This window comes from Cibotium barometz, chromosome 39, assembly GCF_041138505.1.
Source record: "Cibotium barometz isolate CiBa-2024 chromosome 39, ASM4113850v1, whole genome shotgun sequence".
Classification (NCBI taxonomy): Eukaryota; Viridiplantae; Streptophyta; class Polypodiopsida; order Cyatheales; family Cibotiaceae; genus Cibotium; species Cibotium barometz.
In genome coordinates this window covers 19811259-19883347 of record NC_141084.1, presented here as the reverse complement: position 1 = coordinate 19883347, position 72089 = coordinate 19811259, and the positions used below count along the sequence as shown (strand labels likewise).

The 72089-nt window shown below is 40.4% G+C and overlaps 1 protein-coding gene across 1 annotated transcript; it reads left to right on the top strand.

Moving 5' to 3' along the window:
* Positions 1–46700: 46700 nt before the first annotated feature.
* Positions 46701–47800, top strand: LOC147615838 (chlorophyll a-b binding protein of LHCII type I, chloroplastic). Its single transcript, XM_086778443.1, has one exon. It carries the CDS (start codon positions 46881–46883, stop codon positions 47685–47687), a length of 807 nt encoding a protein of 268 aa, XP_086634569.1. The 5' UTR covers positions 46701–46880; the 3' UTR covers positions 47688–47800.
* The last annotated feature ends 24289 nt before the right edge of the window (positions 47801–72089 follow it).

Sequence of the window (72089 nt, the reverse complement as noted above, 5' to 3'; positions counted from 1 at the left end):
TCTTCTTTGGAACATATTGAGATCATCACGCGACGAGTAAATATCCATGTGAGGCTTTAATGATTAGTCCTTAATTTGAATCTTTGCCCCAAGAGATCATGTCTCCATAGTTTTAATGCATACACGACTGCAAGTAATTCTAAAATCATGGATGGCATAATTACTTTTATGAGGTATTAGCTTTTTGGATTCATGTGCCACACCATCATTTTTTTTACATAATAACTCCTCCTATGAAAATTTTACTGGCATCGGTAAGCACTTCAAAATGTTTAATAAAATTTGGTAACTAAAAAACAAGGTTGGTTACTAAAGCAACTTTCAATTTTTTAAAAGTACTTTGAAACATGGGGGTCCACTGCATTCTTCTTTTTATACTAAGATATGAAAAATGTGTTGTTAACGGAGAGGCTATCTTTTTATACTAAGATATGAAAATCCAAAACCATCCAATTAACCCTAAAAGTTCTCTGACTTTGCTTTCACTGCCTTGGGTTGTGGCTAATCTACGAGTTCTAGAAACTTGATAGGGTTTGTAGATATTCTATCCTTGGATACCACTAATCCCAAGCATCTAACACGATATGTGAAAAGGTATACTTACTATTTTGGGTTCTGGCTAATCTATAAGTACTTGAACTTGAATCTTGGATACCATGAATCCCAAGTATTTAACATGATCTGTGAAGAAGGTACACTTATTATTTTTAGTAAAGAGCTTATGCTTCACAGTCTGTAGATATTCCATCCTTGGATACCACGAATCCCAAGTATTCAACACGATTTGTGAAGAAGGTACACTTACTATTTTTAGCAAAGAGTTGCTTCCTTAAAATCTCTACAAGGCTCTTCACACATGCATTTCATGATCAAAAGTATTCTTAGAATACATTAGAATGTCATCAAAGAAGATAAGGACATAATCATGCAAGTGATCTCTGAAATTTCTTACATGTCTTTGTTAACCCGAATGGCATAGTTGTGAAGTCCTAATTCCTCTATCAAGTATTAAAAGCTATTTTCAAAACATCATAATCAATCTTTAGATCAAGATATGAGCATGGAATCGGTCGAAGAGCTCAATTCTAGGGATATCGTACTAATTTTTTACAGTTAATAGATTTAGCAATCTATAATCAATGCATAGCCTAAGAGTACCATCTTTCTATTTTTGAGAACATAGATGCACACGTTGGGTCTTATCAACCCTTTTTCTAGAAGCTACCTCAATTTCTCCTTGAGTTCCATGGCCCTGTGGAACTACCATTTTATAGGCTCTCTTGGTTGTAGGCTAAGCTCCAAGTAGCAAATCTATATTATGATCCATTTCTGGTGGATTATGAGGCATTTTAATTAGGTCTTAATGAAATATATGAGTATTCGCACTTAGCCATCCTACGAAGGATCCTAGAGGGTGCTGACCATACCGTGCTCGGGCTCTGGTCGCCGAAGATACCCACACGTGTGTCGAGGAAGATAATGGAACAAGGAGTTAGAGTTGTTTTTTGAAACCGAGCATGGATCTGGTTGATTGACCTTGCTTGTCCTCAACGGATAAATCCATGGCTCTTTTGGTTGATCTTGCTGATCTTCAACGGAGATTCCATCTAGATTTTTATAAGTGAATATATTGTACTATGAGCTAGGAACTATTGAAAAGGCCCCTGAATGGACAGGTGGTGAGCATTCTGGTTGCCAATGATGCCATAGGTACACCGATTAAGGAATGATTGGAAATTAGGATTCAATTGGATATTTTGGAGGATTATGATCAGTGACACTATGGTTTCATTAAAAGATTATTTTAAAGACAGCTGAATCTGTGAAAAAGGCAATTTCATATTGGGTGTGTAAGTGGTGTGACTAGCTTTAAGTTTGCATGAATATCTGGCTACGGCACCTGGGAACTCTTTTCCTTGGTACCTGGGACAAAACCTAACCAAATTCCTAAATGGATCCCATCACTACAGTTCGAGACTGGATGGGTGTTTATAGGGTTTAGTTTGACAATATAGATTACATGTCTATTTGTAATCCCTTTCAATAGCTTGGAGGCTTTTACTAATTATAATGGTAGAGATCTTAAGGTTCCAATCCCTTGGAACTTATTCCCCTAAATATCCAAGAAGGAGGTGGTCTCTTTATGGCAATAGATATCGGCCTGATTTCTCAATGAGCCAAGAATCCCATTGTAAACTCCTCAGGGTAATGACCTTGAATTTGCATTTAGTAAAATTCCCATCCATAAGAAACTATTTCCCTAAAGATCCAAGAAGGAGATGGTCCCTTTGTGGCAATGGATATGAACTTGACTTCTGAGTGAGCCGAGCCAAGAATCCCATCCTAGAGGTAAAGACCTTGAATTTGCACTAGTTGTATTCCCATCCAGAAGAAATTGAATCATGTATGTTTCATGGTGAGTGGAGGAGTTTTCCACTAGCCAATTCTACTTGCATAGGCTTTCCCATTTAGGACTAACTTATGTAAACATCCTGGCGATATAGTACCTGACTCAATAAAAAGCTTGAATTTCTTACACTGGTAGCTTGAAGGGGTTTGAATTAATGAGAATTGTTGATTCAATAGTCGTGTGGACTATGGTTACCTTGGAATTGACCTCTTGAGTTTCCTTGATTTCTTGGTGGTGGGGGACCTTGGTTGCTTTAGATAGAGAGAGGCAATTGGTCTTTGTGATAGTGGGGTTCTTGGTTGCTTTGACCAAATACAAAATTCTAGGTGGGTTTGGGCAGTCTCTCATTTGATGACCTACTAGTTGCACAGTAAAAACATTTATTTTTCATGCACAAAACCTATCAAACTGCTTATTTGTCATGAGTGGTGTATGTGAAGCTAGAGTAAGGAGTAAGTTCTTCCCTCTAGCATAAACCTTCATGTCTCTTGGGTTTAATTGAAACTCTTATGCTTTAGTGGGAAGCATTCCCAGGAAAATATCTCTTAACATGGTGTATTTGAAGCTGGAGTTGGGAGCAAGGTCTTCCCTTTGGCCTAAACCTTCATGTCTCTTGCATTTAATCGAAACTCTTACGATTTAGTGGGAGGGGGTTTGGTAGCATTCCTAGGAAAAGATCTCTTAGCATGGGTAGAAGATGGCATGGTTTTTTGTGGAGTCCTGATTGGAAGGCTTTTTTGAAATCTTCAACCATACAGCTTGGGCCACTTCATCTACATCTAGGGTGAATTGGAGGATATTAGCAAAGGCCTGATGGTATTCCTTAATGGTTTTGCCTTCTTGGGCTAATTTCAAGAACTCATTCATTTTATCCTCATGAAATCTGTCGGGCCAGGGGGGAACTGGAGATCCCACTTTATGTCGCTTCATCCTAGTTGATTTTGATCCAAGTCATTAGAATCACAATAATTTCTCCATCGAGTTTGAGCTACTCCAATAATCTTTAGTTAGGTAAGAGCCATCTTTCTTCTCTCGGCTACGTCGAAATACCCGTCCATGGAGTCACTTATCCAAGTTTACACTGACTTCCTTAGATTCTTCCCCTTACCTCTTTGAATGGGCCTGGTTGAGCCTTTGGAGTGCCTCCTTGATGTCATTATATCAAGGGGCTCCTTAATAGGTCCATAATTATGTCTCGGGGTGGTGTTAAAAATGCAGGGCAAAGGAAATGCCACACGACCAGCAATCAAATTGAATGAACAAGTTGAAACAAAATCAGTACTATTTATATTACTGAATTAGATAAGACACAACAAATGATTAACTCTAACTCTAATGTCTAAGGGCTAATCCCTAAAACCCTATCCTAATGCTAAGGAGCTCAATCAGCTTAGATTTGACAATTCATACAGTGTTGTGAGTTTTAGGCTTAGACTACACAGTTAGCTAGGCGGCTTCTTGTACACTTCTTGTTTTCTCTTGTTCACTATAAGACTACATACAAGAAAGGCTTTTATAATGATCCAGGTAGGTGAACAACTTGTTGTTGATGGTAGATAGACGAGTTGTGATTGTAGCTTCGTCTCCATAATCTTACTGCTGATGTAATCAAGTAGGTGCAACCAGTAATCTACAGTTTCCATTTGGCCAAATTGCGTTGGTTAGGTCAGCTCTACAAAATTTTCTCCTAAGAAGATGATGGTGACTTGGCATTCCTTCTTTGGCACATTTTTCAAGGCTTTGCAAACCTTAGAGATGTTGTGAACTTGCATCTTTAAACACCTTCCCTCAAGATCAACAATATCTCTAAACCTTTATTTAGACAACTGACTCCGTAGGTCAAAAGCTAACTCCAAAAATTGATTTAGTTAGCCGATTCAATTAGCTGACTCCGACAGCTCATTCAGACAGCTGACTCAGACCTGCAAAATGAAAAATGCAAAAAAGATAAAACATGTTTTATTGTGGAAGACTATTGAGCCTTCCCTTGCTCCAAGCATGGAGCAACTATGGAGCCTTCCCTTACTCTCTAAACACCTCCCGTGAAGGGAAGCTCCATCATGCCAAGGCTTGGTTTATGCTTGAAAAAGAGCTCTTTGCCTAGAGCTTTAGTGAAGATATCTGCAACATTCTCTCTAGTATTGTAATGTTACAACACTATGTCACCTAAGTGTATCTTCTCCTTGATGAAATGCTCTTTGACTTCAATATGCTTGGTTCTTTGATGCATGACTGGATTCTTGGCTAATACTACAGCTGATATATTATCACAAAGAATAGGAGTAGGATCATCAACTCCATAAAGGCCAAATTCTTGCAAACATCTTTTAGCTTCACAGGTTGAGGTGGTTAAGGCTTTGTATTTAGCCTCTGTAGATGACAGGCAGACTATATTCTACTTCTTAGAACACCATGAAATGGCTCCTACATTAAAAGAAAGAATGCATTGCCACTAATGATTCTTCTGTCCATCCGATAGGTTGTATAGTTAGAAGCACTAAATCCATGTAGACTTAGTGTCAACCTGCATATAAGATGCCCTAATGTTGAGTGCCTTTCAAATATCTGAGAACTCTTTTCGCTGCAGTCAATTGGCTGCAGACAAATGAGATAATTTGGGGTTCTGTACAAAATGAGAAATACTATTTATTGCAAAAAAAAGAGGTCAAGTCTAGTGATAGTCAAGTAAATGAGAGAACAAATAAGTTGCCTATAGGGTGACATGTTTCATCCTTTGTCAGCTTTAGAGTGGATTCCATTGGTGTAAACATTGGTTTGCACATCTCCATACCAAACTTCATGAGAATAGTCTGTATATACTTTTGCTAAGAGATAAAGATACCACCTATTGTGGTCCTAGCTACTTCAATGCTAAGGATATACTGCATGTATGCAAGATATTCTATTTTAAACTTAGCTGAGAGTTTGGATTTGACAGCTACAACCATGACTTCATTGCCCTTCTTTTTCACCAACATATAGAAGAACAAGAACAATGCCCTTCTTTTTCACCATGTAGCGGAGAGTATAATCTGCATTACTCTTCTGGAAACCTTGAGCTTTGAGATGCTCATCAATTTTTCCATACCAGGCTCCTAAATCTTGTTTTAGACCATACAAGCGCTTCTACAGCTTGCAAACAAGATGCTCTATTCCTGCTTTGACATAACCTGGAGGCTGTTGTGCATGTAGATTTCTTCCTCAAGTTGGCCATTAAGGAAGGCATTGTTGACATCCATTTGCCACAATTTCCACTTATGAAGAGAGGCTAGAGAAAGGAGTAACCTGACACAATTCATCTTGGCTACTAGTGCAAAGGTCTCTCCATAATCAACCCCCTATTTTTGAGAAAAACATTTAGCAACAAGTCTTTCTTTATACCTAACTATCTTCCCTTCCTTTTTGTACTTCAGTTTGTAGATCCATTTGTAGCTTATTACTTTATCATTAGGGGAGAATTGGACCCAATTTTGGGCCTTTTTCCTCTAAAGAGTAAAAGGTTCCAATAGGAAGAGAGCCTCTCTGAGATGAAACTTTTGATATTTAGATGTTTTTCATATATTCTTTATATGAATATATTATTAATAGAGAAAAATAATTTGCATTTGCAAAATACTTAGATCACGCTTTATATTGACAGTTCATTAATGCACATGAAAACTAGAGTGTTCTCAACTCATTTAATAAAGGTAGTTTTTCCCTCTAAAAATTCTTCGAATTTCCCAGCTCATTTAATGAATGGATTTCCCTCTAAGAATTTCGCACGTTTTCAAATTTATCTCTTCTTCCATCTTACGTTTTGACGGTTATCTCTTCTTTTGTCTGCCTTTGTGCTTGTGTTTGCTTTAATGGCAACCACATGTCTTAGGCACCCATGCTCCTCTATTAGAGCTATTACAGTATACAATAGCTTTGATATGGACAATCAAAGGTGGATTGCTATCACCATCTCTATTGGTATTTGGGTTATGTTACATACAAGAAAGAGATTTAGCCTATAGATAGTATAGTGCGAATTTTTGATGTGTTTCATACTTCTACTGGTGGGAAGCTATACAAGGAAAGCTCATGCAGGTCTTTGGCAAAGAGGGGAGTTTTCATTTATGACCAATTTTACACGGCACATCATAGTGTTATAAGTTATGGATCTTTGGGTTAGCCACCACCCAACCATTGGAATCGGTAGAACCAGACAATTACTCACCCACCCATAATTGAATGCCTTTCTTAACTTTTGCTTTCAAATACAGATACACACACACTCCTCTTTAAAACTTTAACATATAAAATAATCCATTGTGACAAACAGTTATTGGTTTTACAGATGTCATAACTCAAAAATGCCATCCAGTCCCTCGTTTCTAAAAAAAAACAGTATCGCTCTGGACTCTCCGTTGAGACCAACTGGTCAGCAAACGAGATCTAGTTTAACAGATTATAATAATCATTTCGTCCATCATACATATCTTCCACGACATATGCATGGGTGTCATAGGCACCGTGAGCCCGTGCATCTCCTAGTCAGAACCCTCCAAGATCCTCCTTAGGTGTCCTGGCACTTCACTCAGGGCCCGCTTCGTCGGCCCTTGCCCATCGTACCGGAAGCGCACCATTTTTCAACCATACCGAGGCTAGTCAAGACCAGGCTTTACCGCGTGAGCCATCCTTTGAACACTCCCCACCAACTGTTGCAACCGAACTTCCATTAGAAAAACATATACCAAATGCTCTCTCTAGCATTCTAGCGTAAGATAGTCCTTTAAGAAAGCAAGGTTTCTAAGCAAGTTTTTAGTTTGATTTTCTTTTGAATACAAGGAGTATTTCTTGAATCAGTATCCCCAAAACTTCTTGATCGGAATTCTGAATTTCATACTAGAATTCCTCGAATTCTATAACCTTGATCCACAGATCAATTCGAAGGGTCTCAAACTTAGTTTCAGATTTGGCGGGAGTTTTGAGTGTATTTTTCTAAACTGGTCACACCTTCTTTCCCTGAAACTGACGAAAGAGTTTGGTCTTGGCCATAGTCTGATTCAAGGTTTGAGTCGGATAAGATTTTTCCTAAACTATCTTTCTCGAAAAGGTTTGGTAATTCAGTTACTATTTTACTGAATTTCTTTCCTTGAATATTCACTTAACTGATTTCTAAATTAGTTATGATACGAATTCCAATGAGGAATAAATTAAACATTTATTTGAATATTTTGATCTCGATAGATTTCTTGAATTTTCTTTTTTACAATCCGTGTGAATATAAAACAATAGAAATTTCTCTCTTAGAGTATTTAATTATTCATTTATCAAATACTCATAGAATTTAAACATAGAATTTAAGAGAAATCTAATTTTTATATAAAAATTCTTTATGCATAAAAATCAACTTCAATGGGAATAACACTTTTATATAAAAAAATCCTTTTATGCATAAAATCAAATTTAATAGGAATAACACTTTTAAAATAAAAAGAATTTCTTTATGCAACTATTTACGCATAAAAATTAATTTTTATAAGAATAATGCTTTTATAATTAAAAAAAATCCTTTGTGCATCTCTCTACGCATAAAAATCAAATTTAATAAGAATAAAACTTTTGTAATAATAAAACGAATTCCTTTATGCATCTTTCTATGCATAGAAATTAAATTTAATAAGAATAACACTTTTATAATAAAAAAATTTCCTTTATGCATCTTTCTATGCATAGAAAATAAATTTAATAAGAATAACACTTTTATAAATAAAAAAAATTCTTTATGCATCTTTCTATGCATAGAAATCAAATTTAATAATTAATATCAGTGATATCCATGCATATTCATAGGTGAATATGTACATGGAGTAATTAGAATATTTCTTTTAGATGCAAAAATGGTGGGAATTACTCTTTTAGAATAACTTAAAAATAAACTTCTTTTTTACAAAATTTTGGAAAATTTTGCTATAACCTCCTTTGTATGACTGACCATTTCTCATTTTTATCTTTCTTCACTTAACTTAACTTAACCCAATTTAGAATTATAGAACTCTAATTTACACAATTTTCTAAATTCAAGAGAGTAAACAATAAGAAGAGTTTAATTAATCACTTAGTTAATCTTTCTAGGATTAAGAAAGGTTGGAAGTAAAGAAGAAAAGGGGGTGGCCTTTTCATCAAAGGCATAGCATTTGAATTTAATTCAATCATTTGCAAAACATAAAAATAAAAAAAACCATAGATTTTTCATTAAAATTCGTAAACAAAGTAAGAAAATTAACTTACATGGAGCTTGTAAGCTCTCCTTTGGCTTGAGGGATTGAGGGTTCGACTCTTGTTTGAAGCAATAGTGGCCACCAGTTCACTTTGGAGAGAGGATTAGGCTAAAAACAATTGAATTATTAAAAAATTCTATGTAGATGGCTCAGGACAAGAGTAGAGTAACAGTGCATAAACACCATTAAGCTTTTACAAAAGGGGAAGGCTTCTATTTATAAGAAAAAGTGAGCCTTTAACCAAGCAAACTAATTCTAAAATTTTCCAGATCAGTTTGGTCAATTTTTGACCATTTTTGGGTCAGTTCAGCTTACTTTTTGGATCTAGATTTGAAACAGGAGAGAGGAGAGATGAAAATATGAGAGAGGAGAGATGAAAATATCTCATTTTATTGATTAAAAATTGGGAGTAATGATGAGAAAAAGACGCCTACTTCATGAGGGGAGATCCCCACACTGAGGTGTCAAAATTCAGTTTTTTAATTCTTTTCTTTGGTCCTTAGTCCACTCTTCATCTTATGTGAGCATTTACTCATTTTTGGGAGGTTTTTCTTTTATTCTTCAATTTATCTCCTCCCTATATTTGGATTAATCTCATTGGCCTGTCAAACCTTTGTTTGGACCTTAATCCAAAATTTTCAGAAAACAGGGACCCTTATAAGGGCTAAGGTCTTTTGTGCATATTATAATTTATTTCTAATGCACCTTAGGAATTTCTTTTTAAACTTTTGTTTCGGGGGAGTTTATTTTAATAAGAAGGGATATTTTTCCATCCAAAGATATCTAAAAATTGAATTATCTCTCTCTAGAATATTTTCTCTCTCTAGGCCAAAACAGGTAGAAACAAGATCTTTATTATTCTGAAAAGGGGATTGATTATAGGGGAAGAAACTGGACATCTTGAGGGGCTACGGAGGAATCTTACAATTTACATCACATCACATCTCATTACATTCACATCCACATCCATTTACATCACATTCACATCTCATTACATTCACATCCACATCCATTACATTCACATCCATATCCATTTACATCACATCACATCCCATCCACATCTCATCACATCCACATCCACATCCATTTTTAGTACCGTTTTCTACTTTCGATACTGATGGGAATTTTCTAAGTTTTTACCAATTGCTTGGCCTAGTTAAAGGTACTTTTTCTCGATGGATATTTTCATATTCTTTCTCAAATTTCTCAAGTGAAATATATTAAATATTCTTCTTTTTGAGTAAAATATTCATGGGATTTACAAGAATCAATTCTACCCATATTTTCCAATAAAATTAATAATGCTCAAAATTCCACTTTTGATAAATACTCATAATTTGAATTATGCCAAAAATTCATCTTTTACCATTTAATTACTTGGATCTCAATATCATTGGAATTCCTCTTTTTGTATAAAAATAAATTTACCAAAATTTACTCTTTTCTCATAATCAATTAATTATGCATAATTACAAAAAAAATTATTTCTCATGAATATGATGAGAATTATTCTTTTTGCATAGGATGTCCAATCCTAGAATATGGTAGGAAGTGCTCTTTTAGCATTATGCATAAAAATAAGATATGTATTATTTTCTAAAATTTTTACCATAGCTTTGCTACTATTATTGATAATTCTCAAATTTTTTCTAAAGAATAAAAGCTTGTAATGAAAATGTGATAGTAGTTCCTCTTTTATGCTTAAAATCAAACTATGAATTTAAATCATAATTTTAATCATAATCATAAACTTGATTATGATTATCCAACTAGATTAAGCTCATTCCATTATTTCTCTTTTCTCAAATTTATAGGATAATCTATTTCTCATTTAGAATCAAAGTAGTTTTTAACTACTTAAATTAAGCTCATTCCATTATTCAACTGGATTAAGCTCATTCCATTATTTCTCTTTTCTCAAATTGATAGGATAATCTATTTCTCATTTAGAATCAATCAAAGTAGTTTTTAACTATTTATAAATAATCTAAAAGAAATAACCATTATTTTATTAACACAAAATCATAAAAATACCATTTTCTTAATATCTAGCTTATCAAGCCTAGAGTTTAGCTTTGAATTAAGAGACTATCATTGAGAAGCATCCTTTTTCAAAGGATTTAGCCATAAATATGGCTATTCTTTTAGAGAGAGAGATTTACTTAAAGAAAGTATTACAAATAAGCATAAAGATTAACTTTCTCTTGATTAAGCATTAAGACTTTAAGAGAAAGCTTCATTTGAATTAAAACATTAATTTAGAAAGCTTCTCGAGCTTGAGAGGGGTTGAGAAGAAGAAAGTCATTGAGATAAATTGGAAAAAAATAAAAAAATTGATTTTACCTCCAAGTTTGGCTTGATTCTCTATTGGTAGTGAAGCCCTTGACCAATAAATTGGTCCACCAAGAGGAGAAGAGAAACTCCAAGAGTTGATGTAGAGAGAGAGAGAGCTCCAGGCTCCCAAGAGAGGAAAATTTAAGGGATAATAGAAAATATGATTATTTTAATATAATATTGGCATGGTGTAGCTCCAATATTTTTTTACAAAAGACTAAGGGTCTATTTATAGGTGAGGGAGGCCACTAACCAAGTCCAACTAGGTTCTAGAATTTTCTAGATTCAGTTTGACTCAATTTGGAGAAGATTTGGACCAGTTTGGCTCCCTTTTTGATTTGGTTTTGATCCAGGAGAGAGGAGAGATAAAAATATCACAATTTTTCTGAAATAAAAACCCTTCCTGACATGTGAAAAAGGCGCCTACCTCAAGAGTCCCCCTCTCCTTACTAAGGTGTCAAAAATGTATCATTATTTTAAAATATCTCATTTTTTTAATAATATCTCATAATTTTTAACTAATAAACCTTGTACTCAGTCAACTCTTCATCTTATGTAAGCATTTACTCATTTTTGGGTATTGTCTTTTATTCTTTTGGATTTATCTTCTCCCAACACTTGGATTAATCCAATTGGCCTATTGGAACCTTAATTGGACCATAATCCAAAAATTTCTGAAAATGTAAAATAAGAATGGGAAAATTTGGAATTATCCACAAGAAAATATTAAAGAAATACTCACACAAGGTGAAGATATTGCAGTCATGAGTTTCTGATATGTACAGGAGACTTTTTGGAGGCCTTTTGACACCTCAGGAGGGGAGTGGGAAGCAAGCTTCAAGAAGGCGCCTAGAAGTCCCATCGAACCCCCATTTTGTTATTAAAAAATACTATAAAAGCATGGGATATTTCATCTCTCATCTCTCCTCTTCCAAACTAGATCAAAAAGTGGACATAACTAAGCCAAATCTTGTCCAAATTGGATTAAACTGAAGTTGGAAGCCTCTAGATCCTAGTTGGGCTTGGTTGGACTCCTTCTTCACCTATAAATACACCCCCATTCCTTTGTATTTTCATCTTAGTGTATTTTCACTTTAGCCCTGTGATGCATGAGAACCTTCCCTTGCTTTGAAGAAAAGGGGAAAGAAATGATCCTAGTGAATATAATTAAACTCAAAGGTTAGACCCTCGAGCGAAAAGGCTTCCTTGATGGAAAAGATCCCTAATAAGAAGTGAATTCACCCAACGTCTGTGACTATAAATGAAGTCGTATAGAGAACCATCCTATAAACGTTGGTCTTAAAGAAAGGATCAAGGATCAATGAAACAGCGAGGTGGTCATCTTCAGAATGGCCGAGAATCGTAGTGGGATAATGGCCGTGTTGTTATCCTCGCTGGCAAGAAGAATAGATTTTTATGAAGTTATGTGGATAAAGGAAAGTTGCGGGATTATATTTAGATTTTCTTTCTGTATTATAAGACCCAAATAAGTCGTTTTAGGGGAAGGATTCAACACTTGTGCCTCACTTTCAATGGGGAAAAAAAGCATTGATTCTGTGAACCAAGTGCGAGTCTTGTTCCACTGTCGAGTCAGATTGTTGACCTTAGAATGAATGGGAATGTAAGAAAGTTATTCAATTCTCAAGATCAATTCGGAAAGGATTAAGTTGTTGGAATCAAAGGAAATGATTGTGGGAACTATCCCAAGGTTGTGATCAAGCTCAGAACAATGAGGTTCAAATTTAAGAAATTATTCGACGGATAGAAAGGAAAGATGATTGCAAGAAATGTATCGATGAATAACCTTAAAAAGGACTGACCTTATCAGAAGAGAAACGTCGTGGTTAGATAAGCGTGTATTTGACTTGTTTGCTTAGAATTCTATTTTACACCAAGATCGCTGGTGGGCATTTGGTTATGTTTCGAAGATGGAGGAAGTGATGTTGAAATAACAAAGGGCCGAAGAGAGTTGGAAATGAGAAACAACAATATGAGGAATGGAACTCCCCCTGGTAGATCGTTAAGAGAGAGTATCCAAAAGAGTGATCATTGAATAATGAAAGATCCCTGCCCCCTCCGTGCAACGAATTCGGGGTTGCTAGGCAGAAGTAGCAGTTCTTGCGCAGGGCAGAGCCTCTCACTCGGGGCCTCACCCACATGGATATCCGGACAAGAGACTAATCCCTCGGTTCTTTCAAAACTGAGCTCGGAAAAACTTCCCTCGCCCAGAAAGCACGGGCGATTCCTTCATGATATTTTTATTTTAATGTAGTCAAGGTCATGACTAACCAAACTGATCCGACCGAACCCGTAAGTCACATGGTCAGCTCAAGGAAAAGACTTGCACTTGGATCATAGAGACCAACGCTTTTTTCCTCTTCAAGAGGCATAGCCGTTGATTCTTTTCCATAGAACAAGGACTGTCCGGGATTTACTTCATCTATCGTACCATAACAGAATTGAGTCTCATTTTAGGGATCCATTAGTCCAGCCTAACCCCATCCAATCCCATGGGTTAGCCAACCGCCCAACCACTATAGTGATGGGATCCAATTAGGAATTTGGTTAGGTTTTATCTCGGGTACCATAGATAAGAGTTTCTAGGCCCCCTAGCTGCGCTTCATGCAAACTTCAAGATAGTCACACCACTTACACACCCAATATGAAATTGCATGTTTCACATATTCAGCTGACTTTAAAACAATCTTTTAATGAAACCATAGTGTCACCCAATATGAAATTGCCTGTTTCACATATTCAGCTGACTTCAAAACAATCTTTTAATGAAACCATAGTGTCACCCAATATGAAATTGCATGTTTCACATATTCAACAGACTTTAAAACAATCTTTTAATGAAACCATAGTGTCAGTGATCATAATCCTCCAAAATATCTAGCTGAATTCTAATTTTCCAATCATTCCTTCATCGGTGTACCTATGGCATCATTGGCAACTAGAATGCTCACCACCTATCCACTCTCAGGGGCCTTTTCAATAGTTCCTAGCTCATAGTACCCGGAAATATATTCACTTATAAAAATCCAGATGCACTCTCCGTTTTGAAGATCAGAAAGATCAACCAACAGATCCATATAAAAGAGCCATGGACTCATCCGTTGAGGACCAGCAAGGTCAATCAGCCAGATCCATGCCCGAATTCAGAAAAAAACTCTTACTCCTTGTTCCAATATCTTCCTCAATGCACGCGTGGGTATCTTTGGTGACCTAGAGCCTGAGCATCGTATGGTCGGCACCCTCTAGGATCCTTTGCAGGTCACCTAACACTTCACTCATAGGCTGCTTCCTTGGTCCCTCATCCACCGTACCGGAAGCTCACCATTTAAATCGAACTGAGGCTGGTCAAGACCTCGGCCGACCTTGCTACGTGAGACATCCTTCGTTGACTCTCCGTCAGCTATTGCAACTTTATCACTTAGGTCTCCACGATCTCATTCACAAGATGGTCAAAATGCTTCCCCAACATTATTGACATAAAACAGTCATTTAAAAATAGGTCATAAATACAGTTTCTATAACGAACTCTCATCTTTCCACATTGTTCCACATCAATCCACATTACTTAATCCACGTCCAATTCATATGTATTCCCATCGTCCTTCATCCATTCTCATCCAATCATATCATTTTCCATCTCATCACATCTTTCCACATTTATCCTCATCACATCTCATCCACTCGCATCTACCCATATCCACATCTCATCACATCACATTCATTCACATCTCATCCATTCATATCTACCCTGATCCACATCACATCACATTACATCCATTCACATCTCATCTCATCTATTCACATCTACCCCGATCCACATCACATCCATTCACATCACATCACATCTCATCCATTCTCATCTATCCCGATTCACATCACATCCACTCACATCACATCTCATCCATTCACATCTATCCCGATTCACATCACATCTCATCCACTCACATCACATCTCATCCATTCACATCTATCCCGTATCACATCCCATCACATCCACTCACATCACATCTCATCCATTCACATCTATCCAATTTACATCATATCACATCACATCACATTCATTCACATCACATCTCATCCATTCACATCTATCCCGATTCACATCACATCACATCACATCCATTTCACATCACATCTCATTCATTCACATCTATCTCGACTCACATCACATCACATCTATCTCGACTCACATCACATCACATCACATCACATCACATCCATCTCGACTCACATCACATCACATCACATCACATCCATTCACATCACATATCATCCATTCACGACTATCCCAATTTACATCACATTACATCCATTCACATTCATTGTATCCCCATTCCATCACATACATTCTATCCACATTACATCACGTCCACATCTATTCACATCATATCTCATTCATTCCATCCACATTACATCACATCCACATCATATCTCATTCATACACATCCCATCTTATTCATCCACATCCATCCAATCATTCACATGCACGACTATCCATATCTATCCATACATTCACATCTATCACTTCACATCCACATATATTCACATCACATCACATTTCATCCACATCTCTTTACATCTCTTTACATCTCATCCACATCCACGTCATATTCACATCCACATCTCTTTACATTACATCACATCCACATCCACATCACATTCACATCCACATCCCTTTACATCATGACATCACATCTCATCCACATCCACATCACATTCACATCCACATCTCTTTTCATCACATCACATCTCATCCACATCCATATCACATTCACATCCACATCTCTTTACATCACATTCATTCACATACACATCCACATCCATTTACATCACATTCTTTCACATACACATCCACATCCATTCACATCACATTCTTTCACATACACATACACATCCACATCCATTTACTTCCCATCTCACCCTTTCAAATATCCTCTCATCTCGTCGTTCACATCCACATCCATTTACTTCACATCTCATCCACATTCATTTTCATCACACCACATCCTATCACATCTTATTCACATCTTATCACATCCATTCACATCCTATCGCATCCCATTCACATCCATTCACATCCTATCGCATCCCATTCACATCTTATCGCATCCCATTTACATCTTATCGCATCTATTCACATCCTATCACATCCCATTCACATCTTATTCCCATTTAGTAGCTTTTCCTACTTCAATATCGATAATGGGACTTTTTCTAAATTCCTGCCAATTGTTCTTAGATAAAGGTTCTTTTTCTTGACAGTTATTTCCATGTTCTTTCTTAATTTCTCAAATGAATTATATTCAATATTCCTCTTTTGAATAAAAGAATTCATTAGATTTATAAAAATCAATTCTACCCATATTTTTACTTTTGATAAATATTCATAAATTGAATTATACTAAAAATTCATCTTTTTTTCATTTAATTTCTTGGATCTCAAATATCATGGAAATTACTCTTTTTACATTTAATTGCTTGAATTCTAAATGTCATGGGAATTCCTCTTTTATTATCAAATAAATTTATCTAAAATTCCTCTTTTCTTTAATAAAAATATCCATTAATTCAATATACTAAGAATTTCACTTTTACTATTTAAATGATTGAATTCCAAATGTCATGGGAATTTCTCTTTTATCATTTAAATATTTCTCATAAAATAAATTTATCTAAAATAAAATATCCATTAATTCCAATATGCTAAGAATTTTACTTTTACTATTTAAATGATTGAATTCCAAATGTCATGGGAATTCCTCTTTTATCATTTAAATATTTTTGATGCATAAAATAAATTTATCTAAAATTCCTCTTTGAATTTAAATAAAATATCCATTAATTTCAATATGTTAAGAATTCCACTCTTCCTATTTAAATGATTGAATTCCAAATGTCATGGGAATTCCTCTTTTATCATTTAAATAAATTTACCATAATTTTCTCTTTTCTTAATTATTTGATTATACATAAACCTTAAAAATTATTTTTCCATTGAAAGTGATGAAAATTATTCTTTTAGCCTAGGATATTCAATCCTAGAATATGGTAGGAAGTCCTCTTTTCATGTTATGCATAAGAATGAATTATGTATCAATTTCTTAAAATTTTTGCCATAGCTCCGCTGCTATTTACTGAGATAATTTTTCATATTTTTGAAAAGAATAAGACTTAGTAATGTAATTATGATAGTATAACTATCTTTTAACCTTAAATCCAATTTATGGATTCAACTCATAAGATTATCATAATTTACTAGCATATAAGTATAAAAAACCATTTTCTTGACCTCTAGCTTCACAAGCCTAGAGTTTGATTTGTGAATTGAGAATTTCTCCATGAGAAGCATCATTTGAATAGAGAATTGGTCATAGGAATGACCATTCTTTGGGGGAGAGAGAGATAAACATTAAAAGCATCCTAATTAAGCATAAATGTAAACTTTTCTTAATTATTCATTATAACTCTTAAGAAAAGCTTGATTTGCATTATAAACACTTAATTTAGAAACTTCTTAAGCTTGAGAGGGGTTGAGAAGTGAAAACATTGAGAATAGTAGAGAAAAACCATAAAATTACACTTTACCTCTTGTTTTTGCTTGCTTCTCTATCTTAGAAGAAGCCCCCAACCAATCAATTGGTTAGTGTGTTGAAAGGAAGCTCCAAGGATGGTTGAAGAGAGAGAGAGAGAGAGAGGCTCCACTCTCTCCAAAAGGTAGAGGATTTTTAAGGGATAATAAAAAATATCATTTTTTTAGTGTAATACTAGCATGGTATATTTCACAGATTTTTTTACAAAAGACTAAGGATCTATTTATAGATGAGGGAGGCCTCTAACCAAGTCCAACTAGGTTCTAGAATTTTCCAGGTTCAGTTTGGCTGAATTTGGACAAGATTTGGACCTAGTTTGGCTTCCTTTTGATTTGGTTTGATCCAAGAGAGGAGAGAGATAAAAATATCACAATTTTATTGAATTAAAAACTCCACCACATGTGTGAAATAGGCGTCTCCTTGAAGTCCCCCCTTCTCCTTACCAAGGTGTCAAAAATGTATCATTATACCAAAATATCTCATTTTTTTTAGTAATATCTCATAGTTTTTAACTAATAAACCTTGTACTCACTCAACTCTTCATCTTATGTGGGCATTTACTCATTTTTGGGTATTTTCTTTTATTCATTGGATTTCTCTCCTCCCCACACTTGGATTAATCTTATTGGTCCATAGGAACCTTAATTGGACCATAATCCAAAAATTTCTGAAAATCTAGACCCTTAGGCTAAGGTCCTTTATACACATTTTCAATTAATTCCAATTGCACATTGGAAAGTTCTTTTTGAATTTTTATTTCAAGGGAAACCATTTTAGACACTAGGAGGATTTTTATAATCCAAAAATATCTCAATTTTGGGTTACCTCTCTCTAGACATTTTCTCTCTCCAGGCCAAAACAGGATCTTTCTTCTATTTCAGAGAGGGGAATAATTACAAGATCAGAAGGGGAGGTTCTACACCTTTACACCTCAAAAGCTGGAGGGAGGAATCTTATAAATAAGAGGTAACTTCCCCTGTGTGAGTGGCGGATCATTAAGAGAGTTCTCGAAGAGTAAAAATTGGTATGAAATCAGGAATATGGGATGACTCACCCTGGTGGATCGTTAAGAGAGCATCACAGAGAAATGAGGATTGAAGGATAGCTCCCCCTGGTGGATTGTTAAGAGAGATACTTGAAGGGATAAGTAACATAAGAGTCAAGAACGAAGAAAAGATTTCATTATCAACTTAGAATTGAAGGTTCACTGATGATCAGGCAATAGAGAAGATAAAGGTTCAATTATGTTTGGATAGATTATTTGAATAAATACTATTTGAATTTTGAGGTATGACAGTTTTCTATGCATGTGATGGTCCTTACTCTGTGTTAACGATGGGGCTCGGAAGGAAGACCTCTCTGTAAGTACCCGAACACAAACCCAATTGAATACTTTGGATTATAATTTAAACTCGAAAGCGGGTGGCAGGATGGACCCGAGCAGTTTACGGGTGCTTTCCAACATTAAGATTGAATTGTTAAGCTAGATAAAGATAGATGTAATAAGTCGAACCTTAGATAATTTCAAAAGAAAACTCTTAATTTATGGTCTTCATACTCGAGGGGTAAGCTGTCGGCATGAGCGCGAGGAAGCCACCAATATATCTTTTACTCATGAGAAGTATGAAAGAGATATTCCCAGAAGGAGTTGTATACTGATAAAGTTTTAGATGATTCGGGAAACCGTTGGTTAGATAGACCTTAAGATGTTGAAAATTCCTAGAGGAATCGCCTATGTCTTTCGGCGAGAAAAATTTTTCGGGTGTGGTTTCAGGATGAGCCGCCGGACTAGTCTCTTGCCTGGACATTTGTGGGGCAAGGCCCCAATTGAAATGCTCTGCCCTCCTACGTAGTTGCTATTCTACTGCTAGCATTCCGATGGACCGTAGAGGGTAGGGATATCACATCCACTGAGTAGGTTCTCCTCACTAAAGAAATGATCCGAGAATCTTTGCAGCTACCCCCACCCATACCAACACATGTCCATACCATCGATCAGTTGACCATGGAGGATATGCTAAAGAGGGTCTCTTTCAACTCAAATGGAGCAGAATACGAGAACATCAAGGATGAAGTGGATGAAAAATCTTGCAGAGCAATGTCCATGCTCATGCAATTCAAGCGAGTGGACATGTATAACAGGGTCCCCCTCAACCAAATAGCAAAAGTCCATGAAAAACAAGAAGACTGGGCTTGGTACATCCATTGAGAGATGGAGAATTACCTAAAGTCACACCAATCCAAGGTGTGTAATTCATATCTCCTCACCACACCAAAGTACTTAGTCATGTAACGAATCTTCCCATCCCCCAAGGCACTCAAGAGATAGGGATATCTCAGATGGAAGGATCCTTGGAACCCTCTACACACATTTCAGAAGAGCCGCAACAGGGATAGGCGGTCTTAAAAGAGACAAAGGAGCTCATTCAAGAACTTAAGGGGGGTAAGAAAACAAAGAAAGGTAAAAATATGCGCGGGCAACTTACGATAGTTGGAATCCAAAAGTCAGCGTATGGAAGAAGAGATGGCACAAGATATTGTATCTTTTCAACAGGTTTTGGAGCAAAAGGAGGCCAAAGATAAAGAGAACATCAGGTTGACAGCAAGAGCAATTCTAGAGTCAACACATCAAACACCACCTTCTAGGCCTTCTCTCAATTGGTATTCACAAACCTTTCACCACTCCATGACTCTGTAATATCAGATTAGCCCACCTCCGTGGAAGTTGGTGCAACACAAGCTCCAATAGCACAACAAATGCCACAAAAGGATGAGGGCAAAAAGAATGAAGAGGCCACCTCAGCACACCCACCAGAATCGCAAGAAGCTGAGAAGAGGAAGAGACATAACGAGACCACAAGTCCAAGTAAGGGAAGGCAATTGGAAGCTGAGGGCACAGTTGAAGAAGGATCATTCTTGCAAAATCTCGACGCTCATCACTTCCTCGAAGAAACCATGGAAGGCCTCGATACACTACTGGGGCACCAAACCGAAGGCTCGGCCTCCGCAAGTGAAGATCTTTGGACCCAAGAGCAAAGAGTATAGAGAAGTCATGCTTACCACTCACATGTTGCATGAAAGGAATGCTACGCTATGGAAACAGGTCCAAGAGTCTACGGACCAAGTGAAAGCACTTAAGGAGCAGATAGCAGTGTGTGGCGGATGCCACATACACAGGGAAGTGATCCTGAAGAGTTTAAAGGTAGCTGAGGAATAGGAGGCAAGATTGCAGACCTTGGAAGGTAATAATAGATTCATCAACAAGACCATAGTCTGTACCACCAAAGAAAACGAGGAGCTAAAGGCAAGATTAGAACAAGCCAAGAAAGTGGCATATACCAAGGAGAAGGAAGCACAATATACAAGACAACTAGAGGAAGCACAAGCCACATTCCAAGAAAAAGAAGATGGATATACAAGACAAATCAAAGCACTCACTGAAGCAATTACTCAAGCAAAAAATAGAGTGGTAAGCCTTTAGATAGAAAGAGAGCAGATGAACAAAGAGCATGCTGAGAAGCTGAAGGCCCTCAATGAGGTGATCACTCTAAAGTCCCAAGAGATAAATCAGATGCTGGTTAGCCATCAACAGGTGCTTAAGCACGTACACTAGTAGCTGACTACAAGCCAAAGCTTCGTAGAGGAGCAGCAAAGACTACTTGAAGAAGCTAATGTTCAAGCCACAGCTTCCACGATTGTTGCAGCAGCAGAGGAAGCAGATAGAAGATATGTAGAACTGGCTGCTGCTCGAGATGTGTGGGAAGCCGCCATCTCCACACTCCTCACCACCAAAGACTCAAGAATACAAGATTTGGAATGCCATCTTGCCCTCCAACAAAGATCCCAAAACAAACTAAGTAACCAGATGAATTACGCCAACTCAGCGAATGAGCCTCGGAGATAGGTTCGTTTTGCCAGTAACTCCTCGGGCCCCTCCTCAAACTCTAACATTGTTTTTATCTACACTAAACCTCTCTTTTATTCAATATAAAATTAACTTAACTAAAAACCTCATTCTAGGAAGCCTAACCCTCATTCACCAAAGTACAGAAAGGGATGCTGACCCAACCATCATAATGGGAATAATATGGGGGGATATAGTTCTAACTGACCTAGCTGATATTTTCTTTTTCCCCTTACATCCCATAGTGCTAAACCTTCATAGTTGGTGTTGGTTGCTATAATAGTTAGACATCCTAGATGACAATGTCGATAAACTTGACGTGTCTCAAATGATATCCCAATGACACCGACCAACTACTACGAGGTGGTTGCACGAAGTTACAAATGGGTTATTAGCCATGGATGGACTGAAGTATATAATACCCATCAGCATCTAAATCTCTCTGAATCTACATTATATCATCCTTTTGGTATTATAAAACTTTATAGAAATATCCATAAACATTTGGAGGCTATGCTCACTAATGTGATTTTTAATTTTGATAAAGAGCATATAGAATATCCTCATATAACCCACCGATGATATAACTGATCTCCAGGAATTTATGACAGCCTCCCGCCCCTAAGTTCCAAAGAGGGTCACGAGGAAACACAAGGAAGCTCCTCATCTTTTACTTATCCAGTGTTTTCTTCCAGGCCAGTAAGTTATTAAAATCCTTTCCTAATGTATCTCCAACTAACAAAATTGAGACAAATTGCATCTTCTCTCGCTTCTCTTCTCTCCCAGTTGATTTTCCCACTAACACTCTTGCCCCCTCGAGGAGATGCCGACACTAATCCTATCTCCACCAAGGCCGATCGATGAGGTATGCAGACATCACCCTCACGATGATATCCAAGCTTTTTTTGATGACAATATTCTTGAGTCTTTGACGGCTACAGAATATGAGGGCTTCATTTGCGTAGGTAACCCACTCTTAAAACCGAAACTCATGTTCAAGGTGCTGATGTAAATCACACCCTTTGATCCTACCAGAAGAATCCTGTCGGGGCATACTCAACCATAGAGTCAAGGAGGCAGCCTTACATTCCATACCCTCTCCGAGCCCCAATGCCAAATTTAGAGGAGCTGTTACCGATGGGAGGAGAAGGGATATTATGGGAAAATGCGGCTCGTCACACAAAGTTGGCCAATCCGCAATTGGCTGATTTGCTTGAAATCAAAATTGTCACATTTATGATTAGCTATTATTTCTGTAGATGGCAAAAGCAACACCCAATGCATACAAGGGGAGGCTACACGGCTATCCACACAGAGATGATGCCACCCCTGCCTGGTGGATTTTGGCATACAATCGGAATGGCGAAAGGAGTACCTACAGTTCCTGAATACAATTATCAGTACCAAAGCTCCCCACCAGCACAGAGTAGATCCTTTATTCTTTCCACTCAAAACGTGCCTGACTCCACTATAATTCCAAGAGGCAAAGAAACGGGATTCTCATGTCTCCTACAACTTCCCGCATTTCTCGCCATCAACATTCCAAGATATAACAATTCAAAGACAGTAATTGCTCACATCGATAAGAGCATGGCACAGAATCCTGGATCTAGATATAGTAGTTGTTGTGAGATTCTTGAAGTTGAGCGTAGTCCTCATCGTCGATTAACCAAAAGAAAGACATGATGGATTTGACACGGAGAAGCTTAGCTTTGACATGAACAGAGGGCTAACTGAAAGAGGCATGATGCTTTACTATCATTGCCTAAAGTGTCTTCCAGGATACATGCATGTCACGTTCAAAGACATGGTCAACACTGAGTTCTAGACTTCCCACTCAGCATTCTGAAGAACCCTTAAAAAGCTTCAGTCCCACCGTAACTTTTATTGATACGAGTTTGACGACCAGGTCTTTCGACCTAGGTAAAGGTTCTAAGAACCTACATTAGGTAGGGGGGATGTTAATCGCATTTTGGATTAACAAAGATGCTCCTCCAATTAAAAGGACATTAATAAGTGTCATGTAAAGGCACTATAAAATTTGTACATTTTGAGATACTGGCCACCCAAGGCCTTAGTTAGTAAGTTTTGGGCCCCCAACAAGTGTGAATAAGGGCTAGTTGTATAAAAGGCAAATTCTCATAATGAAAAGACACAATCCCCTTTGTGCTATGATAGCTCTTGCTTGTATTGTGTTTGTTTGTTTGTGTGTGTGTGTGTGTGTGTGTGTGAGAGAGAGAGAGAGAGAGAGAGAGAGTGTGTGTGTACTCTAGTGCATGTTCCTTTTCTATGCATGTGTGTGTGGAAGAGTGAGGTAGATTTTCTTGCATTGTGGTGAGAGTGACTCTACGGTGAAAGTGTGGAGGTGGAGATTGGAGGAGTGGAGCTTCCAAAAGTGAGCTTGGGGAGCCTCAAGGGACATGAAATGTTGCAGTTCTTTTTTGCCAACTGACTACATAATCACTGGTGGCAATCCATCCCCTTTTGAGGATGATGCTCTCTTTTATTGCACATGGCAGGTGTCATAAAACTTACAAGATGTAGGTTTAGTTCCAATGTAAAATTTAGCTTCAAAACAACCAACAATTAAGGATTGGGAATTGTTTTCCTATTGTGAGGGTAGTTGCACTGGTGTGAGGGGTGGGTGGCCTAATGAGCGCTCCACATCTCCTAAGGAAAAACTTACAAGATGTAGGTTTAGTTGTAATTTAAAATTTAGCTTCAAAACAACCAACAGTTAAGGATTGGGAATTGTTTTACTGTTGTGTGGGTAGTTGCGTTGATGTGAGGGGTGGGTGACCTAATGAGCTCAATCTCATTAAAAAGGCTGCCCTTTATCAGTTGATTTGTAGGAGGGCAACTTTACAAGCAAGGTAAAGAAAGAATCATGAGATGCTGTGTCCAAGAAATGAATACGTCTCTCTTCTAGAGCAGGCCTACTCTGGAAGCACAGGCGGACCCTTCACAGTAGACATCACTACTTGAAAAATCCTACTAGTAGGATTGTGGTGGCCCACTTTGTTTGGGGACACTGGGGAATACATCAAACGATGTGATGAATGCCAACAAGTGGCAGTTCCACAAATTAAGGATAGAATGCCCCTGAACCCAACCATGTCCTTACATTTATAGGACCCATTACTTCGGCGGCTCGACACACTTAGGCACGATACATCATAGCAGCCACAGACTATTGCACGAAATGGGTCGAAGGTAGAGCTACCCGTAAAGCTGATATGCAAGATCCATGGCAAAGTTCCTTTAAAAGTGTGTAAGCACTTGTTTTGGGTGCCCTCTTGAGCTGGTGAGTGACAATGGCACACACTTCATCAATGAAGTTATACAATTCTTTCTACAAGAATTCTTGGTCACTCGTAGGAAATCCTCCCCCTCTACTACCCCCAAGCCAATGGCCAAGTCGAAAGCACGAATAAAATCCTATGTGCTATCATGACTAAGATAGTAGAGGCTAGCCAGAACGATTGGGAACAAAAGTTATCGGTAGCACTATGGGCGTATTGTACAATGTACAAAGTAGCCACAAATGCAACACCCTTCTCAGTTTAACCTAGGTACTGAAGCTGTCATGCCTATGGAATTCTTAGTACCCAGCTTGAGAGTAGTAGTATGGGAAAAACTCATGAGCTGCCGGCTTTTGGAACTTGAAAGGCTTGATGAAACACACCTCACAACAGTGTAAGGCATGGTCATAGAAAAGCTAAGGTGCAAACAATGGTTTGATGACCAACTTAAAGACAAGGAAATGGGTGAGGGAGATATGGTCCTCCTTTATAGCACAAAGAATCACAAATTCAAACTCAAATACAGAGGATTGGGACCTTTTCTAGTCACTAAAATAATCTCGCAGGGCATAATGCACATTGAAATCCTCGATGGCGTTGAGATGGTAGGATATTTCATTGGTAGCAAAATAAAATGCTACTATGGCCCACTCACTCAAAATACATTAAGGGCCATTCACCTCAAAAAATAGCAAGGACACAATCATTGTTAGATTGATTGGGAAACAAGGATTGTTAAATTTGCAGCAATGTGATGAGCTATGGTGGATCAAATGCTAGCATCAACATCATTAACAAAGAGATTAGATGATAATTAAGATGTGATTAGTGAGCGAACGATTAATTGATAGCTTAATGTAGGCATGGATAATAAAAAACCAGTAAATTCTCATTAGGCCAATGCCTCAATTTATAGAGTTTGCATCCAATCCCACTGATTTCTCCTTGATTCACTCCACCTCTTTTGCTTGATTCTCTCCATCTCTTCCCAGAATATCTCCACACCTCCTAAATCTCCTCATGCTACCCTTTATTCTCTCCTAGTAGATACTTCTCACCTTTTCACAGGTTCTCTCACATTTATGTTGGATATGATAATTCAACTATGAATATTGATCAAGACATACTCAAGGTGGATCAAAGCTTGTACAAAACATCATGAACATGAGGGACAAAAACTAGTATATGCAAAAAATTGCTTTGAGATTAACACAAAAAGATACTAATTATGATTAGGCATGAACCAAACTTACATAATCACTTGATCACGACTTGTACCTTATTTAGAGACCCCTCTATCCTATTTTTAGTTACATGAGTTGCATGAACCATATGCACCAACCATTTGTAGGCTTTACACCAACCACTGACCACTAGCCTAGCCACCACACATTAAATTGGACTAAGGAGTTGGGATTACATTTATCCAACAATCCCCCTTCTTACAAGAACATGAACAAGTCTAACATACCTCCTTGACACAATGAGTAAGAGTCCCCCCTTAACAACAACATAGGGTGGTGTACTCTTCTCTACAACTCGTTAAGTTGGAACAACATAAATCTTGACTCAATCACATACATGACATAATTTAAAAAGCATAATCATCATCTACATCTTTTATACTAAGACTAGAACAAAGATTTGTTTCTTCCTCTTGGTTGACTTCTTCAACCACATGTGCCTTTGCTAGCTTTTGATCTCTTTGGTAGCATTTTGCGGATGGATGATTCGTCTTTCCACAATACTCACAAGGATGTTTGGAGAAACAATCCTTAGTAAGATGATTTGTACGACCACAAATAGTACACTTCTTCTTTGCCAATGTCGAAGTAGTAGTATATGCATAAGGATCTATCACATCCTTTGTAATCTTCTTGTCTTCTTTCTACAAAGAATTTATGATACTTTCCAAGGAAGGGGCTGGCTTCTTCTCTTTAAGTACTATCACAATTTGCCTAAAGCCTGAAGGTGAGACTTAACATAAACCAATTGTGTCATTAAGCTCTTCAACCTGTTAATCAAAGCTATTAAATTTTCATTACTCTCCATGGTTAGATCAAAGAGTTGCATCTTCAAACTGATCTTGGAATGCTTTGCCTTTGCACCAAAAGTACGCTCTAATAATTCCCAAGCTTCCATAGCTGACTCAACATTATCAATATAATGAATAAAATCATCTTCTAAAGCAGTAATGATAATACCAAGTGCTTGCTCATCTTTTGCTTGAAGTGCAGCTGTTGTAGCTCTTGTAACTGTAGCAGAAATACCTGCTTCATCTTCAGAAAGTGGCTTGACCGTACTCCACAGATTTTTCTTCATGAGGTAGCCCTTCACCTTGATTTGCCAGGTATGAAACCCAGTTCCGTTGAATTTGTTGGGGAATTTGGAGCTCATGATGATGCAATATGATTCTTGATGTTGATAACTTGCTCATATAGATAATTTAAGCCCAAATAATAATAATATCATCAATATAGATCAAAATAATAAGCACCATGTTGTTGGAGCAAGAGAGGCAGAAAACAGGCGACTGAAAAAATGCTTCGTACAGGAGCTCATGTGGACCAAATACTACAAGATTTGGTATGCTGAATCCTTACATTATAGACTTGAAGCACCTAAGAGGAATTAGACTAATTCATAGAGATGGCGTCGAATGAACACGATTAGCAGAAAGCTACCCGTTTTGATGGCGACGACGAATTCGTGATGAAGAAGCGACCAAATTAGCCTTCGAGCTTCGTTTTAGGGCTTGTGTGGGAGAAAAGCAAGAGGCCTATATCAAAAGATTGAAGTATAATCTCCTCAGATGCAAGCATGGAGGCAATCTACAGCATGTTGTCCAAACAAGGAAAAAAACAGGCTATGGTGATTAAGAGAGAGATTAGGATTTTTGCTAATAAACTAAACCTAATTAGATCATGCTCTGATACCAAATGTTGGATATGATAATTCAACTATGAATATTGATCAAGACATACTCAAGGTGGATCAAAGCTTGTACAAAACATCATGAACATGAGGGACAAAAACTAGTATATGCAGAAAATTGCTTTGAGATTAACACAAAAAGACACTAATTATGATTAGGCATGAACCAAACTTACATAATCACTTGATCATGACTTGTACCTTATTTAGAGACCCCTCTACCCTATTTTTAGTTGCATGAGTTGCATGAACCATATGCACCAACAATTTGTAGGCTTTACACCAACCACCACTGACCACTAGCCTAGCCACCACCACACATTAAATTGGACTAAGGAGTTGGGATTACATTTATCCAACAATTTACAGATTCTCTTTTACAGCCTCTTGCCAAGGGCTTGTTCTCGCACACAGGTTCTCTCACATTTATAGATTCTCTTTTACAGATTCTCACATTTATAGATTCTCTTTTACAGCCTCTTTCCAAGGGCTTGTTCCCGCACACACCCTATTCACTTGTATATTTCAACACCTCCCCTCAAGTGAATACTCCTAGCACACCTGGACCATATACCAAGTTTTCCTCTTACTTGATAGTCTGCCGACCAGTGCCTAGTACACCTCCCCTCAAGTGAACAATCCTAGCACACTTGGACCTTATACCAAGTTTCCTTCTTACTTGATAGTCCGCGATAGTCCGCGACCAGTGCCTCGAGTCCCTAAACCCATAGTCCTTGACACTCTCTCTCTCTATGTGTCCAAGGCTACTACGAGTGCCCATGACCTTGACTAAAGTGCTCACACATACATCTACCAGTGGCTTAGAGGTGGTTTTACTCTGTTGGGGCAGGTTACATTGGGTTGTGGGGTTTCTCTCTCTCTCTCTCTCTCTAAGATTTTCACATGGCTCCTCACTTCTTGGAGCCTCACATCTTCTCTTGTCTTCAGTCTTCTTGTCGTGTGGCAGCTTCTCTCACGCATCCATGTCTTCCTCTTCTTTCAATCTTCTTGTTGTGGTGACAGCTTCTCTTCATGCATCCATGTCTTCCTTCAATGCTTCCTCTAGCTCTTCTTCTCAGTGTTGATCCTCCTCTTGGAAAGAGATGTTCTTCTTCTTTCATGGCTGGGGCAATGAGCTTGTCCGTCAGTTCTTGCTCCATGTGAGCAACATGTTTTAATGTATTGTTGACAGTTCTTTTGGGCTTTTGATGTTTATCTTGTGTCATTATGCAATGCAAACCCAAATCTATGAGGGAGGTCTTGCCTCTTGCCTTATTCTGGACAAGGGTAGTGTCTGATCCCATTTTTACAAAATGATGTAATCACCCATGTGTGCCCAATACATAATGCATATAGCATTCATTCTTATGCACATTCCCAAATGCAACTCTGGCTATGAATAATCTTGAATTTGAGTGTGATTTGTAGGCGTTAACCAAGGGGTAAATGCAAGATGATGATTACCACAAATTTATCAGCATAATTTTACCATTAAATCAAGGGTAACAAATCTGTACGGAATGGTTGGAGTATCAAACCATCTCTGAATTGCAATCTAAAGTTATAGGGATTTGAAATTAGATACCCAACGGTTAATTTGAACCCTCAATTGCACCAAAATACAGTGATTAGCACTGATTAATCACTCACTGATTAGAAAATTAATCCTCTATTTTGTGTACAAAAAACAGAGTATGCGGGGAGTCTAGATCTAAGGCCTTAGAGTTCAAATGAGCTCAAATCCTTTCAAGGCCATCAATAGCAATTAGTCTAGTAGAGGATTAAGCCAAGAAACACAAGATTCGACCAAACATTGAATGCTTAATCTTTGTTTTACCAAAGTTACCTGCAGATTTGATGAAGAGCTTGGATCTCACTGTAGACTTGATCAAATCAAAATTTGTCTTCACCAGCTTGTAGAGCACCCTTGAAAACCCCTAGGGCCAAGAGGAATTAGAGCAATTTGATATGGAGCAGCATAAATATCAAATTTTCTTCAAAAAAATGCGCCTGCAGAATCGCAAATTTTGTGAGCTCTGTAGAGGGCGATTTGCTGCGCCGGTTTGCTTGGCTAGTGGACTGTGGTGAGGCTGGCTATGCATGCCTAGAAGTACTTGCCCTAATGTTGCTCCTGGAGGGAGATCAAGCCCCTCCACTGGCTGGGGGTGCAGAGGGCTACTTGAAAACAACTAAAAAAGTGATTATTTCTTAATCATCTACTAATCCTAATTAGTTAGATAATGGGCTCATAAATTTGATGGATTCTAGGCTAGGCTCTGATACCATGTTAAATTTGCAGCAATGTGATGAGCTATGGTGGATCAAATGCTAGAATCAATATCATTAATAAAGAGATTAGAGGATAATTAAGACGTGATTAGTGAGCAATTAACTAATAGCTTAATGTAGGCATGGATAATAAAAAACTAGCAAATTCTCATTAGGCCAATGCCTCAATTTATAGAGTTTACATCCAAGCATCCAATCCCACTGATTTCTCCTTGATTCACTCCACCTCTTTTGCTTGATCCTCTCCACCTCTTCCTAGAATATCTCCACACCTCCTAAATCTCCTCATGCTACCCTTTATTCTCTCCCAGTAGATACTTCTCACCTTTTCACAAGTTCTCTCACATTTACAGATTCTCTTTTACAGCATCTTGCCAAGGGCTTGTTCCCGCATGCACCCTATTCACTTGTATATTTCAACAAGGATGACAACCTGCAACTAGCCTCAGAGAAAATTATAGTCCTAATGATAGAGGAAGAGCCCTTGTCACCCAATCACCCACCACAAGTTGACCACTCTCTTCCACTAAACCCAATCACCTTGCTTCCCAAACCACCATAAAACTATGCCACCAAAAAAGAGGCCTCTCCCCCTTTGGAATACCCAATTGCCTCACCAAGCCTCATCTACACCAAGCTATGTAGCAACTCAAGCCCATAAGCTAACCCCACTAACACAACTAACAAAACGCAAAGGTACACATTTGGCCCGGATGAACCCAATAATCCTCACTCCTGGGTGCCGAAGAAGACCCTTACAACCCAAGGTTATTATGAGGGCACTAAAACTCTACAGATTCCCCAAAGATACATTTCCCCCATCATTCAGGCCCTGGCAAAACCAACTACTTGTACCTCACGTCACCCTCACAAGATAGCAACAAGCCCATGGGATGTAGGAGAACCTCAAGTGAAGACCATCAACATAGCAAAATCGTCATTGCCACCACGAGCCTCATCCTCACACCATGGTGGGTCCTTATAAGCTTAACAATTCCATGAAGGCAATCAACACATTTGGTTACCATGACAATCGACATGCATCATTCTGCTCCCGAGATCCCAGCACCACAAAAATTCTAATGGTGGCCCAAGATAGTCTTCGTTGTCACCCCTAAGACGACCGTGCATGAAAAAAGGAAAGTAAAGATTCAGGAGGCAACCACAGCCATAAAACCCCCATCCACTGTCTCTGACAGTGATATGCCTTCAACCTCGGCTACTCCAGCTCTTATTATTTGACTCCCTCGAAACCTTTTGAAAGGTGATGGTGCTGGCTTTGGTGAGACCTTGACATCAAAGGCCTTGGAGAAATCCTTCGCCATCCGCACTACTTCGGCCATGGAAACTGGCTTGGCGTTCTTCACCAAAATATTCAAAGGTTCATTCAGTCCCCGAATGAACCTAGCCATCAACTGTTCTTCATTCAACGGTGGCAAGTATTTGAGGAGGAGAGGGAACGCTTGGTGATATACTTCAATAGTTCTGCTCCCCTGGGTTAACTCTAAGAATTCGTTTATCTTTGTTTCCAAAAAATCGAGAGGACAGAACCTCATCCTTAGGTAAATTTTGAGATCATTCCATGTCTGGGTATTCCAATCCAGACGGTTTGTCTCGCAGTGGTTTCTCCATGCCACTTGGCTGTTTTTACTATCTTTAGCCTTGCAAGAGCCATTTTGCTCTTCTCATTATACCCGGTGACATCAAAGTACTCTTTCATTGCTTTGATTCACTTCTCCACAGCCTCGCCCAAGTTTTCCCCTTCACCCTTAAAAGGCCCAAGCTGTGAACTATGAAGAGTTTTACAAACATCCAAGTCGAGCTCTTCCTCATCGAGTTGGGGGTTATCATTTCTACCATGATGACCTTGATCCATGTTCCTATCAATACGAAAAATCTTGTTAAGTTCCTTTATTTATGATTCAAATCTGATTTTTGATTCATCTGATTCTGGGGTTCTTTAGATAGGTCGGCTCCCCATAGAATCATGGGATAAAGATACTTGCATTATCAGATAACAATTTATTCAAAACATATCATTCATATCTTTAAAACAATAATGGTCTATTAGACCAAAATTTTCATCTAAATAGTCCTCCATGGGGAATTTCAATTTTATAGATTTTTAGTTTGTCATCCCTTAACTTGATCCACTGGGTCAAGTGTTAACAGCAGCAATCTGTCATCAGCACAATCCACTAATCTTATAGTGATTTGCTGAAGTCATTAATGTCATTCCAGTTATGAACATCATCACAGTGACTCGTCCCATTCATCCTCATTGTGGTTTTGCTCAGCTTATTACATTTCAACCAAAATTCAGGAATCATCATTTTTCAATCAGAATCCAAATCAACTCATCAGTTCTTAACCAGAATTTAAGAATCATATCAACCACATTTGAATTCATCATCTGGATAGCATTTATGCTTATAATTTCAAGTCTTAGATTTACTCGTATATACTGCCAGTAAAGAGCTGCAGTTATACCCTCGGTATATACGGGTAGTCACGGTCCTTGGAACTATAAGGTAAATACCATCATGTCTAGGCCTCAAGCAAGTCAGGGATTCCATATAATTGCAGCACTTCCATCTGAAGACCCAATTATCAATTTATGAATTTCATTCTGAATATCAATTTGTATGAGTTTCATCACACAATTCCAACCTTTTACTGCTACTTCATAAATTTATGACATTCTTGGCTTCTCGGTTGATCCACTTTAGCCAAATGCTCTGATACCAGCTGTGAGATCCCTGTCCCCACCACGCAACGAATTAAGGGGTGCTAGCCAGCAGAAGTAGCACTTCTTGCGCGGGCCAGGGTCCCACACTTGGGGCCTCGCCCACAGATATCCAGACAAGAGACTAATCCATCGGTTCTTCCAAAACCGAACCCGAAAAAACTTCCCTTGCCCGGAAAGCACGGGTGATTCCTCCAGGATAACTTTTCTCTAACGTAGTCAAAAGCCTTAACTAACTGAACTGATCTGACTGCCGTAAACCCGTAAGTCCCATAGTTAGATCAAGGAAAAGATTGTAGTTGCCCCACCCCACCACCCCCCCATAAAGCCCCAACCAACTCCTTGACCTCCAACATCGAGCCCTCCATCTCAATCTCTTGAAACATGACATCTTCCTCGATGACCCCACGTCCCACACCACCCTCTCTTATATACTCACCAAATTTCCCTCCAACTTTATCTCCATCCTCATCACCCTTTTCTTCCAAACCCAAATCTCCTTCTTTGAACCCACATCCCTCTTTACACTACCCATCCACCCTCTTACCACCAGCCTCCTCAACTGGGCCAACCTTATCCGATATGGGCATCCCACGACTAATGACACCCCCATCAACCTCACCATGGCCTCTACGCATACCCTTACCCATCCTCCAAAACCATAGAAGCCCTCCATCTCCTTGAGTGCCAGGGGTGGGAGATGGTTTACTGGGCCTACAAATCCTTCCGCCCATGGGAGCTCCCACCCTACTCTCCCTATGGGCTTCTCATACTTTACCACCCTACCGCTCTACTACCTCTAGCTTTGGGCCTACAAATCCCTGGCCCATTGGGAGCTCCCACCCTACTCTCCCTATGGGTTTCTCGTACTTTACCGTTGGCTACTACCTGGAGGTCATCCTCGCCACTAGGATCATCCAATTCGATGATTCCCACGTGGCATACCCCCTCGACATCTTCCCCGAAGAAAAGGCGGAAGAAGCCCGTGCCTTCTTCTACTCCAAATGCTCCAACTGCGGCTCTACTAACGATGATGATGATGACAACAATGATGGCAGGGGGTCGGCTCCAGTAAGCTCCCTCTATTGATACCCCCTGCCCCCCAGTTCCCTCCTCACCACGCGCCACCCCCTCACCAATCCTACCCAAGTCCAAGCTCTCAACCTCCTCCACCACCCCTACCCCACCTAGGTACCCATCACCGTACCTCAACACCCCCCACCTCTTTCACCACAACCCTACCCTTTTCCCCTCACCATCCTCTACACTCCCTCACATTCCCTCTCCCCCTTCATCACCCACGCCTCCCTCACAAACTCCCACCTTTAATCTTCACCTACTAGGCCTCCCTAAGCACTTCACAGATATACAATCTTACATCAACAAGGCCCCCACCTTTCCTCAACGCCACCCATTCTACCTCTACTTCGACTGCTCCTCCACCCCAGTCATAATTCCCTACTAATCTCCCTTCCCCCACACCCTTGGAGGAAGGTGAGATTCCTCCACCACCCCCATAGGAACATGAAGATGTGGACCCGCCACTCAACCCCCTTAATTGGCGCGACTCACTAGATTGCATGGAGTTCGAGCAGGCCATCAATATCTTGCTCAGTCTCGACAATTCCAACAAGAACCTATCAACAAGCCCACCGTCCGTCTTGACATACATGTCCTCCGGCCTTATCTCGATGCCAAACAGACACATGGAAGTGACAACATCCACATCGGCAATGCGGCAGTTACCAGCGGCCCCCCTCCAATGCTCCGCCCATCACCTTCGAGCTCATAGGCGAGTAACATTGGTCCACTTGCCTTCATGGAAGTCAAGCTTGATGGGACAAACTATACTCTTTGTAAATTCAAAATCAATGCCATTCTAGACTCTTATGAGCTCCTAGAAACTATTCTGGGAATGAATGCAAAACCAGTGGGAATTCCCAACCCCAACAACCCTACAAACCTGCTTTCGTCGGATGCTACACTTCTTCGGGCATGGAGAAGACGCAATGCTGACGCACTTTGTGCCATCATCACTAGTGTAAGTGATTATATTATCACTCTGATTCAACATACTACCAAGGCTACAGAGGCTTGGATCATACTGAGAAATTAGTATGACTCGCAAATCAAACCAAGGCTTGGATCATACTGAGAAATCAGTATAACTCGCAATCAAACCAGGATTTTGAACCTAGAGAATCAGCTTACTGCTGTGATGAAAAGTTTGATGAAGGAGAAGTTGCTGAAGCATTTATCTTGTGGATCAAAAATCTGAGATCAAATGGCTGATGTAGGGATTACACACACTAGTGAGGAGTTGGCCCAGAGGTGCATCCGAATTCTTCCACAAAAGTATGATGACTTGGCTACATCACTAAACACTCAGATTAGAGTACCATCTTTATCATTTGAAGAATTTAGTGCTATGCTACTTGAGGAGGAGATGCGACTGAAGACCCGCAATGGTAGAGTGATGCTGCATTTTCGGCCAATGCTAGAGGCAAAGGTGTGACATCTTCTGATGAGAAGAAGAAAAAGCCAAAGAAGAAGAAGTTTTAAGGGAGATGTTACTGTGACAAGAAGGGTCACACTATCAAAGACTATAGAAAGAAGTAGGCCGACGAGAAGAATGGCACCTTAAAGTCTTCATGAAAGGGAAAGGGAAAGGAGTCAGTCAACAATGTCAAGACCGAGCTTGAACGTTGGGTCGCCATTGAAGAGGTATGTTTATCTGCTCAGGCTCCAATTGATGATTCATGGATTTTGGATAGTGGAGCATCCCGACACATGACCAATAAGAAGGGCCGGTATAATTCTTGGAAGCCTCTACATGAACCCATCAGTGTTGTTGTTGGGAATAATGCTACATGTCTAGTCGATGTGGAACCATATCTTTTGTGGTAGCTATACAGGGGAAGAGAAAAAGCTATCAAATGTGCTCTATGCACCCCAGATAAAGAGAAATCTACTATCAGTTGCTCTACAATGACAGATCGTGGGATTAAAGTACGCTTCAAGAAAATTGAAACAAAAATTCTAGATGTTATTGGCAAAGGAGTAAGGTGCAACAATCTCTACGAGCTGAGTGCTCTTACAGTGTATGTAGATAAGAGCACAAGCAAGCTTTGGGCACACGAGCGATTTGGTCACATTGGATTTTCCATGCTAAAGGAGATGCCGAAAAAGGGTATGGTAGCTAATTTGCCTGCATTTTCAGAATTGCAAGAACCATGTGAAGCTTGTATGATGGGCAAACAACAACGCAAGGCATTTCCACTAGGAAAATAGCAATCAGGAAAAGACTTCTCTAGAGCTGGTACATGCTGATCTTTGTGGTAAAATGTCTACTACTACATTAGGGGGATCTTCTTACTTTATGCTATTAGTTGATGATTATAGGAGGAAGATGTGGGTTTATTTCCTTCGAGATAAGGCTGAAGCTTTTGGCAAGTTCAAACAGTGGCATAAGCTTGTGGAAAATGAGACAGGAAAGAAGGTGAAGAAGTTTTGTACAGATCGAGGAGAATAATTCCTTTCAATGGAATTTGATAGCTACTGCAAGGAGAATGGCATCAACAAGCACCAACTCACCACTGCTCACACACCTAAGCAAAATGGTGTTGTAGAACATCGTAATCAAACTATCATGGAGATAAATCGATGCATGTTGAAGGCAAAGGGTTCGCCCAATACATTTTGGGCTGAAGCAGTCAACATAGTAGTTTGTGTCCTCAATCGGAGCTACACAAAGGCACTCAAGGATGTTACACCTCAAGAGGCCTACTCTAGTAAGAAACCTTCAGTTTCTCATTTTAGAACATTTGGCAGTGAATGTTATGTGCATATTCCAGATGCATCCAGGACCAAGCTAGATGCCAAAAGCAATAAGTGTATCTTTCTTGGATATAGTCAAGAGTCAAAGTCATATCGGCTCTATGATATAGAGGCAAAGAAGATTGTGGCCAGCTGAGATGTGGTATTTGCAGAACAGCCACACTCAGTGGAGGAAGGAGGTCTGTCCACTCTATCATCATCGGAGAAATAGTCCAACCATGAGCCCAACCCACCAATCAGATTTCCTCTCAAGGAGGAGGAGTTTTCAGAGGATGAAGACTCTCACACATCACAACAGCCAACTGTTGCACCACAAGGAAAGCCACTTCCAAAGTGGGCTTACAGCTCTTTGATGAGCATAATCCAGTACCTGAGAAGTCAAAATCTTTAGCAAATGGACCACGCAGATCAAGGAGAATAGAGGATCAAAGAAGAGCATCTGATCTCATTGTCAATATGGGCTTGATGGCTAAGATAATGGGAACAGTGAAGGAGCCAACCACCTTGGATGAAGCCTTAGCAAATCTAAAGTGGAAAGCCGTGATGCAGTCTAATTATGACAGCATCATAAAGAACAACACCTGGGAGTTAGTTGACTAACCACCAAACAGAAAGTACCAAATGGGTTTGAAAAGCTAAGTATAAGGCTGATGGCTCACTTGAAAAATACAAAGCTAGGTTGGTTGCATAGGTAGAGGGTTTTGACTTTGATGAAACTTTTTTCTCACAGCCCGTATGACAACTATCAGGGCAGTACTTGCCTTAGCCACTCACAAAAAGTGGCCAGTCTTTCACATGGATGTCAAATCAACATTTCTGAATGGCCATCTCAAGGAGGAGGTATATGTAGCTCAACCACCAGGTTTTGAGATGCCAAGATAAGAAAACAAAGTTTGTAGGTTGAAGAATGCATTGTACGGGGGCTGAAACAGGCCCCAAGGGCATAGTATCACATGATGGACAAATTTTTCAAAAAGATTGGGTTTATAAAGAAGTGCTTCTGATGCTAACTTGTGTGTTCTAAAAAGTCATGGCAAGATTGTTTTGGTTGTCTTATATGTAGATGACTTAAACATTTCAGGTGTGACAACACAATGAAGAGATGATCCATAATACAATGGATATGCTGAGCCATGAGTTTGAGATGACAGACTTGGGTCTTATGCATTTTTGTTTGGGGATTGAGGTCTGGCAAGAGTTAGGTAAAATCTTCATTTCACAGCAAAAGTATGCTTGGGAGATTCTCAAAGCATTTGGGGATGACAAATGCTTTTCTGTTTGGGGATTGAGGTCTGGCAAGAGTTAGGTAAAATCTTCATTTCGCAGCAAAAGTATGCTTGGGAGATTCTCAAAGCATTTGGGATGACAAACTGCAAGCCTGTGTCTATGCCAATGGAAGTGAACATGAAGCTTTCTGCAGAGGATTCTTCATCACTTCTTGACATCAGGAAGTACAGGAAGTTGGTGGGAAGTTTTATTTTTCTCACTAACACGACCTGATATTAGCTTCATAGTTGGTGTGTTGAGCAGGTTTTCCAACAAGCCACGAGAGAGTCATTGGAAGGAAGGGATGAGGGTACTTAGGTACATCAGAGGTACTCTTGAGTATGGCATCACTTACAACATGGGTGACACTCTGACAGGTTATTGTGACTCAGATTGGGCAGGAGATTGTGATTCTAGGAAATCAGTTTCTTGATATTTTTTTTTGCTTGGTTCTGGTGCTTTCTCTTGGACCAACAAAAAGCAACCTACAGTGGCACTTTCTTCTATAGAGGCTAAGTATAAGGAAGCTTGATTTGTTGCATGTGAGGTAGTATGGATAAGGAGAATCTTGGTTGACACTTTCTTCTATAGAGGCTGAGTATAAGGAAGCTTGATTTGTTGCATGTGAGGTAGTATGGCTAAGGAGAATCTTGGTTGACACTTTCTTCTATAGAGGCTGAGTATAAGGAAGCTTGATTTGTTGCATGTGAGGTAGTATGGCTAAGGAGAATCTTGGTTGACATGGGAGTTCAGATCAAGGAGGCTACAATCTTGTGGTGCAACAATCAGAGTTGCATGGCTATCTCCAAGATCTTGAGTATGGCATCACTTACAACATGGGTGACACTCTGACAGGTTATTGTGACTCAGATTGGGCAGGAGATTGTGATTCTAGGAAATCACTTTCTAGATATTATTTTTTGCTTAGTTCCGGTGCTTTCTCTTGGACCAACAAAAAGCAACCTACTTTCTTCTATAGAGGCTAAGTATAAGGAAGCTTGATTTGTTGCATGTGAGGTAGTATGGCTAAGGAGAATCTTGGTTGACATGGGAGTTCAAATCAAGGAGGCTACAATCTTGTGGTGCGACAATCAGAGTTGCATGGCTATCTCCAAGAACCATGTGTTTCAAACTCGCCACATGAAGCACATTGCGATTCAGTATCATTATATGCACGAGAGCTGATAGAGGATGAGATAGTGGAGTTGGAGTAATGCTCTATAGAGAAAAACTGTGTCGACATCTTCACCAAGACTCTTGGTAAGGACCAGCTCACTTGACATCTTCATTGACTTGGCGTTAGGCCAAAAACCTAGTTCTGGACATTAAGAGGGGGTGTTATTATACACTTAATGCCCACCTCTTAGCATGCATCTCACTTTGATGTATAATGCACATTTGTTAGGCCCCCATTATGAGGAGTAGGCATGGTGCATATATCTTTAGTGGGAACCCCGACTTAGACGCCGATGGGGTCATTATTGTGACCATTGATGATGGGTACGAGTGTTAGCTAGGGTATAGGGCATCACCTCGGTTGGGTGTTCCTATGGGGGCTAGCAGCCCCCTTGGCGGGGTTCAGGGGTGGGAGCCCTCGAGGTGACAGTATGAGGAATATTTATTCCCTAAAATATTCCCTCGGATACTAGGTCCATCATTAGTGGGTGGTGGTTGGTGGGTCGCGTTCTTGATACGCGGGCGGTGACTGTGTCTATGCAGTGTAACCGCCCTCGTTGTATACGCATCTACCACACCACCTATAGTACTATATATGGACATGGTTGCCATTAGCTAAGGTATCCAATGCTTGTGAGTATCCACGCCCTTCTACACTTCATACATACTCCATCCAACGTCTGAGTAAATTCACAGTTGTTGGCTCTTGGGAGAAGTAGGGTAGCAGTGCAAAAACACTATTAAGCTTTAACAAAGGGGAAGGCTTCTATTTATAAGAAAAAGTGAGCCTCTAACCAAGCAAATTGATTCTAGAATTTTCCAGATCAGTTTGGTCAATTTTTGACCATTTTTAGGTCAGTTTTGCTCACTTTTTGGATCTAGTTGAAACAGGAGAGAGGAGAGATAAAAATATCTCATTATTTGGGAGTTTAAAACTCTCCCACACATGTGAAATAGGGGCCTCCTTCATGAGGGGAATTCCCCATACTGAGGTGTCAAAAATGCATCATTTCTTCTAAATATCTCTCTTTTTTAACTATTAACCTTGTCCTTTCTTATGTGAGTATTTACTCATTTTTGGGAGATTTTCCTTTTATTCTTCCATTTATCTCCTCCTTACATTTGGATGAATCTTATTGGTCCATAGGAGCCTTAATTTAAAATTTCAAAAAAATCTTGACCCCTAGGATAAGGTCTCAGGATAAGGCCTCTTGAACAGATTATACTTGATTTCTAATGCACCTTCTGAAAATCTTTTTGAACTTCTGTTTCGAGGGAACTTATTTTAATAAGAAGAGATATTTTTCCATCCAAAAATATTTAAAAACTGAATTACCACTCTCTAAAAGATTTTCTCTCTCTAGGCCAAAACTGGTAGAAACAAGATCTTTTATATTTCTGAAGAGGGATTTGATTACAGGGGAAGATACTGGACATCCTGAGAGGCTGGGGAGGAATCTTACATTCTAGCCCACTTAAAAAACGCGAGATGTCCTCATCTCGCAGGTGGAGTATGATCTCTTTCATCTTCTTCTTCTTCTTCAATCACTTCCAGCGTTACTGCCTTGGAAGTGGACGGCCGATTTGGAAACAACTCTCCTTGACTTCCCTTATTCTGAGGTGGAGGTCTTGCATTACTTTGGATTGAAACTACAGGTTGGATAGAGGGTCTATCTCTGGGATTTCCCTGATAGAACCCTGATTACTCTGGACAGAAGGGGCTGGAGTATGGAATCTTGATCCCTGATTTTCTTGCCCTGAAAACCTTGATCCAAAAGGAGTTGGGCAATCCATACTGCGATGTCCAAATCCTTGACAATTATAGCATTTCACTCTCTTGTTCAAGGGTGGAACTTCTGATGTTGAATTCCAGGGGATTGAGTTTCGGGAAAAGGACATTTCTTCCATTTTGGAACTTCCCATATCTTGGGTTTAACCCTGATATCTCTTAGGCGGAGGAAGGTTGGAATCACCTTCTGGGAATAAAAACCTTTTGAAAGGTGATGGTACTGGCTTTGGCGGGACCTTGATATCAAAGGCTTTGGCGAAATCCTTCGCCATCCAAACTGCTTCGGCCATGGAAATAGGTTTGGCATGCTTGACTAAAGTATCCAATGGCTCGTTCATTCCCCGAATGAACGAGCCATCAGCTGCTCTTCATCCAATTGAGGGGAATATTTAAGAAGAAGGGCAAAAGCCTGATGGTACTCTTCAATTGTCCGGTTTTCCTGCTTTAGTTCCAAGAACTCATTCATCTTAGTTTCAAGAAAGCCTGGGGGACAAAACCTCTTTCTGAGGTAAGCCTTGAGATCCGTCCAGGTTTGGATATTTCGGTCGAGACGGTTTGTCTCGCAGTGATTCCTTCACGCAACCCTGGCCGTTTTCACAATCTTTAACATGGCGAGAGCCATCTTGCTTCTCTCATTGAAGCCAGTTACATCAAAATATTCCTCCATGGCCTCAATCCACTTTTCTACAACTTCACCTAACTGTTTTCCTTCACCCTTGAAGGGACCAGGCTGTGAACTATGAAGAGTTTTACGAACATCCAGGTCGAGCTCTTCTTCATCGAGTTGGGGGTTAGCATTTCTGCCACAATGACCTCGATCCATGTTCCTATCAATACGAAAATTCTTGTTAAGTTTCTTTATTTATGATTCAATCTGATTTTTGATTCAACTGATTCTGGGGTTCTTTAAATATAGGTCGGCTCTCCACATAATCATGGGGTAAAGATACTCATATAGAACGCATTATCAGATAACAATTCATTTAGAATATCTCATTCATATCTTTAACACAATAATGGTCCATCAGACTGAATTTTTCCATCTGAACAGTCCTCCATGGGGATTTCAAATTTTCAGATTTTTAATTTATCATCCCTTACCTTGATTCACTGATCAAAAGTTAATAGTAGTAATCTGCCAGCACAATCCACTAATCTCATAGTGATTTGCTGAAGTCATTAACGTCATTCCAATTATGAACATCATCACAGGGACTCGTCCCATTCATCCTCATTGTGGTTTTGCTCAGCCTATTACATTTCAACCAAATTTTAGGGATCATCATTTTTCAATCAGAATCCAAATCAACTCATCAGTTCTCAATCAGAATTTAAAATCATATCAACCACATTCGAATTCATCATCTAGATAGTATTGATACTTATAATTTCAAGTCTTAGATTTACTGGTATATACTGCCAGTAAAGAGCTGCAGTTATATCCTCAGTATATACGGGTAGTCACGGTCATATCAACCACATTCGAATTCATCATCTAGATAGTATTAATACTTATAATTTCAAGTCTTAGATTTACTCATATATACTGCCAGTAAAGAGCTGCAGTTATATCCTCGGTATATACGAGTAGTCACAGTTCTTGGAACTATAAGGTAAATACCATCATGTCTAGGCCTCAAGCAAGTCAGGGATTCCATACAATTGCGGTACTTCCATTTGAAGACCCAATTACCAATTTACGAATTTCAGTTTGAATATCAAATTGTATGAATTTTATCGCACAATTACAACCTTTTAGTGCTTCTTGATAAATTTTTGACATATTTGGCTTCTCGGTTGATCCTCATTAGCCAAATAGCTCTGATACCAACTGTAAGATCCCTGTCCCCAACAAATTCAGGGGTGCTAGCAGCGGAAGTAGCACTTCTTGCACGGGATAGGGTCCCACACTCGGGGCCTCGTCCACGGATATCCGGACAAGAGACTAATCCATCGGTTTTTCCAAAACCGAACCCGGAAAAACTTCCTTTGCCCAGAAAGCACGGGCGATTCCACCAGGATAACTTTTCCCTAACGTAGTCAAAAGCCTTAACTAACTGATCTCATCTGACTGAACCCGTAAGTCCCATAGTCAGATTAGGGAAAAAGACTGTACTTGGATCATAGAGACCAACGCTTTTTTCCTCATTGAGAGGCACAGCCGTTGATTCTTTTCCATAGAACAATTTTTGTTCGGAATTTACTTCATCTATCGAACTAAACAGAAATTGAGTCTCGATTTACGGATCCATCAGTCCAGCCTAACCCCATCCAGTCCCATGGGTTAGCCAACCACCCAACCACTGTAGTGATGGGATCCAATTAGGAATTTGGTTAGGTTTTGTCCCAGGTACCAGGGGAAAGAGTTCCCAGGCCCCCTAGCCGGATGTTCATGCAAACATAAAACTAGTCACACCACTTACACACCCAATATGAAATTGCCTTTTTTCTTAGCATCAGCTATCTTTAAAACAATCCTTTAAAGAAACCATTGTGTCACTGATCACAATCCTCAAAATTCCTGGTTGAATCCTTATTTCCAATCATTCCTTCATCGGTGTACTTATGGCATCATTGGCAACTAGAACGCTCACCACCTGTTCACATAGGGGCCTTTTCGATAGTTCCTAGCTCATAGTAGTAACCGGCAATATATTCACATAACAAAATGGAATCTACGTGGAAGATCAGCAAGATCAACCAACAGATCCATATAAAAGAGTCATGGACTCATCTGTTGAGGACCAGCAAGGTCAATCAACCAGATCCATACCCGGTTTCAGAAAACAACTCTTACTCCTTAATTCAATATCTTCCACGATGCATGTGTGGGTATCTTCGGCAACCCAGAGCCTGAGCACCGTATGGTCAGCACCCTCTAGGATCCTTCGTAGGTCACCTACTAGCGTTTCACTCATAGGCCGCTTCCTTGGTCCCTCATCCACCGTACCGAAAGCTCACCATTTAAATCAAACCGTACCGAAAGCTCACCATTTAAATCAAACCGAGGCTGGTCAAGTCCTCGGCTGACCATGCTATGCGAGACGTCCTCCGTTGACTCTCCGTCACAGCTGTTGGAACTTTATCAGTTAGGTCTCCACGACCTTATTCATAAGACAGTAAAAATGCTTCTCTAGCATTCTTGACATAAAACAGTCATTTACAAACAGGTCACAAATTCAATTTCTATAATGAACTCTCGTCTTTCCACATTATCCCTCATCATCAGTCCACATTACTTATTCCACATTCCATTCATATGTGTACTCATTCTCATCCAATCACATCATTTTCCATCTCATCACCTTAGATTCATTCACATCACATATCATTTATTCACATCCCAATTCACATGTCATCACATCTCATTCATTCACTCATATCGACGTCACATCATTTCACATACACATTCGCATTCATTATTCTATATACACATCCACATTCGTACATCCACATCCATACATCCACTTCCACATTCGCATTCATACATACACATCCATATCCACATCCATACATCCACATCCATACATCCAGTTCCACATCCACATCCACATCCACATCCATACATCCATTTTCACATCCACATTCATACATCCACATCCCCACTCACATTCATACATCCACATCCACATTCACATTCATACATCCACATCCACATCTACATCTACGTTCATACATCCACACAACCATTTTCACATCCACATTCATACATCCACATCCACATCTACATCCATACATCCACATCCACATCCACATCTATACATCCACATCCACATCTACATCCATACATCCACATCCATACATCCTCATCCACATCCACATCCATATTCATACATCCACATCTACATTCACATCCACATCTACATCTATACATCCCTTTCCTTCAACCCACATCATTCACACATCAAACCACATCATCTATACATCCATCCACATTAATCTACATCATTCACACATCAAACCACATCATTCATCCATCCATTTACATCAACCCACATCATTCACACATCAAACCACATCATCCATACATTGATCTACATCATTCACATCCTAATTCACAGGACATCACATCCATTCATCCATTTACATTTATCTGATTCATATCACTTCCATCCATCCATTTATAGAATGTAAGAGAATTTTAATTTTTTTGATATAAAGATTCTTTACGCATCTAATTAGGCATAAAGACAACTTTAGTAGGAATAACACTTTTATAAAAATCTTTTTATGTATCTATTTATGCATAAATTCAATTTTAAGAAAAATAACACTTTCAAATTAAAAATAAAATTTTTATGCATTTTACTATGCATAAATTCTATTTTAATGAGAATAACACTTTCAAAATAAAAATAAATCTTTTATGTATCTATCTATGCATAAATTCAATTTCAATGAGAATAATACTTTCGAAATAAAAATAAATCTTTTATGTATTTTTTTATGCATAAAATCAAAATTAATAAGAATGACTCTTTTGGATTAAAAGTAAAATTCTTTATGCATCTATTTATGCATAAAATCAAAATTGATGAAAATAACTCTTTTGAATTGAAAATAAAATTCTTTATGCATCTTTCTATGCATAAAATCAAAATTGATGAAAATAACTCTTTTGAAATAAAAATGGATTTCTTTATGCATCCTTCTATGCATAAAATCAAATTTGACGAGAATAACACTTTTGGATTAAAATAAATTCTTTATGCATCTTTCCATGCATAAATCCAATTTAGTACGAATTACACTTTTAGAATAAAAGAATTTCTCTTATGCATCTTCCCATGCATAAAAACTAAATCCAATGAAAAATAATTCTTTTAAAATAAAAACTTTCTTTTATGCATCTATTTATGCATAAATTCTATTCTGATGAAAGTCACACTTTTATAATAAAACAATTTCTTTTATGCATCTAATTTATGCATAAAATCCATTTATGAATGAAAATCACTCTTTTAATAAAAAAATCTTTTATGCATATGTTTATGCATACGAATCATTTATGATAAAAATCACTCTTTTAATATAAAAAAATCTTTTATGCATACAAATCATTTATGATGAAAATCACTCTTTTAATATAAAAGAATTTCTTTTATGCATCCATTTATGCATACAAATCATTTATGATGAAAATCACTCTTTTAATATAAAAGAATTTCTTTTATGCATCCATTTATGCATAAAAATCATTTATGATGAAAATCACTCTTTTAATATAAAAGAATTTCTTTTATGCATCCATTTATGCATAAAAATCATTTATGATGAAAATCACACTTTTAATATAAAAATTATCTTTTATGTATATGTTTATGCATACAATCATTTATGATGAAATCACTCTTTTAATATAAAAGAATTTCTTTTATGCATCCATTTATGCATAAAAATCATTTATGATGAAAATCACTCTTTTAATATAAAAGAATTTCTTTTATGCATATGTTTATGCATACAATCATTTATGATGAAAATCACTCTTTTAATATAAAAGAATTTCTTTTATGCATCCATTTATGCATAAAAATCATTTATGATGAAATGGGTGGATGGATGGCTTGATGTGTTGATGTATGGCTTGATGTGCACATGTATGGTGCGAGAGCAAGGAGGTGGGCTCTTCTTTTTCAAAATATCCTAAGGGTGGGTGGGGGGCATTTTGATGGTGGGAAAGCAAGGAGGAGGTACCTTGGGTGGAGTGTGGAGTGTAGGAAGAAGATGAGGTAGGGGGAAGGGGAGAATCTGAAGGGCAAGCGAGGGCTGTCGGATGGAAAGGATCGTGTGGCTGTGAGAGGAGGTAAACAGCCAGTTTGATTTATGTGGTGTGGAAAAAAAAGGATGTAATTCTGAAAAACGAGAGGACGAGATTTTTTTGGTGCCATGGGGAGTGCGTTCATTGGCTCGGGAAACGGATAAGATTAGCTGCTTCGTCTGTGGGCGCTTGGCATTCTATATAGTTCGAGAGCTTCTCCGTCAGACCATCACACTCCTGCGTTGCTTGCTCCGTCAACCTCTGCGCTCAGCCATGGCTGCCATGACCTCCGCTGCCCTCTCCTCAACCACCCTCGCTGGCCAGACTGTCCTCAAGCCCCAGAGCGAGCTCGCCTCCAAGGTCGGCAACCTCGGCGAGGCCCGCGTCTCCATGAGAAAGTCTGTCTCCAAGTCTATCGACAGCCCCTGGTATGGCCCCGACCGCTTGAAGTACCTCGGCCCATTCTCCGGCGAGGTTCCCAGCTACTTGACAGGCGAGTTCCCTGGCGACTACGGCTGGGACACCGCCGGTCTCTCAGCCGACCCTGAGACGTTCGCCAAGAACCGCGAGCTGGAGGTGATCCACTGCCGGTGGGCGATGTTGGGAGCGCTGGGATGTGTGACGCCGGAGCTGCTGGCCAAGAACGGTGTGAAATTCGGCGAGGCTGTGTGGTTCAAGGCCGGTTCTCAGATCTTCTCTGAGGGGGGTCTTGACTACTTGGGAAACCCGAGCCTGATCCACGCGCAGAGTATTCTTGCCATTTGGGCTTGTCAAGTTATCCTCATGGGCGCCGTGGAGGGCTACAGAGTCGCCGGCGGCCCGCTTGGCGAGGTCACCGACCCCATCTACCCTGGCGGCAGCTTCGACCCATTGGGCCTCGCCGACGACCCCGAGGCTTTTGCAGAGCTGAAGGTGAAGGAGATCAAGAATGGCCGCCTCGCCATGTTCTCCATGTTTGGCTTCTTCGTCCAAGCCATTGTCACTGGCAAAGGCCCCATTGAGAACTTGGCCGACCACCTTGCTGATCCCACTGTCAACAACGCCTGGGCTTACGCCACCAACTTCGTCCCCGGCAAGTGAATGCTGTTTACCCTGAGTATAATCTGAGCAGTGCAGCACGATTCATACGCTTATTTGTAACCATGTGGGTTTGTTGCTCATTTTTAATTTGAAGAGGTTGTGTTTTTGCATGCCGACATTTGTCCTGCCCTTTTTTGTAGTGTCCGAGCTCTTTTCCCCCTTCCTCCGCAATGGAGATGTCTCTCTGTGTTCTCTTTCGAAAGATTGAAAAGATGCCCACGTGAATTTGGAAAGTAATTATTTCAATCCTCTTGCGATGTTATGATACTTAATTGTGCCCTCAATTCTGTTTAGACTCAAATAATTTTTTCAATTCTCTTTCGGTTCTGTGGTTGCAAGTGTACCTTAGATATTTTAACTCATTCCTACTTGCCAATGCTCCCCCCCTGGATGAGGATCTTCTCTATAAACCAGCCTTGAAAGTTGATAATTAGTCCAGTGTTTCAGGATTTAATCAAACTTTCCCTACACCTTCGCAGTTAATGTTTCAAATTCCATAGGCGGTAATCAATTGGCTTGCAATTTTTATGGGTAAGTGTAAAGTCCTATCTTTTCTGACATTTGAGCTCAACATCACTTACATGTATGTTGAATGTTCTCATGATTCCCCACTCATAATCATGTACAAATTTGTATTTTCATATGCTTTAGAGGTTCGCATAACTTGCTTCTTAACTAGACTTCACAAAACATGGTTCATGTTCAACATGCATTGTCTCGTTGAGTACGACGATTCCAAAAACCATGCTCGGGGTGTTGTGGATTATCCATAGAAACACAAGCCTTCATTTATTACTTTTATAACCCAGGCTCTGTAATGGAATTATGTTGCTTCTCAATGAACTTCCGAGTGAAATTAGAATCAAGAATTGATTTTGTGATTTATACTCTTGCATAATATAAGTCACAAGTCCAATCGATGTGTCACTCTTGCACAGTTTGCATCACAAATCCAGTTGATGTCTTGATTGAAGTATAGGTGCTGTGGCATTTAAAATATATCTTTAACACTCGCATTCTTGCTTGTGCCAATGGTTCCCCCCTGGGTAAGAATCTGCTCAATACACCAACCTTGAAAGTTGATATCTAGCCATGTGCTGCACAAGAAGATCAAATGCCCCACCAACGTAACCTACATCTTCATAGCAAGTGTTGTCTCAAAAACAATAATGGGTAAGTAAAGAGTTGTCTTTTCAAACTACATTTGACCCACCAACGTTACCTACATCTTCTCAAAACAATAATGGGTAAGTAAAGAGTTGTCTTTTCAAACTTTGAACTTAACATCTCCTTCGTGTCTATTAGATCTTCTCCTCATGGTTCCCCTATCGAAAGAAAATGTACAAATTTGGCTTTAGAAAAGGTGAATACGTACAAAATATGTGTCGATTCGCTTGCACCAAGCCTAACGGACATGTTTTAACCCATACAATGCCTTCCAAAGTCTGCATAACTTGCCTTCCTAATTGGGCATCACAAAACATGATGCTTGTTCAACATACATGTTCTCATTGAGATGTCCATTTAGAAAGGTGGACTTCGCATCATCCCATCAACATCACTGGTACACACTTCTTATGAGCAACCAAAGATCATACTAATGGTGGTGAATCTACCTATGGGAGTGAATGTCTCCTAGTGAAATTCGAATCCCTTGACATGTGCAAACCCTTTGCCATGAGCCGTGCATTGTAGTTCTCTAATGTTCCATTGTATGTTACCTATTTAGCCTTCCAAAGCTGTACTTGGTGCTAATGACGTTTCGTTTCTATGGATAATTCACCCAAGCATTGTTTTTAGAGTCGTTGTACTCTTTTTGCATGGCTCCCTAGTTTAGATTTGCATGTGCTTTCTTTGAACTTGATAGCTCCTACACCTTTATTATCTTAGACATCAAGGCTATATATAGATAATGTGTGCATGTGCTCTCTTTTTCTTCTGCAATCTCTTTAGCTGGGCGAAGCAACTACCAGCTCCATCAATCAGGATCTAGTAGTAGATCTTTCTTGTTAAAAAGCTACTTCATGCACTTTGGTGGATATGGTTTTCAGTGGGCATATCATCTTCGTCTTCAGATTTCATGTGGAATAGGTGTGGACTTTATTTTCACCTGTGAAGTGGGAACCTATGGTACTACATGTGGTGGTTATGTCTACTAGGCTACATCTTCATACATCTAAATTGATAAATAAAGTTTATGGAGCATCCCCCTCCATGTGATGGGTTTATTTCACATCATAGCTAACCACAATCTTCTTTGCCTATAGTTAGTAACTCTTTGATCCCATTTCACGGTCTTATAGTTAGTAACTCTTTGATTCCATCTTGTACCCTAGGAAGATACACTCTCTAATTTTGGAATCCCACTTGGCCCTTGCTGAGTTTGGAATATGCATATAACAATCACATCCAAATGACTCGAAATATGACACTAAATGTTTCTAACCAACGCCTAAGGAGTCATCCTCCACTTCATCACCTTGGGGTAACTCCTGTTGACTATTTGCACCTTAGCATACTCACAACACCATCTCCACAACTATGTGGATCTTTCTTTACCCCATGTAGTTTTGCTAGGGAGTATGAGCAGTGGTCAAATATCCCTTGATCCCATGCTCCTTGCTAGAGGAGACCGACACTTAGTTGTTGAAGATGCCAACAACACAAAGAAGATGGGCTCACTAGCCTTGCCAGAGGAGAGTATATGGCCATAGGTGGCAACAAGAGTTGACAACCCACCATACCGACATTTATTTGATACATGTAAAGGTCTTTATAATATACACATATATAAGCCTTTTCATATATTTCAGGACATTCACAATGGGTTTACACTTGTGTATTTGCACAAATAAAGCTATTTTTCCTATCTTAGTTTATGGTGGTAGGCCTCTCCAAGTGATTGCAAAATTATGAGATGTTAACCTGATAAGTGTGTGACTTGGACTGGTGTTGGATCTCATAAATACTCATGATGTTGATTGTGTATATGGGTGTGATTGTGGATTATGGACATGATGCTAATGATTATGTCACCTTCCACCATCACTTGATGCCCAAGGGTCCACAAGGCCACATTCCTAAGTATGTGTGCTTGAATCATAAATTCTCTCACATATTGCTTTGGTGGAGATGGTTGGAAGTGGTGCTTTACGATGGTTGTTATTGGCATTGCAACTTTCTTTGGTGGGGTGATAGGTTCTAGGTCTTAAGATGCAAGATTGGGAATTTATTACCATAGTATTATGATGCTTGGGTGACTTGGCAAGATGGTTGTTGTTCTAATGTTTTATAGGGATCATGGTGGGAGTCTTGGGTGACTTGAAAAGATGGTTGTTGTTCCAATGTTTAGGGATCATGGTGGGAGTTTTGCTTATACCTTCAAGAGTTAAACTACTATTATTAGATATATCAATAAGTGGGGACTAGATGAAAGGCATGAGATCTTGTTGGATTTGTTGGAGGGAGAATCTTTGGATTGGAGCATGATCCTTGATGAGGAGAACCAAGGCTTGGGAGAGGCAAGGAAGTTTGCGAATGCTTTTGGTGTAGGTGAGTTGGTGTTCGGGGTGGCTCTCCCAGGTACAAGGATCTATTCTATAGTGAAGGCAGCCTTCAAGGAAATGTAAGTGAAGTACGAGATGGTTATGTTGAGTTTAGGGCATTTAGAGATGCACATGTTTGTGGCTAATATCAAATCTCAGGCGATAAAGAGAATCCTCAGACATTCCATGATGCATATGATACTGCAATCATCTCAGCGATCAAATGTTTCTTTTATGCCAAAATAATCTTTACATGGTGATAAGTGCCTAAGCTCATATAGCGATAATGCCCACACACAATCTAAAAGCTCAAATCTCTAACAATTGTCCACTCTATACATGACATGTATGTTTGTAGTTTAGAATCTTGTGTCAACTTATGAGACACACACATGGTCCCAAGCTTACATGGGTATACCAAACAAGAGTAAGATGTGTCCTTAAAGCCTTTCATATGTTTGGTTATAGCTACAAAGCCTATGGTACCATAGTAGTCATCTTGGACATGCTAAATGATTGTTAGGATTAAATGAAAAGTGTTGAAAGTGGTTTTTTATATTCATGGACATGGTTTATGGATGCTAAGATTGAATGGAAAGTGTTAAGATAAAAGCAAAATTGTTCAACTTCTACAAAATTTTTCTTTCTTTGCATCGTGAGGAGTAGAAATACCAAGTGTACTAGATTTCTTTCCATAGATAGTAGCAATAGTAGCAGAGTAGAAATTCGTACACTAAATATGTATCTTGTTGCCATAGCACAATAACACAAGAAGGTAGGAGAAGTAGTAGAGGAGAGGTAGAAGCAGTAACAAAGGAGAAGAGGAGACACAAAGGAGAGAAAGATGCGAGATCAAAGGGGGAGAAGAATTACTGCAAATAGTACCTAGGAAGGAAGAGGAAGAGCATCTAGATGCAACATCAAAGGGGGAGAAGAAGTGCAAATAGTATCTAGGAAGGAAGAGGAAGAACATCTAGAGGAAGAGGAAGACAAGTATAAGAGGTGGGGAAGCAAGAGAAGTGAAAAGATGCAGGGGAGAAGAGACCTTGAGCTCTTGCAAGCACACACACACACACACAAAACCCTAAAAGAGAACACACAAGGTGAGAGGTTCTTCACACAACACTCAACACACCATATACAAAGATAAGAGCACACCAAATATGAAAAGGTACTCAACCAAATACATACTATAGGGTTCTCTATAGTGTGAACCCAACTAAATGAGCTGGCGCTATAACTATGCCAGTCTCTAGAATGGCTGTCACACAGCCTGTCATCCCACTGACCGCAACTTGCCATTTTGATCCAATGGCACTGAGATAGGCTTATAGCCTGTCATACCATACTTGGACAACATGTCCAAGCCATACTGGCTCTGCAGCAGTAATCCAATACCATGTGGTGACCTAATCACCTCAATGCCCAAGAAATATCTGAGCTCCCCCAGATCCTTCATCTTCTCAAACTTCTATCTAAGCAAGATCTTTACATCAAAGATCTCTGCATCATGGCCCCCCTTAATGATCAGGTCATCTACATAGATGACAACAAGCACAATCCCTCTATCATTGTGTCTCACATATAGTGAGAAATCTGCATTGGCTACATGAAAGCCAATAGTGACAAGATATTCAGAAATCTTGTCAGACCATGCACTTGGTGCTTGTTTTAAGCCATACAAGGCTTTCTTCAACCTGCAAACATGCTCGGGGTGACTCACATCCTCATAACCAGGTGGCTGTAACATATACACCTCTTCCTGCAAATCTCCATGCAAGAATGCATTCTTTACATTCATCTGATGTAAAGACCATTGCTTTGACGCAGCCACTGCTATCACAACTCTCACTGTTGCCATCTTGGCAACTCGGCTAAAAGTTTTCTCATAATCAATGCCATATGCTTGCACATATCCTTTAGCTACCAATCTAGCCTTGTACCTGCTTATGCTTCCATCACTGTTATGTTTTACTTTGTACACCCACTTGCATCCACCAATGGCTTTCTTGCCTTCAGCAATTGCACTAAATCCCAAGTCTCATTTCCATATAGTGCATCCATCTCCTCATCCATATCTTTCTCCCAACACACATTTCCAACAGCCTCATCAATGCATGTGGGCTCTACAACCTGTACAACTTTTGCCATGTATGCATAGTGATGTGCCACATAACCATCATAGGTAATCCTCTGCACAGGATTCTTCACTCTCCCAAATCTTCGCAGCTTTGCATTCATGGCTTCCATAGCTTCTTTACACCATACATCATCTTTATGTGCTGCTTCAACATTTTCAGACATGGCATTAATGACATGCTGCTTAACAAACAACCTTTCATTATCCTCATTGTTTTTGCTCGAGGATGCATAGTTGTTTTGCTGCAATTTCCCATTTTGCATGTCAGCCTGCTTCTTATAACAATCTGCCTGCACATGTCCAGGCTTACCACAATAAAAGCATCCACGTGTATCATTATACTGCCTTTGCTAATTTCCATGACCTCTTTGACTCCCCCTGCCTGTGAATTGGCCTCTTCCACCTGCGTGTTGTTGTTGAGAATTCTGGGACTGTTGCTGTTGTTGTTGCTGTTGCTGGCCATAATTCTGATTACCTATTCGGCCACCTCCTTGGCCGTGTCCACGGCCTCCTCTACCTTATCCTCTTCCTGAACTTGTGTAGAAGGCCTGTTGCTCTGAACTATTTTTGTTTTGTGAAGACTGTTGGTCTTCACCCAAGCTCTTCTCTTCTATAATCAACATAGACACCAAATCTATGAAATTGGAAATGTTTTTCCGAGTTTGAATAGACGTCTTGAACGCCTTGTATTGTGGCCCAAGACCACGTAGACAGACTTCCACCTTATCATCATCATCTACTGAAACGCCAATAGATGCAAGGGATTCCATAATACCCTTGATCTTCAATGCATAGTCATTCACAGAACATACTCTTTTTCTCCACAGTATGAAGTTCATTCTTCAACTGTATCTTTCATGCCTTGGTATTCGTTTCATAGAGTTTTACCAAGGTGTCCCACGCCTCCTTGGGGGACTTGGCATCCTGTATGTGCCCAATCATGGTGTCCTATATACTGATAGAGAGCCAATACATAACTTTTCTGGCTCCTTGGTTCCAATCCTTGAACTCTTTCACATCTATAGCAGTCGGATTGATCTCCGGTATCATCGGTGCCTCTTCCTGCTCACCTTCTATATATAGTCCCAGTAACCCTTTCCCATCAGGAAATTTATCAACCTGAACCTCCAAGCATGGAAGTTGTTCTTATTAAGCTTCTCAGCAACAATCTGGTTTATGCCATCATTTGACATCTTGCTAGACACACAAATTTACCAGAAACAGCACTTTGGTTTGTCTTGCACAAACTGTTGTATTTTCTGCAGCGGTACTGTACTACACTCAAATGTCACACAACCAGTGATTTCAATGTGCATACATACACCCAATGGCAACTGTTGACCTCCTTGCAGCACACACAATGTCTACACAACCAATCTGTCTTCCTGCAGTTCTTAAAACAGATTTCTGCAGAGAATCAATGACTTACCCGCAGTGCTCGAAATCTCTTGCTTTCTGAAAAACGAAGGTCCTAACGTGCCCGAAACGTGTTTTCAGCCTAAAAAATATCATCCGATAGGACAGTATAGTTTCCCTATAGCTTTCTCCCACGAAGAAGGCTCCTTAATCAGAGATCGTTTGCCGGTGCCTCCCGTAGAGCTCCCGACAAGGGTGTAGTCGCCAACACAAAATAGGGAAGAGTAGATGAAGCTCTTACCCTCGTACCGCTTCCTGTGCTTCTCTTGCTTGCAGCTTAGCCCTTAGCATGAACCAGGCTGTGATACCATGAAAAGATGCAGGGGAGAAGAGAGCTTGAGCTCTTGCAACAAGCACACACATACTCACAAAACCCTAAAAGAGAACACACAAGGTGAGGCTGAAAATCTTCTTCTTCTTCACACAACACTCTCAACACACCATATACAAAGATAAGAGTACACCAAATATGAAAAGGTACTCAACCAAATACATACTAGGGTTCTCTATAGTGTGAACCCAACTAAATGAGCTGGCGCTATAACTATGCCAGTCTCTATAATGTGAACCCAACTAAATGAGCTGGCGCTATAACTATGCCAGTCTCTAGAATGGCTGTCACACAGCCTGTCATCCCACTGGCCGCATATCACCCATGATCTCACCAACTGTGCGCTTTTGCCGCACAGGTCGTAGCTGGGGACTTGCCGGACACCGTATGCGAGCCACGAATGGCTGCAAGCATACAACCAGGGAAGGAAGCTCAAAACAGAATGCAAAAAGGTGTGTCACTCACCGCTTAACTGCCGCCTTGAAGGATTCTCGCGTCGCAGCCGTGAAGGAGGAGCCGCCGTCGCCGCTCTACTGCCTCTCTGTCGCCGTGCCGCTACACAGTGCTCGATCACTCTCTCTCTCTCTCTCTCTCTCACACGCAGGAGAAGGAAACCAAAGAGATAAGGCAAGAGCACTCTTGTATTCACAACACATGAGAATGAGGATTTTAGGGTTACATTTGGCTCTTATAGGTGACTTGGCCGTTCACACTTGGGCGCCCATACATGGCCGGCCGATCCTAACCCTTATCCTACTGATATGCAAGGTGCGCCTCTCATCGACGATCACCCAATCCCTTTATCCTTAACATATGGTGCCGACAAGCCCGGCCCATGACTCAGAATATTTAAATTAATGACGTAAAACATAGTATGTCTCAATGTCCGTCATGGGTTAACATGCCCCCCTTCCTGATGTAGATTCCGTCCTCGGAAGCTATGGTATGGTAAGCTCGATAGGGTTGTTGTTGTGGACCGTTTGCAAAACAGGGAAGAAGAGTGAAAGTATACTAGAATTCAAAAGATATAAAGTGTATAAATTCAAGCATGTTAGACCACAATGGATGCTGCTAGGAGAACTTAGTTTAAAGGTCACATGAATGAGCTAGTGTAGCAAATTAACAGGAGTTTAAAATTATTGAAAGTAAATCAAGAGTTAGCAAGGTGTCAAAGGTTAATCAAGGTTTATAACTGACCTAAGTCAAGGAAAATAACCAAGCTTAATAAATAAACAGATGACCACACTGTGTCTACTCTAAGAACAAGTTAATACCACGAGCCTAGGGACACAAGAAACATCAGAGTTATAGGAGCCTTTTGCCTTCTTCTTCTTTTTTTTGCACGTGACAATTTTTACACACAATGGCGACCTTCCTAAGGCAAAACTAACATCGATCCTGGTACCATGTTTAACACAAGGCATTATCCAGGAATCTATTAGCTCACTTTAGGCATTGCTACCCCCTACCAACCAAGGCATCGGTCTGGAGTAGAATACTCCTCGCCTACCAAGTATCAATAAGGCGATAGGCCAACATTAAAGCACATCATAGACTTGTATTGCCATTTATTATAGGCTCTTTTTTTTTATAAATAATTTCTTTTGATCTTCGCTCCTGAACTATAATTTGTCTTGCATCCTTTCGACAAAGGGGTAATAGCTATGTCCTAGAGGTCAACACACACATGGCCAGGTGTCAAACATTAAGATGGTTTGACCCTAGACCTAAGACAATCGTATTCCAAGGTTAACTAAAGACGTCATGCTGCCTAGGAATATTTCCAATAAAGTTAAGCTCATTAATGATTTACACTAGCATGCAAGCAACTTCAAAAACTAAGTAGTACATTGACAATTTCCATGTGGTCATGCATCATAGTTTATTAATTAATTGAACAGTAAAAACGAAAGAGAGTGGGTATGGAAGAATTACACCTGTAATTGGAGATCTCCTTGATTTGACGAGACAGCTTGCAATTGATGTAGATATATTTTGATGAACGTTGCGGCAGTCTCAGGACTTGAAAACAAACCCACCTCAAACTTTTTAACCTGTACAATCAACTAACAAGCACTATACCTCGAGAGGCACATCAGTGTGAAAATTTCAAGACTTGTTTAAGGAATCTAAACTAGAAAAAACTTGAAAACACTAACCTACCTACCAGTCACCACACTACTACTGAGGATACGGTAAAAGGATGTTGTAGAGTCCTGGCTCTAGCCCTAAGGCTAAGCCTCTATCTGCATCATCCAAACAAATAAAGTCAACCTCAGTAGTGCCATGAGTTTCATCCGTCCACTTTCCTTTTCATTTTCCCATCCACATAAACTCATCAAAAATGTAACCATGCGAGGATAGTCATCTTGTGGAAAAGGAAAGCATTGGGCTATCGGGGATATGTCCTCTACGGAGTAGGGGTCAGTCATGGTCAATAGGCAAATTAGCCATTCTAATTCCTCAACATTTTCCTCTCTGGCTAGTACATCTATATGATCCCATTCAGTTTCAATTACAGGATAGCACATGTGGAATATCTGAGAAAGGTACAGATGATACCTCTCACCAAAGGTAGGAGTGGATGAAGTGTATGATGATCAGGCATCTGCCATATCTGCAAACACAGATATAGCATCAGTAGGTTTCTGACAGGTCAATCTAGTTCTTGATTGTATACGGATATTTCTCTTGTTTTTGTGCTCTTGCTCTTTTTATTATTTTTTGTTTTTCTTTTCTTTGTTTTTTTTTAAAAAAAATGTATGAAGCTATATATATACATCCCCTTGAATTTGGCAATTACATGGTCAGGGGAGAAGGTTAAGGAGGAAGCATTAGAATGTCAACCGTGAGTACATGCTCCCCCTTTCCTTGGGTAGATCATATTATTTGCAATGATGTTGCAGCCTCTTGGAACCAATTTGTCCAGCGGGTCATAGGTTGTAATGTGGGCAGATAGCTTTTTATGACCCTTGTGGCCACATCCAATTGCAGAGATGGTAGTGTACGCTCCCATTGACGAATGGAGGAAATGATTTCCAACGATACTATTACAAGGGGAGACGTAGACTCATTGGTTTTTTGTTGGGTGTTGACAAGAGTAGGTGTAGAGCATGTAGAAACTTCTATATGAGTGTGTGCCTGGCATGAGGAGCTAGAAGCTTCATGTGGCTCCCCCCTTCCTGAGCTAGGTGATAATGATCGATATCGTTTGGGAATCCAAACTAACTCTGGAAGAAGTGGTGCGGGGCACTCTATTACCTTTCCCTTACCACGGTCTTGAATTGTCATTGGGGTGGCAACAATTGGTTTGCAAGGTTTTACAGGTGATGTAGAGGGATTCAACTTATGTTTAGGGACCCAAATCTGGTCATTCCCCTCGTAGTTCCCTTGGGCTACTAATAATTTTTTAGGGATCCATCGCGATGTTACATTGCCCTTTCTCAGGTGGGTAGCTGCTTTCCTTTTACGAGGCTTCTTAGTGGCTGAACGAGATTGAGTAGGGGAAGTAGCTGTTAACGAAGCTTTGGGGACCCATTTGTATGTACTCTTTGGCATAGTAAGCGAAGCTTTAGGGACCACCTTGCCTGTTTCCACTCTTGGCATTGAAGCGTTAGAGGGGTGGCCAACAATCGAAGATGGTTTTGCCACTGGACTTTGTGATTTTTCGTTATCTAATATTTGAGTGGATGACTTAGGTGCGGGATTTTGAGCGGTCAGACCTAGTGTTGGTTCTTGCGTTGTGACTTGTCTGGTTGCCCAATCGATATTGCACTTGGTGGCCATCATCCATTTGCGCCCTAAGATTACAGTCCCTTCCATGGTACCAGCAGGCATAACCAAAAAGCTTTGAATTATGGTTCCCTTGTCATAAGCAACCGGAGTGTGCAGAATTCCTGAGACAGGGGTTTTCTTCTTGTTGATTCCTTGAACTTGGATAGAGCTCTTGGATAAAGGTGGTTTTCCCAGTTGACACCACACGCCATATGATAGCAAATTGTGTTGAGCTCCTGTATCCAATAATGCATTATACAGCACCTCCCCGTAAGGACTCTGTAACTCAATTGGGTATCTTAGAGGTGGGTCAGATTCCAGTGCATCCTCCTCTGCTTCCTCGAAAAATACTTGCGTAATTCCCAAGTTGGCTTCTCGTTGTCTCCTAGCACGTTGTTGACGTTCTTTAGCTTCGACTCTTGCCTGTATCTTTTTAAGCTCAGCCTGTTCTTTAGCTGCCTTTTTTTGATGGATTGCATGTAACTCCTCTTGGCTCAGGGGGTCATAGTATCTTTTGAATTTACTCCCATTAAGGAATCCAATGGTTTCAACTCCGTCGAGAGTCTCCACTCTGATGGTACCTTGCGGGGTAATTTCACATACTCTATATGGTCCCTTACCAGCATATTTGAGCTTTTTCTTTTCGTTTCGCACTCCATACATCAGGACTTTATCCCCAACCTTGATGTCCTTGTCCTTTAGATGGCGATCAAACCATTTTTTCCTTCTATCCTTCTCCACAAGGGCATTGTATACAGCCAATTGTCTTTCTTCATTTAGCCGCTCAAGGATATACAGACGCTCTGCTAAGGGATTACCATCCCAACCCTCTTGAGTAGCAACACGAAGACTAGGAATGACAAATTCCCACGGCATGACTGCTTCTTGGCCATATACCATTTTGAATGGTGTGCAATTAATAGCCACTTTGTACGCAGTACGATAGGCCCATAAAGCTGGCTTTAGATCCCAATCCGTGTGATGAGCTTCAACTGTATTTGTCAAAACAGAGATTAATGTCTCGTTTGTACTCTCGGCTTGGCCATTCGCTTGCGGATAGTAAGGAGTAGATTTATGATGGGAGATAATGAAATTTGTTGTGAGCTCCTTAATCACTTCATTTATAAAATGCGTACCATTGTCGCTCACAAGTTCAAAAGGACAACCGAATCGTGTGATTATATTTTCAAAGAGGAACTTGGCTGTTGTCCTCGCATCTGCCTTTCGTGTCGCTTTCGCTTCAGCCCATTTGGTCATATAGTCAGTGGCCACAATAATATAGCGAGATTGTGTGTTTCGGGCCGCTGGACTAATTGGACCTACAAAGTCTAAACCCCACTTTTCAAATGGTTGGTTTACTTTGATCGGATGTAGGGGCATCTGATCTTTCCTCTGGGGTTTCTTATATCGTTGGCATTCATCGCAACCCTTCACAAAGAGTGATGCGTCTTGGAACATAGTGGGCCACCAATACCCTGATTGTAAGATCTTTCGCGCAGTTAAGTCTCCTGAGAAGTGACCACCGGCTACACCCATATGTGCCTCTTGCAAAATATATAGATACTCATCCTCTCGGACACAACGCCTAAGAACGTCATCCTTTCCTCTTTTATAAAGAGTCCCGGCTATCAGGAAATAGGGTCCGCATTCTTTGATTAGCTTTCGAGCTAGATCTTTACGAAGCTCCTTGGGTGGAAATCCATTAACCAAAAAGTTAACAATCTTCTCACTCCATTCAGGCATTGTCTCCACCATGAACAGGGAAGTGTCCCGGTAAGTCATCATCAACCCCTGTAGGAGCCTCACCATTGGGTATGCGAGACAAATGATCAGCCATAACATGTTTTTTGCCAGGTCTCACAACAACAGTGAAATCAAACTCAAGAAGAATCAATAGCCATCGTGTGATTCTTCCTGTGGAGCATGGTTTGTTTACCAGATACAACAATGCTTGATGATCTACATAGAAAACAAACTTGTTTGGTGGCAAGGAGGTAATAACGAAATTTCCTTACTGCATATATCATTGCCAACCCTTCTCGCTCCGTAGTGGTGTAGTTCATCTCAGCATCGTTCAACTGGCGACTGGCAAAGCTAATGGGGTAGTCTAGCTTGTGTTCTCCAGGTTGAGTTAACACACACCCAATAGCAAAGTTTGATGCATCAATATGCACATGGAAGAGTAAATCCCAGTTAGGCATTCTCAAGATTGGAGCACTCGCCAAGGCCTTCTTTAATAGCTCATAGGCACGATCACATTCTTCGGTCCAAATAAACTCGATGAGAAGCTTATACAATGGTCGAGCTATCTCGACGAAGAAGAGAATAAACCTTCGATAATAACCAACGTGGCCCATAAAGCGTTGGACTCCCTTGTAGTTGGTGGGTGGGGGCAATTCCAGGATGACCTTGATTTTACTCTCGTCCATGGAAATCCCATTTTTGGACACTATATGCCCTAAGATAACTCCGTGTTTAACCCAAAATTGGCATTTGAAAGGATTCAATGAGATGCGATATAATCTACACCTTTCAAATATTTTTCGTAAACACATCAAGTGCTCGTCCCAAGAGGAATGAACACAAAGATCATCTAAGAAAGCTTCACAGAAGTCCCTTAGATATTCCTTAAAGGCCATGTTTATCAATCGTTGGAATGTTGCAGGTGCATTGGTCAAGCCAAAAGCCATGACGTGAAAGGCAAACACTCCAAACTCCGTGATAAATGCTGTTTTAGCTTGGTCCTCGACTGCAATTGTGATCTGATTGTAACCTGAGTACCCATCTAAAAAGCTATATGCCTCTTTGCCTACCACTCTTTCAAGCACATGTTCAGAATATGGCAAGGGGTAATGATCCCTTCTGGTGGCTGCATTAACCTTTTTGAGATCAACGCACACTCTGAGTTTCCCATTCTTCTTTGGTACGATGACTATCGGAGAAACCCATTCTGAGTGCTCGATAGGGTATATGAATCCACATTTTACAAGCTTTTCAATTTCCTCTTGTACAATCTTTGCGTACTTAGGATTCATTGGGTAGGGACGTTGCTGGACTGGTTTAGCAGTGCTAATCATTGGAATCGTGTGTTGCACCACCGAGGGTGGAACACCCTTCATATCATGATATGTCCAAGCAAATATGTCCTTGAATTCTTTAAGAAGCTTCGTAAGTGCAGCTTCTTCCGCCTTGGTGAGGTCTTGAGCAATAAAAACTGGTTTAGACTCCTCACCCGGATCTACTAAGTCTATCTCCTTTACTACCGCAGGGCCATCGTAGACACCGCTACTCCCATTGGTAGGCGTTCGTTGGGCTTTTGTGTAGACCACTTTACGTTCCCCTGTGGTAAATGATTTGAAATGCTCGGGTGCGGGGTGTAAGTCTACTGGTTCTTGTTGTGCCAAGCTTTTTTCTTTCAATTCCGCTTCCTTTTGTTGTTGAGCCAACTCTTGGTTTTGCCGCCTTCTTGCAGTACGACTTAGTTTTGGCTTCTCATCAATTTCTAATTGGGCGACGTCATGAGGTTGCGGAATACACCACATGACACTTTGGAGGTATTGTCCCCAATTATCCGCTATCTTTCGATGAGCATCAATGGCTCCTACATAACTAAGCCATTTTGCAGTGGATCTTTCCTTGTTTATTGCAGTGCGTACATTAGCTCGATAGCGTTGGCGCTTATGTTTCGTTTTCTTCTTACCAAGTTTTTGATTTTTGTTTCTATCAGATTCGGACTCACTTGGTCGATCTTCACTTTCGGATGAACTGCAGGAGGTCACTGTCCTAGGCCTTGAGCACCTTGCTTCCACCTTTGGGTGAATATTTGATTCTTTCCCCCCATCAGGCTCAGGGTCAGTTTCTTCTTGAGATTCAGACTCAGAGTTGCATTGGTCAGAGTCTTCGCTACTTTCAGTGTCAGTGGAGTTTGTCACGTTCTCGCCATCGGGAGTCAAGTGCATAACACCTATCATGTTTATTGGCACTAACGGTGGCATATCTTGCCCCTCAGGTGTTACCCAACTTGTGCCTCTATTTCCCCATGTGTCTATGGTTGCCGCTAGGTGTACCCAATCCACTTTATCCGACTCAGTCATACCCGGTAGGACATCCATATAAGGAGAATCTTTCCCATCATCAGTCTCTTTTTTGCATGTATAGCAATACCTTAATGGGGCGGAATGAACAATGGTATCCAATCGATTATCGATGATAACCTTGCTTTCTAAAGGATGTGCACGACCATTCTCAAGATCAACTCGAATGACAGAGTCCTGGAATTGTAGATAGACATGGTTTTTCGACCAGTCATGCACCATTTGTGCTTCCCTCATGAAAGGACGTCCTAAGATCATTTGATATGACATAGGATGCTTGGAAAAATCCATTACAATGAAGGTATGTTTTACCTTGTATCCCAGAACCTTGATCTTAAGGTCCCTTAACATTCCAATAGGTTTAGCAATAGTTCCGTTCGCCATCTTCACCACTATGTTTGTGACTTCGAGGTGAGGTCTTCCCATGGATTCCCAACAGTTTTTAGTCACAATGCTCACTCCAGCACCACCATCAAGGATTCCCTTTAGAGTTAATCCCTTGGTAGTAATGGGGAGGGTTGCATTAGATTCGTCACCTTCAAAGTACTGTCCCAACTTGTTCACAGGTATTTCAACGACCGAGTCTTCATCTAGGTTGGGTTGTAGATCCCAATGTTCCCCTACATCTTGAAACGTGTCGGGTCTATCCATATTTGCAAATTGTGGTAATCCTGCCTTTAGTTCTCCATTGAGAAATGCCCGAAGAGCTAAGAATAGCTCAGGATCTCCGTATAATTTGGATATGATCGTGGTTCTGATTTCAGAGGACATGAAATCCATTAGCTTGGACACATTCAATGGTACTTTTCGAGATATCGCTCCTTGACTAGGAACTGGTGAAGATGGAATCACTTCCTCTTCAATGGGGTCAGGCATTCCCTCACTAAACATTCTTTCAAGCAAAAAGGGTGTTTGCCCACTTCCTGATGTCCTATCCTCACTTTCTTCCCGAATGATACTAGGTATAGCTAACGGTTTATGGTTCCGGTGAGGCTGAACTTGCGTAGGAAACACTGTGTCTGGAATTTTGATTTTTCTCGGGTTTGGCTCCAGTTCTCTTTGTGTTTCTTCCACCAAACCCCTTAAGTGTTGCACTTTTTCAATCTCCTCAACTGGGTTTGGGTAAGTTCCAATCTTTTTCTTGAGGGTTTTTGGCCCACGTGGCTTGTCTTGGGGAGTCTCAGTCAGTTTGGGTGGTCGAGAGGGCATTAACTGACTTGGTTGTGGGGCCGAGGAAGTTTCCTTTTGTTTTCCCTTATTTATGTACTCGCTTGATTCTCCTTCATTGAGCTCCCGAGTGGGTTCCTCCCTTAAGGTAGTGGCTTTGGTCCCCATGGTTTCTATTGAATCAGAATCATCTTCAGGATCATTCATATACACGGGGTCGTCTCCTGTCCCTATGTTAGTCTTTGAACTAGGCTTGGAGCTCGTGGCATTAAGCGATCTCTTCCGTCGTGTTTTCTTTTTCTTTGCCTGAGCGATTGATGCAGTATCCCTCTCTTCAAGAATGTAGTTTTGATTTTGAAGCATTGATCGTGTAACTACATTCACGGGTACAATAGGTGTGGTTCCTCGTGCCTGGTTGGTGACCTCAACCAAATTCAATGGCGTAATCTTGGGTGCATTAGGATTATGTGGACATTGAGCAATCAAATGATCTATGCCACAACGATTACATGTAAGTACCGGCATTCCCGATGTGCTCCCTTGATTTGGTTGCATATGAGTGGCGATCTTCTGTAGCCTATTAGGGCACTCTGCTACACGATGCGGTCCACCACACTCATAGCATTGAAGAGGTGGTCTCCTCACCAAGGTATTAAGGTTTTGCCCTCTTGTGGTGGCGAGAGCAACCGCTTGATATACAGGCTTGACTTGCCCGAAATGATCCTCCATGTAGTACTAGGGAATCATTTCAAATGTATCAATCCCATATGGAGCAGTGGAGTCTATCTCCTCTTCATAATCCCCACATGCACTATGTGACTCACAACCCATCTGGTTTACAGGGGTAATCCTTGGATGTGGAGGTTGTGGTCCTAGCAGCACTGGCGGTGGTAACGGCACAGACTGGACTACATTCGGATTCCTTGGAACTATGTGCTGACGGTTGCTCGACAGGTTGTGCAGGCATTAGCGCGGGTACTTGAGGTGTGTTTGACCAGGCTAGTGGTGTCTAATTTGCCAACATTCGCTTAAGTACTAGGCAATCTTTAGATTGATGGCCATACTTACCACATGCATTGCAATTCCCATTGAATTTGACTCTGAATGTGGGACATTCACTCGTGCTATGTGGTCCCAAGCACACCGAACACCATTGTTGCTCTCTCCTTGGGTACATATGGCTATTCTGAGGAGCTCGATTACCCCTAAAGTATTCTTGGAGAGCCTTAGTAAGGTCGATCACAGACATTTCAGATATCTTGGGCTCCTTGGCAATAGGTTTTACCGTCATTGGCTCGTGCCCAGATACTTGCGAACTAACGGATTTTGTTTCTGAAGACACCTTTTTACCTGCAATCATCAAGTTGTCTTCTAACTGGATTGCATTGGCAGTGACTGCTTCCCACGTTGTAAGACCTCTAATGACTAGGCCATTGTAAATGTCCTCGTGGCACAATCCTCGGATGAATCTATCGAGGAGTTGGTTGTTATTGAAGCGTTCATCGGGAGTGCAGCAAATTTAGATGCGTCAATCGACTTATAAAGTCTCTCACTGACTCCCCTTCCTCGCGTTCATCTTTTTGAAGTTGAGATGCTACTCCCAAAGCACACCCTCACGTATGTATTCTTTCAAGAACAATCTCTTGAGAGTGGGGTAGTGAGTGCGCTCTTCAACCCTTAAGGTTCGATACCAATCTCCGGCCTTCCCACTCAAGGTTAAGCCTAAGGCTTTACACTTATGCAGCTCATTGTGCTCTTCCAAGGAATCACACACGTGTTCAAAGACTTCAATGTGCTTCCTAACATCCTCGTTTTACCACTGAAGTTTTGAGTGAGCTTAGCCACTTGTACTGCCTTGCTTCTAGGTTCTCTCTCAGGCATACCCCGCATGTTTTCCACAATAGATCGTCCAATCGTCTGAGCAAACGCTGCGAGATCACCTAGGTGAGCAGGCATAGCTGGTGGAGGCACTTCTGGGATAGCCTGGCTGATAGGAGTTGGCGTTGGTCTGAGTAGGTTGGCAAATGACGTAGGATATGATATGTGGCTAGGCCTAGCTCCTCTTGGATAAGGGTGGTGATAAGGCGGTTGTGGAGCATACGCCATTGGCATACTAAGAGGCGTAGGAGCTACCTGAGCATGAGTAGCGATAGGTACATCGGGTCGATAGGCACTGGCACGCACTGTTGTAGGTACTGTCCCACTAGGTAGCGGTGTCGTACTAACTACAGTGGTAACAGGTGCGCTTTCTGTCATGCTCATCATTGGGGTAGGCATTGTGGATTCCTTAATGGAAAGTTGAGCCAAGGTTGGAAAACTAAAGTTACTGCTCGTGGGCTCAACTTGCATTGAGACTCCAGGTGAAACAACATACAAAGGGTCCATGGGACTCACCGAGGGAGTCTCCAATTGTGATAGGGTTGGTTGTTTGGCCTTGCCTGTGTCCAAAAATCTCATAGGGCCAGTGGAACCTAAGTTCACTCCCCTATTTCGCCTCTCAATTTGGATAATTCTATGAATCACCTCACATATCATGTGTTGTTGCTCCTCTAGATTAGTGGCGCTAGATGTAGATCGTAGGACTTCTAACCAACCTACATGGTATGTGTAACCCGTGTATAGGTCAGTTAGAGTCTCTGTGTGTAGATCATATTCCCAATTTTCATTGAGAAATATCCCATCTAGACTTGGTGTGCCAAACGGTTCTCTTGAAGTGGATGCAATGTCACTTCTTATGGATTGGCTTCTAGGGACCTCTACTTTAGGAAGAGCATCGGAATGTGGTAACTCAGTAGGGCCCTCATTAAACGAAGTGGGTAGAATATCCACATGGACACTCTGTGGGAGGGTAGGGTCCACATGAGATGTGAATGGCGAATCCACTACCCCTCCTTCTTCATTTACTTCGCTTGTCGCATGCTCAGAGCGTGTAGCTCTACTAAAGGTCTCTATTAGACGACTAAACATGCTAGATCCGGGTTGTGGGGCCCACACTGGCATGTTTTGGTTTGTCTCCTCAGGATTCTTGGTAGGGTGCCCTTCCATGGCTTCTGAGTCAGAGGACAAGTCACTATCCACTATTCGTCGTGGATCTTGGGTTGCACTCCCTTGGGTTCCAGCCGAAGGCCAAGATGCCAACGTGGAGGGATGGTGTGAGCCTGCGTAGACTGAAACGCTTTCTAGTGGTTCAGGCTCTAGCACCCGACCAGAACGTAGATGCATGTGACGTGGGTACCCTACGTGCGTTGGTAACTATCCTTGAAACTCACACAAGTGGTTTCTTAGGTGTTTCGCACCCCGTTTTTACTTGTTTTTGTGTTGTTTTTAACCCGTTTTTGACCCCCTTACTTACGAACTTGGAATAGGGCGTGTGATAGCTCGAAACGAGCGTATCGTTCAAAGGATCCTAGTGTGCTTTACAGCACCGTGTTCGCCTATCTAGAGCTCCTGTAGTCCTCAAAACAGTCCGTTTTCCTTGGGGGGAAGGGGCAAAAGCCTATTTGCTTATGGAGGAAAGGGTGAGGGCTTTATCCCACATACTCACTTTACTCCTTGGGGAGTGGGCTACATATAGGGCACAACTTCCCATAAGCTCTCACTTGAAAGAAAGCTATGGAGGCTCACTCTCCTATATATATATATATCAAAAGACCGAGGCCGGGGCCGGGGTCGGGGGTCAATTGGGGTTCTTTCTTTTCAAAAAAAATTTCTCCAATTAGAAAATCTTTCCTCTCCACACGTTCGGTTCTTTCTTTGAAAATAAAATTTAATTTTTTCTTTTTTATTTTTTTTATTTTTTTTATTTTTTATTTTCTGTTTTTTTTTGTGAGATAAGTTTTCTAGGGTTTCCTTAGGGTTCAGCCTTGGCCGCGGCGCAGTTCGCACACACAGCACAGATCTGGGGATTCAGAAATCCCCCTCACACGCAAAAACCAGATAACAGAACGCACGCCCACACGCGGAGCAAAAATATAACAAAAGAAACAGAAATGCAGCAAACAAATTGCAGAAACAGATTGCAAAACACAGAAACACCTTAACAACAAACACACAGTCGCTTTCCTACAGTGTAGATTAAACTTCACGCAACAGACGAGCCGCAAACTGGAGCTTGGTGCAGGGCAACTCCCCGGCAGCGGCGCCAAAAATGTGCGCTTTTGCCGCACAGGTCGTAGCTGGGGACTTGCCGGACACCGTATGCGAGCCACGAATGGCTGCAAGCATACAACCAGGGAAGGAAGCTCAAAACAAAATGCAAAAAGGTGTGTCACTCACCGCTTAACTGCCGCCTTGAAGGATTCCCGCATCGCAGCCGTGAAGGAGGAGCCGCCGTCGCCGCTCTACCGCCTCTCTGCCGCCGTGCCGCTACACAGTGCTCGATCACTCTCTCTCTCTCTCTCTCTCTCACACACGCAGGAGAAGGAAACCAAAGAGATAAGGCAAGAGCACTCTTGTATTCACAACACATGAGAATGAGGATTTTAGGGTTACATTTGGCTCTTATAGGTGACTTGGCCGTTCACACTTGGGCGCCCATACATGGCCGGCCGATCCTAACCCTTATCCTACTGATATGCAAGGTGAGCCTCTCATCAGCACGATCACCCAATCCCTTTATCCTTAACATATGGTGCCGACAAGCCCGGCCCATGACTCAGAATATTTAAATTAATGACGTAAAACATAGTATGTCTCAATGTCCGTCATGGGTTAACACCAACCATGCAGTGGTGTAAGTGTGGGCTATCCCCTAGGCGGCGGGTCAGTGTCCACCACTGCCTCACTAGATGAGCTCGATATCTCAACAAGAAGGAGGGCCAACAATACTACTAGCAGCCAAAGGAGGATAAGTATGAGCAAAGAAAGAGTAGTAGCACATCCAATAAAAGAGGAGGAGTAGCAATAGCACCAACAAAGAGGAGTAGAAATAGCACCCGTAAAAAAAGAGAAGTAGAATATCCAATAAAAGAGGAGTTGAAAAGCACCTAGAGAAGTAGCAATAGCACCAAGAGGGGGAGTAACAATAGCACTAGTATGCTACATGGTATGTCCATGATGTGTATGGTCTATTAATATGCTGATATATCCATGATATGTAAGGTATGCTGATTTATATGATATGTCCATGGAATTTTAATGTGCTAAAGTAAGGCTTGCGGTATGCCAACTTAGAAATAATACTCACACAAAAGCTATCCCCATGGAACAATAGCTCCAAACCCCAAAAAGTAGCTATGTAGACTTGTGTCTCTACACCCCAAAAATCACTAAAGTTGCCTTTTGGGCCCAACTTGGCCAGTAGAAAAGCATAGACTAGCAATCAAAACACAACTGAAACAAGAGGAGAGTTTGAGAGCTTGGTTCCTAAATAGCTTGAAGAGTAAAATATTCCAAGAACCTTGGAGGAGGTGATAGAAAGGTCTTTAATAGTGAAGGTCATTAAGAACAAAAGAAGTAGAAGAGAAGATAATCCAAGAGAAAAGCAGTTCTAAGAAAGAAACCAGATATAAAACAAAAATAAAGAAGAAAAAGCAGAAAAGGTGTCATATCTCAAAAAGTGAAGAAAGTGATACAACACACAAAAAAGAAAGACTAATGAACTAGAGAAAAAACTAGATAGTATCACTAAGAAGCTTTGCAAGAGCTCACACATAAAACATCAAATCCATCAAGAAGATGTGAAAAATGGTGTACAATTTACCAAATTTTTAGCCATACAATAGAAGAATGTATGTTGTGTGACCTACTGTCTCCGGGAGGAATGTGTCATAACCACATGGGAAGAAAAGGAGAATTTTAGATGTAAGAATCATAGCATGAAAGATAACTCCTTGTGTACACCAACAAGGCATGTAATTTCAAGATATAGAGAGGTAGGGGACAAGCATGGGGAAGAAAGGAGAATGTTGTATGTAATAATGGTGGCATGAGAGACATAGACACACTAATAGGGCAAGACATTTTGGGCTAGGGACAAGCATGGGGAAGGTTATCTTGCTTCACATGTGGTGACGAGGGCCATTGTGTAGTAAATTGTCCCAAGAAGCCTGTAAACCAACCTAGTTTGTCTAATTCTTAAATAAATCCCCAAGGTCGAGGCTTAAGTGGTGTGACAAGAGCATAGAAGCCTAGACAAGGTGAAGCAAGCACCTTAGAAATGAATGGGGGCCGAATAAGAAAAAGGGTTACAAGGATGGTCTGAATAAAAGAAAAAGGTGGCACAAATCATAAGAAAACTACAAAAGTTGAAAAAGGTAGTGGGAAATGTTGAGAAAAGAGGCACATTGTGAGAATGGGGTGCAGACCAGCCAAGGGAGGATGCTCAAAAGGCGATCAAGTTTTCAAACAGATCAAAACAACCTCAAAGGAAGCTTAAGCTAAAGAAAGATGAAGGAAGTTCCCTTCTGAGTGAGAATGGTAAACCAAAGAGTGGTGTAACCCTTAGGAATGATTGAGTAGGTGGCTATTAGTAGAGAAGGATTCGAACTTCAATCAAGATTCATCATAATGGATATGGAAACAGAATACCCTATGCTAGGAGACCTTGGATCAAGATAGCTAAGGTGGTGCATGATAAGGACAATAATCAGTTGACCCTTGTAATTGCATTTACTTCTTGCGCAGACAGTAAGCGATTACGGGACTGGTTACCTTCATTTACAGCATACTTATCTTACAGATGGATAAAAGATTAAGTTAACAGCATCACAGATTGAAGACAAGTATGGAAAAATTACACAGAACATTGCAACAGATTTCATTGACTGAAGAAGTCCATTGATTCGTACATACAGTTACATCCATATATAGGAATAGTATCTGTGATCCGAATAGATACATCTACTAATGACATCCCTTGGAATCCCTATTGACTATTGCACATAACAGTTTATCCAGTGCGGTTACAAGAATGCGGTTGCGGTGTGTGGTCACTTGGCACGCACGATGGACTTGCGCGAACCCAAAAAAAATGGCATTTGCCCTTGATAGAAGTTAAGTGCCTTATTCATCCAACCGCATCTGCATCCCTCTTAAGATTCATCATCTGAATCCAAAGTTTCCACTTGTTCTGCTGCATCCTCCACAGCAACTGCAGCATGCTCTCCCGTAGACTGTGGAACTCTGGCTCTATGTAATTCATCAATTTCCCGCACCAGGTCCGTGTATCTTTCTGTCAATTACTACTGGCCGTGTTGTAGGCCACTGCGTGCAAGGAATCCATTGTTGCACATATTAATTCCGATCGGCCCTTCGTTCTTCAGGTGTAGGTTCCCTAAGAATGACCCTTTCAGCAAGAGGGGCTTGAAGCTGAGCAAAAGGTACATGTCGCTCATAATGCCAGCTAAGATAGGAATCTGCTTCAGTCCAATATGGTGGTTGAGGGGGTAATGCTAGCGCAATGAATGTCCCATCTGCTCCAGCCAGAAACATAGGCACTGAATTTGTGCCTTCTGCCTATTCACCATTGAAGAAGCTTTGTGCCTCTTAGCAATTTGCTCTGCCAAAGCATGGACTGCGTCGTCACGTTCCCAGACCAACTTGGAAATATCTGCATTCGACCAAGTAGCAGTCGGAAGAACAAACTGCGAAGCAGAACCTTCTTCCATAGGAGCCTTACCCCCTATCATTCTGTGCAATGGGCACACAAAAAGTACTTACGTTGGAAAGTTGAGATGGTTGTTGTTGGGAAACACTGGCCTTCCACATAGCAATTTGTTCTTCCCACTAATGAGCTACTTCAAAACTGAGCGTTAAAGCGCTAAGGATTCTAAATCTTCCATATTGATCAGGACATCCCCTGGATGCTGCTGTAAGTAATTAGCTAAGGCTTCATTAGTGCGGTGTCTGGCCAGTTCATCATTAACAGCTCTACAAAAAACTTCATGATTATCTCTTGTTGCCTCCTCACTTCTTTTAGCCTCCTGCAACTGCCGC

Coding starts and splice junctions, on each gene's coding strand:
- LOC147615838 (XM_086778443.1), top strand. CDS start 46,881: ATGGCTGCCATGACCTCCGCTGCCCTCTCCTCAACCACCCTCGCTGGC.